The sequence below is a fragment of the Propithecus coquereli genome, unplaced genomic scaffold (assembly GCF_000956105.1).
Source record: "Propithecus coquereli isolate 6110/MARCELLA unplaced genomic scaffold, Pcoq_1.0 Scaffold281, whole genome shotgun sequence".
Classification (NCBI taxonomy): domain Eukaryota; kingdom Metazoa; phylum Chordata; class Mammalia; order Primates; family Indriidae; genus Propithecus; species Propithecus coquereli.
This window is the reverse complement of record NW_012148408.1, coordinates 1,347,788-1,417,438: the sequence shown is the minus strand read 5'-3', so window position 1 is coordinate 1,417,438 and position 69,651 is coordinate 1,347,788. Positions and strand designations below refer to the sequence as shown.

At 53.7% G+C, this 69,651-nt stretch overlaps 2 protein-coding genes across 2 annotated transcripts; one reads left to right on the top strand and one right to left on the bottom strand.

Annotated features, from left to right (window-relative positions):
- Positions 1-5,415: 5,415 nt before the first annotated feature.
- Positions 5,416-22,576, top strand: LGALS9 (lectin, galactoside-binding, soluble, 9). Its single transcript, XM_012648351.1, has 10 exons — positions 5,416-5,454; positions 11,234-11,325; positions 14,901-15,102; positions 15,933-16,043; positions 16,985-17,080; positions 18,666-18,701; positions 19,910-19,951; positions 20,400-20,488; positions 20,643-20,805; positions 22,294-22,576. Exons 1-10 carry the CDS (start codon positions 5,416-5,418, stop codon positions 22,438-22,440), a joined length of 1,017 nt encoding a protein of 338 aa, XP_012503805.1. The 3' UTR covers positions 22,441-22,576.
- Positions 22,577-28,382: 5,806 nt separating this feature from the next.
- NOS2 (nitric oxide synthase 2, inducible) lies at positions 28,383-64,216 on the bottom strand. The gene is made up of 26 exons (XM_012648230.1): positions 64,107-64,216; positions 56,356-56,440; positions 55,515-55,637; positions 54,375-54,523; positions 50,557-50,719; positions 49,684-49,775; positions 48,667-48,808; positions 48,404-48,543; positions 46,889-47,063; positions 46,695-46,796; positions 43,559-43,753; positions 42,546-42,628; positions 42,035-42,179; positions 40,691-40,795; positions 39,644-39,693; positions 39,092-39,266; positions 38,140-38,272; positions 37,230-37,308; positions 36,307-36,488; positions 35,035-35,198; positions 33,859-34,066; positions 32,188-32,275; positions 31,653-31,774; positions 31,069-31,217; positions 29,922-30,116; positions 28,383-28,490 (listed from the first exon to the last, which is right to left on the bottom strand). The coding sequence occupies exons 1-26, from the start codon at positions 64,214-64,216 to the stop codon at positions 28,383-28,385; spliced, it is 3,462 nt and encodes a 1,153-aa protein (XP_012503684.1).
- Between the last annotated feature and the right edge of the window lie 5,435 nt (positions 64,217-69,651).

The window sequence follows — 69,651 nt, the reverse complement described above, 5'->3', positions numbered from 1 at the left end:
TTAAAGATTGCCAAACAAGCCACAGACTCGGAGAAAATATTTGCAAACCAGATTTCTGATCAAGTACTTGCATCTAGAATATATAAATTACTCTCAAAGCTCAATGATAAGAAAATGAACAATCTAATTTTAAAAATAAGCAACATATTTGAACAAATGCTTCAAAAAAGTGGGCACACCTATGTGAATAAGTAAATGAGTAGATGTAAAACCATTACTGAGATACCACTACATACCTCTGAGAATGTTTAAATCAAAACATTTCACTCAGGCATGAGAGGCTGATAATGAAGCTCTACCTAAGTCCTGCCACCAGAGTTCTCTGATGTACTTCAGGAATGAACCCCAGGTGTATTGGAATGAAAACTCTGGATCTTTTCTCCAAATGAATGGGAGGGGCAGTGCAATGGTTGGCTGAGGGCGTGCCCTCGGACAGGTGGCCAGGAATAGAGGGAGGAAGGGAAGGAGGAAAGGAAGAAATATCAATAATTTAATTCAATGTAAACAGGAGTTTGGAGCCATGGCCCATGAGAAAATAATTTTCCACTTCACATAGGAATCTAGAGGAATCCCTTGGACATTCTCAAGGTTTGAAATTTGGTTTGAGACAATCTTACCTAGGTCATAAGGGACAGGACCTCCCCAAATGTCTTAGTTTATTTTCTGCTGCTATAACAGAATACCACAGATTGGGCAATTTATAAAGAAAGGAAATATATTTGGTTCATGGTTCCAGAATCTGAAAAGTCCAAGAGCGAGGTGCCAGCATCTTGTGACAACCTTTGTGCAGCATCATCCCATGGCAGAAGGTGAAAGGGCAAGAAAGGGTGTGAGGGAGGGAGCAGGAGAGGGTCAAACCAGCATTTAGAGCAAACCCACTCTCACAATAATGGTCTGTGCCAGCACCTTCTTCACTGCAAGGTTGTGAGGTGAGTCTCGTAATATGCATTCTCTTTGGCAGGTGATGGAAGTCAGAACAGTGCTTGTTCTTGGAGGGAGCTGACTAGCAGGGGTCCCAGGGACCCTCTGGGGAGCTGGAGGTGCTCTATATTTTGATCACAGTAGTGGTAACATGGATGTATACACATACAAATTCAATTGCGCTGCACTCATAAGATATGTGTATTTTACTGTGTATAGTTTATACCTCAACTGAAATAATTAATATCCTCTAAAGGCGTCCCATTGCTTAGAGAATAAAGTCTGGACTCTCCTGGGCCTGCCAGGTGCTATAACAGCTGGCCTGCCTTCATCCGCTTTGCCCCCTGCACTCTTCCTCTTGCTCTCTGCACTTCAGTGTTCTCCATCAGTTCCTAAAACTGGCCACAATCTCAGCTCTAGGATTTTGCCCTTGCTGGTCCCCTTGCCTAGAAAGTTCTTCTCCAGTTACCCTTCCTCTCCATAATCCCAGGCCGAGAACTAGGCCTTCCTGCTTAGCAATGGGAAGACCCAGTTCCCTGGAGAACCTCCCTGCAGGGCTTCCCACTCTCACCCTCTCCACCCTGGTATTGCCGTCCTCGCTCCTCCTGGAATCTTCCACGACTGTGTTTCTTTTCTTTTGGGTCCTCCACTCTCCCTTAGAAACCTTAATCCTCTTGTCTAAGTCCATTTTCTGCTGCTATAACACAATGGCTAAGACTGGGTAATTTACAAAGAGAAGAGGTTTATTTTGGTTCACAGTTCTAGAGGCTGGGAAGTCCAAGATGGGGCAGCCTCACCTGGTCTGCTTCCACTGAGAGCCTTGTGCTGCCTCCTAACATGATGGAGAAGCAGAAGGGCAAGTGAGTACATGCAAAAGAGAGGGGACAGAGGACTCTGACCCACTTTATAACAACCCACTTTCATCAGAACTAGTCCATTCCCTCAAGAACTAACCCAGTCTGGAGAGAAGGACATTAATCCATCTTAGGAGCTAACCACTTTTTACAGGCCCCTTCTCCCAACACAAATTGCCAATTTATATTGGCAATTAAATTTCAACATGAGCTTTGGAAGGCACAAGCCACATCTAAATCATAGCACCTCTCAAGCCAAGAGACCTGCCTGCCCTTAGCACCCTGACACAAAGTGCCCTGGGTAAGGCCCTGTGGGGAAAAACAAAGAACTGGGCAGCAGCAGATTCTCAGTGTGACTTGTAGAGATCATCAGACTCATATTCCAATGAACTTTAATTGTTGTAAAAATACATGTAACATAAAATTTACCGTTTTAATCAGTTTTTTTTTGTTTGTTTGTTTGTTTTTTGAGACAGAGTCTCACTCTGCTGCCCAGAGTAGAGTGCCATGGCGTCAGCCTAGGTCACAGCAACCTCAAACTCCTGGGCTCAAGCAATCCTCCTGCCTCAGCTTCCCGAGTAACTGGGACTACAGGCATGCGCCACCATGCCCGGCTAATTTTTTCTATATAGATTTTTAGTTGTCCAGATGATTTCTTTCTATTTTTAGTAGAGACGCGGTCTCGCTCTTGCTCAGGCTGGTCTCGAACTCCTGACCTTGAGTGATCCACCTGCCTCGGCCTCCCAGAGTGCTAGGATTACAGGCGTGAGCCACCGCGCCCGGCCAATTTTAATCCGTTTTAAGTGTACAGTTCAGTGGTATTAAGTACATTCATGTTGTCATGCAACCATCATCACCATCCTTCCACAGAACTCTTTCCATCTTGCAAAACTGAAACTCTATACCACTAAATAATAACTCCTCGTTCCCCCATCCTCCCAGCCCCCCAATCACCATTCTACTTTCTTCTCTTTGATTTTCATGACTCTAGGTATCTCATACAAGTGGAGTCATACAGCGTTTGTCCTTTTGTGATTGGCTTATTGCACTGGCATAATGTCCTCAAGGTTCATCCGTGGTGTAGCACGTGTCAGAATCTCTTTCCTTTTTAAGGCTGAATTATATAGATAGACCACATTTTGTTTATCCATTCATTCGTTGACTGACGCTTGGGTTGTTTTCACCTCTAGGCTTTCGTGAATAAAGCTGCTCTGAACATGGTTGTACAAATATCTCTGTGAGCTCCTGCTTTCAATTATTTTGGGTATATATCCAGAAGTGGACTTGCTGAAGACTCTGGTAACTTTCTGTTTAGTTTTTTGAGGAGCAGCCAATACCATTTCCCACGGCAGCTGCACCATTTTACATTCCCACCAACAGTCTACATGCACAGAGCAGAGAGCTTCGGACAAGGGTCTGGGTCTTTGAATAACAGAGCTCTGAGAAGGAACTTTCCCAAGGGCTGCCTCTTGCCTTCCTAAGACCACAGCTAACCCCTGGGAACGGATCGTGGTGCCTGAGCAGTGCTAGCCACACCGCCAAGGTCAGAATTCTGGGTGGCCTGGCACTGTGCCTTGACAATTCCTCCCTACTGCGCTGATCAGTCTAAAAACACATTGACCTTGTTTGTTTGCCTGTGTCCCCTCCCTGTAAGGCGTGCAGCTGAGTGCCCCCTCTTGGGCTGGACTCATTAGCGACACCGATTGCCTATGACTCACCTCCAAGGCACACGGTAATGCTAAGGCGCTTGTTTGCTGGAACTCTTAGCTGTGCCTGTGTCTCTCCAGATCTCAGAAACTTTTTCTTTTGACAGTATTTATGGAGATACTGTTGGTGTAAACTGCACAGGTCCTGGTTTGCTGCATGCATTCGTACGTATGTAAACACCCGTGCAACCACCACCCAGATCAAGATCGGAAACATTTCCAGCCCCCAGAAGGCTCCGTCGTGCCTCTCCCAGTCAGTGACCCCCAAAAGTAACCTCTATTCCAACCTGTGGTTGGACTTGATGTGAAAGGAACGATCACAGCCTGTGCTCTTTTATACCTGGCTTCTTCCACTCAGTGGTGAGGTTCGTCCATGTTTCCCATGTTCTGGCTCCTTTTCATTGCTGAGGGCTGTTCTGTTCAATTAACTTCTCCTTTCTCCTATCGGTGAACTGTTTCCAGTTTGGGGCTATGACAAGTAAAGCTGTTATAAACACATGAATATGTTTTTCTTTTTCTTGGATAAATATTAGGAGCGGAATAGCCAGGACATAGGAGAAGTAGATATTTGACCATATTACAATTCAACAGGCAGTTGTACTGAGTTGTATTTTACACTCCAACATGCAGTGAGTGAGAGTTCCAGTTGTTCCATATCCCAGTGAACCGGCAATTTCCTGGGAATGACGTGCCATGACAAAATTGTCCACGGTGTCAGAGAGGATTGTGAAGAATTTCCCTTCTTTTCCCTCTTTGCTGCTCCAACTGTTGCTGGTTGATCCAGGAACATGAGGGGGGTGGAGGGCGCAAAGGGGACGCAGGGCCTCAGTCTACGGGAGCATCTCAAAGACGCCAGTCTGCAAATCCTGGAGCATCTAGGCAGAGGGCGAACAGGAGGAAACGTGCAAACACATGTATGGCTCTGGGTGCCCGCTCATGCCAATATGACCCTCACCTGCTCTTCCCAAGGGCGATCACTGGGCCTTCTCCTTAGCACATTGCAGGGACCTGGTTGACTTCGCGCAAGTCTATTGTCGTGGCTCCCCTCCCCTCTCTCCTGCCCGTCCTGCTGTTCTCTGATTCAGCCAATTATTTCCCCTAAATAGGTTGCGAAGCCGATTAAAGACAGTTTATGTCCTATGTTCCCTTCCACTCCCTTGTCACTTGGATTGTTCCATTAGCTCCAAGACGTCTCCTCTCCTCACACTAAAGCCCAGGAAAAAGGGACAGAGAAGACAGGCAGAAGAGAGGACAGAGATCAATTCACCGAAAGGGGGATCAGAAGCTTCTGGGCACCACTATACTCTGGAATAAAAATCTTCATTATGGCCTGTCTCTTGCAAAATATTCCTTTCTACAGAATTATGTTTTGACGTGAGGAATAGAAATTTGAAGGGCAGAAATACTTCGGGAGAGCCTAAGTATCTTCATATAGCTCAGGCTGCCACTAATTAGCTGTGTGACCTTGGGTATGTCTCTTGGACTGTGAGCCTCAGTTTCTCCGTGTGTAAAATGGGTTGAAGCAGGCCCTGCCCACCACCCACCTGTGTAACAGGCAATGCCCAGCCCCAATGTTCTCGGGACACTGTGGGGGAGCATGGCCACGTGCTTCTGGGTGCTGTCGTCTAGAAACTTGCTATCATGTATCTTGAACCCACATGAGCCACATATGATTCCATCTCAAGGGTGGAGCACAAGAGAAGAGTGGTGGGAAAGGTCACTGGGACTGGGAGTGTCCACCTTCCTCCTGCCCAGTTCCACCCTCAGCCCTGCCCCCCCAGCACCTTGCCTTTCTGTCTCTCCAGAACCACTTCCTCATGCACCTGGCACCTGCCCATTTGAATAATTGCCAGCTTGTTTGGTTTGTATATCCTTGTAAAGCCATGCCCTGTGCAGAGGACTGCCAGGCTGGTGAGAAAGGCGGCGGAGGACAGATGGCTTTCAGCGGTGCCCAAGCTCCTTACCTGAGCCCGGTGAGTTCCAGGACTGGGCATGTGGGGCTGAGCTGGCTGCCACAGCCAGGGGGAAGCAGCTCTGGGTCTCTAAAAGGAAACATGTGGTGGGTGGCAGGGACGTGGTGGGGGACATCCCAAAGAGATCACAAGAAGGGAAGAAATGCCACATGGGGTAATCCTGACGCATCCTCTGTGCCATGCAGAGCTCGCCCGACTGCAGGGATTCGTGGGTTTGGCAAATGTTTATTGAGCTGTCCTGTCCTGCTCCAGGAGGGGGTTGGGGGATAGGCATAAGCACTGTCTAGAGGGTGAGTGTTCACGCTTCTGAGATGGTAACGACCCACCATGGTAGCTGAGGACATGCACTTAGAGAGGGCTCTTGGAGTTCCACCATTTACTAGCTGGGTGGCATCAGGCAAGGTACTTTCACCTCTCTGGGCCTCAGTGTCCACATCTGTAAAAGGGGAATATTACCTGAGCCCACCTCCCAAAGTCGAGGTAAGAATTAAGCAAGGAGCATGTTTGAGCAGTGCCTAGTGCATTTAGGTGCTTTCGGTGTGTTTAGTACTAATAATCTGGGGGCAGGAGGGAAGGAGTCCTGAGGAGGTGTCTGTGCCCTGAGGGGTCAGTCAGAGTTAAGGCAAGGGCACGTCCAGGGCGTCTGCAGAGGGACAGTCACAGAAGGGAGAGGGGAGCGGAGACTCCACTCTGCAGTGTGGGACGCACAGGGCTGCCTTCTGTACCTTTCACCCGCGTGCATAGGCCCTGTGCGCAGTCCTTGTTAAACGCTGCGAGGTTTGTGATTCCCACTTCATGCATGGGAAACTGAGGCTCAGAGAGGTAGAAGTCAGAGGGTCACTGCAGCCGCCACAGGTGTCGAGAGCACCCGTCCTTCCCACGGGGGCTCCCCCAGGCTGAGCAACTTAAGCCTCATGCGGGTGATCCAGTGACCTCTGGCAGTCGGAGCCACACTTCTTCCAAATGCTCTCTGCAGGGGAAGGTCACACAGTCCCCTGTTCTGCTGAGGAGTGACACATGCCACGAGGGCCTGTCCAGCCTCCTCTAGCCCAGCCTCCCCTGAGGCCCAGGAGGGAAGCCAGAACCACCAACACGGTGGGACCTGCTGTGTGGCCCAGGGAAACACTGGGGAGCCAGGAGCAAGGATGTTCTGTGTCCGTCTGTGAAAGCAGCCTGTGTGGGGGTTAAAACGTGGGTTCTGGGTTTCAAACCCCAGCTCTGCTGCTGACCAGCTGTGTGGTTTTGGGCAAGTTACTGAAGTTTTCTGTGCCTTGGTTTCCTCATCTGTAAAAGTGGCACTAAAGATGGCCAGGATGGTTTCAAGGCTAAATGAGGTAACACAGGCATGGAAGGGGGGCTGCCAGCAGGGCCTTGGAGCCACCTCCTGCTGGTGGGCAGCCCCGGCCAGCCAGGCTGAGCTCCCCACTGCCGAGCCGGGATGGGTGCCCTCTGGTGACACTGAGTCCAGAAGGAGGCTGCCCACACTCTGGCCTGCAGGGATCGGCTCTGCTTTCTAGACTTCCAAATAGGAAGATGAGGGGAAAGTGCCCAGCTCTGGGCACGACCAGGAGCAGAGAGCAGGTTCTCACCCAGTGGAGGGATAGCTGCGTCCCATGCAAACAGCTGCATTGCAAGGCCACCGTGAGCCAGGCCCTTTCCACGTGACATCTCAGGGAGTCCTCTCCAGAACACTGCCAGGCTGGCAGCATTGTCCCGCTGTTCTGAGGAGGGAACCGGGGCACAGATGGGTCAAGTGACTTGGCCAACGCCAGGACTACTAGCACATGGAGCTGGGAGGCGAGCCCAGGCCTGCGGGACCACAAATCCAGGGCAAAAATCCATCCTCTGGTGCCGCATGGAGCAAAGGCAAGTCCAGTTTTTTTCCTGTGTCTTCTGCTAAGATCCCTCAGTAACACACAGGGACCCACATTCCACAGCAGCCTTGGCTGGCCAACCTTTGTCAACGGAAAAGAACCCGAACTCTGCAAGATAATCTCAAGAGGTTTACCTGAGTGAATGATGACCTGCAGGCGTGGTTTCACCTTTGTCTTACAGGCCTTAGGCTTCCTAATGATTTCATATCTCACTTTCGCAAAGATTAACTCCAAAAGGGACAGGGCATAACTAGGGGTGCCTGACCTCCCTTCGCTTCACGGCCGGTGGCTCAGCTCTAAGGATATTTTCCATGGAGGGGAGTCCCCTCGGCCAAGAAGGGGTCCATTCAGTCGGCTGGGGGGCTTGAGATTTTATTTTAGGTCACATCTTTACAACAAATTTGTTCTCCTCCAGTTCTGGGCTCAGAAGTCTAGAATCAAAGTGTCAGTAAGGCCGTTTCCTTCTGGAGGCTTCGAGGAAGAATCTGTTCCCCTGCCTTTTGCAGCTTCTAGGGGCTGCCTGCATGACTGGGCTCTGGGCCCCTCCTGCCATCGTAAAGCTGGCAGCTTCCTGCTTCAGTTGTCCCATCTCCTGCTACTGACCCTTGCCCTCCTGTTTCGCTCGTGATTACGTGGGGCCACCCGACTAATCCAGGACAATCTCCCCATCTCAAGTCCTTCACTCAGTCACCTCTGTTCCCTTTGCCATGAAAGGCAACACAGTCACAGAGATTAGAACGTGGACCTTTTTGGGGGTTGGGGAGTGGGGGTGGGTATTATTCAGCCTAACACACCCTCCTGGGAGTCAACCAGTGTTAGAAGTTTCTCACAAGTAAGTCCAGAGATATTGTATCTGTACATAAGTAAATGCAAGTGTACAGCCTTCTGCCACCCATTTCTTATACAAATGACATCATTCCATATCAGTGCTTGAATAATTCCTTGCTTCCTTTCTTTTCTCTTTAGAAGACTACATAGAATCTGTGGTATGGAAATCATATAATTTCTTTCACCTTTCTCCTATTGGTGGACTTTTAGGCTCTTTGGAATCCTTTGCTATTATAATGCTGCAATAAATAAAAGTATTTGTAGCATTATACTTAATTTAGTTACCATTTCAGGTATACTGAAATCTCACGGAACTTTCTGGGGTAATTGTTGCTTTAGAGAGAACCTGTATTGTCCCGCCCCCGGGACGCCTACCTGTTCTTCCTCCATCCCAGGTTCCTTAACGCTTTCTGTGCACTTATGATCCCATGGTCCTCCGCTCTGCTTCCAGGTCTTATTCCTTAGCATGAATGTGCTTAAGCGGAGGCTGCGTGTGCGTCCTAGGACTGCGCGTGTTTTCAGCACTGTCGCAGAAGAGAATTTCAGGCTTTCACAAGCAGGCGAGGGGGACACGTTGGACAAACATTTTCAGGGAAGACAGGGCTTCCCAGTACTGTGCTGTGCTGGTCCGTAACCGTGTCAGGCCAACTCACTTCTCCCCAGCCACTGGCATGGACAGGGACAACAGAGAGAACTCGGAGACACAGAGAGGCTGTGATGGGCTCAAAGTCTCTAAAGTATTTAATGGCAGAGTTCAGGCCTGCCCCGAGGTGTAACAAAAGACACCCCTCTCAAGTCCATGGGTAGCACAGACTGAATGAGACAGGCATTTCTGCGGCTTTCACGGTGTCAGTCGTGTACACTGAGCTCGGATGGGTTCTGTAGGCTCTGCGTGGTCACACAACTCAAGGATACAGGCCAGAAAGCACTGGCTGTGCACTGAATTAGGCTGGTGGGTGCTTCTTGTTTGGTCTGCGCAGTGTTTGTTTCAACTTGTTATTGTAGGAAATTCAGACATGCAGAGAGAATAATATCAGACAACACGCAGCCACCACCCGGCTTCAACAGTCATCAACACTTGGCCTATCGTGCTTCATCCATACCCTCGCCTATTTTCCTTTCCACCCTCAGATACTTTGAAGCAGATCCAGATATATCATTCCGTTGCAAATATTCCATTATGTAGCTCTATAATGTAGAAATTTTACACCGTCCATTTTGAAGGAATTTCCCCCAGAAATTAGAAAATTTTACATAAAAAAATAAATCCAGATTTGTATTTTTTCCTAAAAGTTTGGAAGCTCTGCCAGCGCTGGGCCTGGAAGGCAATCATTGGTTGGGGCTGAGAGGGTGCTGCCCCTTTAGGTGTGTGTAGGGGGGGTGATGTCTACTTTGCCACAGTCCCCACCACTCCCTCTTGTCCTACCTGGCCATCTCACTCATGCACATCACTGCCTCACTCCTGTAAGCATTTAATTTTGTACAAATTGACCTGAAGGAGATGTTAGAGAACACAATAACAACTTGAGAAATGTAAAATCAGCTAGGAGATAGAACTGTGCTTTAAGGCATTTTGCAGAACCACATTGGACAAAAGATATTTCGGAAGTAGGCTTTGAAAGTGCAGAAGTACCGATTTGGACCTTTGGCTCAGAGAGACCAAGGTCGGGGGTTCTGGAGAGGCAACTACTACGTGCCAGTGTCTTCCACCATAGACATTTTCTCGCTAAATCATCAAACAATCCTACACAGTAGGGGGGCGTTATTCTTATTTTGCAGATGAGGAAACCGAGGCAAAGAGAGGTCAGACAAGGTTCACAAGGACTCAGGTAATGAGCGCAGAGCTAGGGAGCAAACCTGGAGGCGGCCCAGGCTCTGAAACCAAGCAGATGCTCGCCGTGACCCATTGGACTTCTAACGAGACAGGGAACAGAAGACGTGGCAACGCGGTTGCCAGTGGGGCCTAGGAAGGGTGGGGACTCTCAGCCAGGGCCTCGGAGGCTGCTGAGGGCCCAAGGGAAGGAACGGGGAGCACAGGGGCAGGAGCAGATGAGGGGCTGCCGAGGGCATTGGGAAGAGGCTCTCCTGGAAGTGGCCAGGAAGGCAGAGGTCACGGGGGCCATTGTTATATGGTGATGGTGGCAGGGGGACGCCTTCTTCCTGGCCCTCTCGGGTGAGTCAAAGGTTGAGCTTCCAGACCCTTAGTGGGTCCATTTTGTCCCTTGGGCTTCCGAATGCCCAGCCTGGGTTCTGGGCCTTTGCTGGGAGCATGGCTTGGGGTGCAGCGCCCCACCCCCAGTTCCTTACCCTCTCAGGCCACGTCCATGCTCCTTCCCGGCCTGAGGCCTTCCTCCTGGTGCATTCTCTAGCGAAGCTTTCACTTCCTCTCCGCTCTCAAGTGAGCTCAGCTCCCTGTCACGTCCTCTCAGCGCCAGGCCGTCCCCTTATCACAAGCTTAGAACGTCTGAGTGTCTGATTGGATCGGTGTCTGCCTCTAAATAGGACCCTAAGGCCTGTGAGGCTGGGTCTCCTGGTCACAGCCGCACCCCAGCCCCTAGCACAGTGCTGTTGCTGTGGAAACCGCAAGGGGGTTTCAGCCTAGGTCCGGTTGCTCCTGTGCAGAGAGAAGGAACATCGCCAAGGGAGACTTTGGTCAGGAGATCGGGAAAAGCCACCTCAAACCCTGTTCCCGACCAAAGGCAAGTAGGGCCTTTTAAAGAGTAGAAATGAACAAGAAGCTACGTGCATTTTTGCAAGTGGTCTTGACACTAACAAGAGGCTACGTGCATGGGAACATGCTAGAGAGAGAAGGTCAGTTTGGGCATCAGGAAGTCTGCCCGGGGCCTTCGGAATCTCACCCCCATGTCTTACAGAAACTCAGCCATTTCTGGGAGACAACTCAGAAAGGTCAAGAGGTTACTGAGGGAGAGGATTATAAGAAAACACAGAGGGGTCATTGAAACTTGTTCATAGAGCTGGTTATAGCGTCACACCCAGCAGCCAGTGGCAAGCGCTACAGGGGAACAAACAGGAGGAGGGCGGCCACCCACTGACGGCCTCACACCTTCTCCCTGCAGGTCGTCCCCTTTTCTGGGACAATCCAAGGGGGTCTCCAGGATGGACTTCAGATCACCGTCAATGGCTCCGTGATTAACTCCAGGGAAAACAGGTGTGTACGTGGGCGGAACTGCTGTTTCCCTCCAAACTCTTCTCTTAGCAAACCCTGTGCCTATGAGCTCAGGTCAGATCAACCAACGACCTAGAAGCTGGCCCGCCTGGCTCAGGGGAGCCTGCGTGCGTCCCTGCCCCCGGCACAGGGCAGCACTCCACACCCGCATCCAGGGCCACCTTAACATAGACTCCAGGGCTAATGGGGCCCCCGGGGCTCCCTGTCTCCTGAGACCTCACTGTCTAAGGAGGGACGTGGGAGAGCCCAGAGGTAGATAATTATGTTACAGGGTTGAATTTTGTACACTATGACTCAGAAGTGCAAGAAGAGAACTTCCTTATTTCCTACAAAGTGCTTTCATATACTTGAATTCCTCATTCTCCTGCAGTGGCAATGTGAAGTTGCCATCCGAAGTAATTTGGTCTGTTGCGCTTTTGAGGCCTTTTCTGGAAAATACTGAGTCAATTCAAAATAGCAACGTGTTGTGAGGGCTGTTTCCCACGCCCTGCCTCCCTCCAGGGTGGGCTGTCTGGGAACAGGGAGGGTCTTGTCTGTCTTCTCAGGGACTGGAGGCGCCTCTGACCCTCACACAGGCCTGGCTGACTTCTGCTGAGGTAGCCAGTCCAGGTGTTACGGAGGTGTGCAGCTCTCACCTGGTTTGGTTGGGGACTCCATGGTGGCCGTGGACCCCTCCTCTGGACTCTCGGCTCTCTCTCGGAAGCCTCTCTGTCTCAAGCCCAGGGGTCCTCTCCTGGAGGTCTTCTGCGTCCCCTTCACGCACTTGCAGACCCCAGCTCACCTTCAGCTCGGCCATCTAGATCCTACGTGACTTCTGCACCATTGGCGTCCCACCAGGGTGGGCATGGCCACGTGGGCCGTGGGACTTATCTGAGAACCCTGCAGTGGGGCACCCGATCCCCCCAAACCCTCCCAGCAGGACAGTCCAGGACCTCTGACCTTCCATTGCTTTCTCTCTCCCTCTCCCTCTGCCTCCCCGGCGCCAGGAGGGCTTCTTACGCCCATCCTGTGTAGCAGAGAGGGTCCCTGTCTTACAACCATTCCCCTTCCCTTGGGAGCTTTCGCTTTCTCCCTTCCCTGGGGCAGGAATTTTCCAGGGACTACAGGAGTGAAGCTGGGGGGCCACAAAGGGAAATACATTCAGGGATATTTCAAACACAATTTCCCCATTTAAAGACAGAGTGGTGAATTTGCTAGATGCTCCTGGCAAGGGTGGAGAAAGATTTCTCACACATGGATTAGGATACACAAAAGTAAAGAGTTTATTTTACTTTCTTAGAAGGAATGAGATGGGGGGGAGAGAGAGAGAGAAGGAAAATTGCGTGGGACCCCCCAAAAAGAGAAGGGAGGTGCCCTTGCTGAGGCCACGTGGCTTGCTGTTTTTATGGGGACAAAGAGAAAGGAAAAAAAATAGTGATCGCTGTCAGTTGATAAGAGAAGCGGCTGGGGAGTAATTAGCAGGAGGCAGCTGTAAGATGTCAGGTTGTCCATCTCTCTGTCTGTCCGTCTTTTCCTGGTGACTTGGTTATCACTGGAATGTGGTTCAGTTGGTCTAGGGAGGCAGGTTTATTGCTGGCGATGTGATCTTGTCGGTGATCTCGCCTTTGAGGATCTGGTTTTGGGCAGGAACCGAGGCCTGAAGCTCACATCCGCCCTGTCTGCTTGGGAACTCTTCAAGGCTGTAAAGCAAATTCTCAAAGCGGTTTGGTCTATAGGTCTGCAAATGTAAAAGAGAAAGATTTACATTTCCTCTCTGTCTGCTGAGCTCTTTTCAGCTGTTGTGAAAACAGAACCCTGTGGGGTGCCAGTTAGCAAGAGAGCTCATGAGATTGATCTTAGCTGTTACAGAGAGACTGCGGGTTACATAATTTTTTTCTGTTATTTCGTTAGCAAGGCCATTCTCTCAATATGGACATAGTTTTGTGATTCCAGAGTTATCTCGAGCCTCCTTCCTCCCAATATTCCCAGAAACGGGGCTGCAGCACTTTTACGTGGGCCCTGCTGACTGAGGGTTCACGGACTGACTTTGCGTCGAGGACAGCAGCAGGGCTCTGATGGCCAGAGTGTTCCAGAATGTGCCGTCCTCCAACAGAGAAATCAGATAGGGCTCTACAGGAATTTTGGAGAATGTCTATCAAGGGCTGGCTCTGCTTTGCGCAGTGCTGTGCACTGTGGTGTGTGCAGAAGACAGAAAGCAGGGTCTGCCCTGAAGCGCTGTGTGTTGGTTAGGGAGGTGAGCGCCCCCATGAAGCAAGCAGAGAACCACACTCACCCTGAGTTCTGGGAAGCCTGGACCAGACAGATGCCTCGGAGGAGAACCTGAGCCTCACTCGGCTTTCGGGTGCAAGTGACGGACATCTAGGACAAAGCAGAGCAAGCACTTACTGAGCACCCATTGTGAGCCAGGCTCCTTGAAGTTTCTTTTGTTTAAATGCCCCACCTTAGAGCCCTGGCTATACCCAAATGAAGTTTAGAGGACGAGGGCCTCCTGCTGAGGAGAGAGAGGCAGGGAGAGACAGAGAGACAGAGAGAGACAGAGAGAGACAGAGAGAGAGAGACAGAGAGAGACAGAGACAGAGAGAGAGAGACAGAGACAGAGACAGAGAGAGACAGAGACAGAGACAGAGAGAGACAGAGATAGAGAGAGACAGAGAGAGAGACAGAGAGACAGAGAGAGACAGAGAGAGAGACAGAGAAAGAGACAGAGACAGAGACAGAGAGAGAGACAGAGACAGAGAGAGAGAGAAACAGAGAGAGACAAAGAGAGACAGAGACAGAGAGAGACAGAGACAGAGAGAGACAGAGACAGAGAGAGAGAGAGACAGGACACGCACTTACCTACACTGGAGGATTCCTCCACACGGCCTCATCTACTCATCCCCAAAGGATGGCGCCCCCTTTCCTGGGTGTGGCAACTCGAGGGAGGTGAGGTTCAGGAGTCATCCCAGAATGATGAGCAGTGCAGACCTTGGGTCTGAGTCCAGGCCGGCCTGGCCTCGGGGCCACCACTCGCACGCCTCCTGTGCTCCCCCAAACACACGCCAACACCTGAGGGAGAGACTGACACGGTGCAAGTCTTCATGCCTGGAGAGCTCACGTGTATTCTACGCCTCCCGTATAGACACTGTCTTTCTAGGCCAATTCCCATCAATTTCACATGTTCTTTGAATCTGTTCTCTTCTTTCCCAATTACTCAGGAGTGTGCTGGCCTCCAACGAGTGTCCATTTGGAGCTAAAGGCTCTCTCCTCCGGGCTCGCTTAACAACTTCCATCTTCGGTACCAATTTGGAACTGGTTTCTAGACCTTGCATCTCGTTGCTAGTGCCAGCGCTATGCTTTACCCATTTTCTACTTCTTGTAGAAAATCAAGCTGTAAAGGCAAAATGCAATAATTGCACAAAAACACTTTAGGTCCAAATTCGCTGAACGAGGTAGTGTCACCACGCAGGTTATACACCGGCTCCCAGAGAAACACGTCAGAGGTGCCGAGGCCCTCCTGTCCCTATCGTTGGCAAGCAGCCATGCGACAGACGACTATTTGCTTCCCCTGGGTCTAGGTTTGCTGTGAACTTGCAGACTGGCTTCAGTGACAATGACATTGCCTTGCATTTCAACCCTCGCTTTGAAAAGGAAGGATATGTGGTCTGCAACACGAGGCAGAAAGGACGCTGGGGGCCTGAGGAGAGGAAGAAGCCCATGCCCTTCCAGAAGGGGAGGCCCTTTGAGCTCAGCTTCCTGGTGCAGAGCTCGGATTTCAAGGTAAGCAGGAATCCCCTCCCCACCTCCAGCTTCCTGTCCCCACAGCTCGATGGGGCTTGGTGAAACAAGCCTTCAAATTATCACCTTCATGGAGATGCAGCCACAGTAACACGTGTGCAGATAACATGACCATTTCCTTGTCAGGTGTCACCGATGGTGGCATCGTCTTTTTACATCCCTTCGCTTGGATCTACAGGTGCATATGTTGATTCTATTCCTCTGAAAATAAGAACTAGATAAGTGACCATGTTGCTTTTTGGCATAGTGTGTCTTGAAAGTCCGAGTTAATTCCCATCCTTTGCTCTAGCCATTCTTCCGCTCTGGGTCCGTGGTTACCCGTGTTTTCAGCAACGTTGTTCCAGCCTCTATCCAGGTTCTGTTAATGCGGTAGCTCTGTAGGCCCATGCACATCGCCTTGGCAAGCAGAGTAGTGTCTGTGTTCACATGTTTGCTTGTCCAGGACGTGGATGTTCCCGTCCACTCCGTGTGCAGCCTGCGGTTGCCTCTCCTCTGGTCCCTGTGAGCGCTTTTATGCATATATAAATACTACCCCAGGTGAGCTACGATTAGAAAGACAAACCTACTGCAAGACACAAACGTAAGAACTAAAAGCCCACAACTGGAGCCCAGCAGAGATCCGGGCTGATGCACTTCGGATCCGCGCACGTTCCGGTATCTGGCACAGCGCGGATGGCTGACGCCCCTGGGTCAGGGCTGGGTGCGAGGATCAGACTCAGATCTTCGTTTCCAGAAGCAAGGGTCCAGGAGCTCAGGTGGGCCCCCTGCCCTGCCTGGGACTCCTCCCTGGAACACGCGCCCCCCTCTGGCAGGTGCTGGTGAACGGCAGCTTCTTTGTGCAGTACTCGCACCGCGTGCCCTTCCACCGCGTGGACAACATCTCTGTCGTTGGCCCCGTGCAGCTGTCCTACATCAGCTTCCAGGTCAGTCGTCCACCTGGCACCTGGCCCAGGGGCTGGGGTGCAGGGCCCAGCCCAGCTGTGTCTGGGCCCTGTTGGGTGGGCCCAAGGTTACCAGCCAATCTCCTGTGCAGGTGACTTTGGGGACACATCTCCGGTTCCCTGTCCCAGTGTCTGCCTGCCCCTTATCTCCTGGCACTCTGAACTCCTTCTGCGTCTGCCTCTTTTTCCAGAGCACCTGCCTCAGTCTCCCAGACTCCTTGGCCACTCCTTCCTCTGTCCCTCTCGATTTCCTATCTGGTTAGGAGGCCACGTAGTCCCAGAAAGGGCCCAGGCTCAGGATCCAAACCGAACACAGTTCCAATTCCCAGCTCTGCCACTCTCATCGTCTGTGGGATCTTCGATGAGTGACTTCTTCTCCCAGCCTCAGTTTCCTCATCTGTGGAATGAGCACCATCATGGCCATCCCATGGGTGGTTGCGTGGCTCAATGAGATGACAGACATCAGAGGTCACAAAGCAGCACCTCTGGGTACCCCCCCAGGGTTTGTCTGTCCCTCTCTGTGTTTTAAAAATTCTGATGTGTTGCCAACATCTAAAAGGTGAGGGGATGTCAGGTGTAAACCGGGAAGTTTAGGGTGAGCTGGGCCCACATTCCCACAGGGCACCAGGCTGCACCACGTATTGGCATTTGAGTGAGCTCCTTGAGATGAGCAAAGCACACAGTAGGTCCTCAACAAATGAGCTTCTCTACCCGGGGTCCCCATCCCTCCCGCTCCTCCCCTGCCTGACTCTCCCCTGGGGGTTGGAGAAGTGGGGAGAGGAGGGACACTGCCCACCTGCTGGTCCCATGGCTGCCCCTTTCCCCTGCCCACCAGCTCTCTCCCTCCCCCGCAGCCCTGCCTCACGGCTCTTCCCCAGCTCACGAATGCTTCTCTTCACCACCGCTGCCTTTTGTTTTAACAGAACACCCGCGCAGCCCCCGCCCAGCCTGCCTGCTCCATGCCGCAGTTCTCCCAGCCTGTCCGCTTCCCCTACAGGCCCAGGGGAGGCAAACCAAAAGTGAGTTTAACGCAGAGGCCCCAGGTGGCTGAGCACTTAGCAGGAAAGACAGAGGGTCCCGAGGCCCCATCTTGCTCACCCAAGAGTTCCCTGTCTCCATCCACCAGATGTCCAGACCCGGGGACTTGGGAGTCGTTCTGGATCCTTCCCTCCCCCTTCCTATGTCTCTCCCCTGCACCAGCATGTCTTCCCCACCCCAAAGCCTTGGCCTTGGTCCAGGCCACCGAGAGTCCTCACCATGACGACAGCTGTCTCGTTCTCCTAACACCTACCCCACCACAGCGACCTTCCTATAAGCAAATGTGATCACATCATCTCCTCGCTTAAAAATTGGGAGAGCCCAAGCCCTTCTAAACACAGCCCAAATTCCCCAGCAGGACACAGAGTCCCAGTCCGCCTCCCAGCCTCACTCCCCCATGAAGCCCAGGCAGCCTCTGCTGCTCCCTTGAAGCCCCCTTGGCCCACCCCGCTTTGCACGTGCTGACCTCGGTGCCGAAAGCTCCCTTGGCCAGCCTCGCCCCAGCAAAGCCCTAATTGCCCTTCAATGCTCTGCTTAAATGTTGCTCCCCTGGGGAGACTGCTGGATCCTCCCCTCTGTGTCCCCAAGGGCTTTGCACAGTCTGTGCTGTATCAGTCACCACATCCCACTGTAACGCGTTGGCGTGTCTGTCGCCTCATTCCACCCCCATCGTCCCCATGCCCACGAGCCCCTGGAGGGCTGGGATTGTGGCTCGTTCATGTGTACAGTGCCTGGCGCTCGGCAGGGACTCAGTGAAGGAATGTGGGACGTGCTTTGCCCAGCCAGGTAGAATGGGACACCAGCCAGGCGGGAACAGTCTACCGGGCAGGGGCAGCGTCCAGGACAAGAAGGTGCCCAGCTCTTTCCTTAGCCACTCAACAGTGGGCGCTGGGGGTGCCCTATCTACGCATCCGTCCTATGGCCCATCATGGGACTCACAGGGCGCCTGCTCCCTGCCACACTGACTTCAGGGCAGGTCACATTCCAGGGAACCTTTGCAGGGCAGCCCAACTTCAGCCCTGGGCCTGGCCCTGGGGAGGAGAGAGGGGTGGTGGGTACAACCAGACAGGACTGGGTACCCTTTTGGATTCTATCCCTCCTACCCGGGGAGCTTGGGGAAGTTGCTTAAGCTTTCTGAGCCCTGTTGCCTCCCCGGGGAAACAGGAGCTAAGGATGCTTCCCTCGCTGGGAAACACTGGCGCCCAGAGCGTGGCCCACAGTGAGCCTTCAGTGAAGGCTAGTTTTCATCTGATGGACGGAACGTGGCTCTGGGAGTAACGCACTTGGCTCTGGGAGCTGCGGGAAGCAATGTGGTCTCCATTAGACGCGACTCCCTCTCTCTCAGGAGGAGCCAGTGGAGATATCTATCCCCCAACCCCGAGCCCCTGTGCCCCTGGGGGTGAAAATCTGGGTGCCACAGGCTCAGGAAGGCATACTGGGGAGAGGGGGCGGTGAGCTTGTGTGGGAGGCATTTCTCAGCACAAGACCCACCCTGGAGTCCTGCCATCGTCTCCCTCCTGAGCTGCCAACGGTAACCACCATTCTGATTCTTCTCGCCCCTTCCAGCCGCCAGGCATGCGTCCCGCCTACCCGGCCCCCTTCGTAAGTCTCTTGCTCTCTTTTCGTACCTTCTTCATCTTGGTTCTTCCTGTGGGTTAGAAGGAGGAGGGAGGGCCAGGCCTCTCCACCACCCGCCTGGCCCGGGCGGTGATGGAGGGAGGAAGATGGCGGGCGTGGCTGGTGGCCTGATGAAAGGGAAACAACCTGAATCGCCACTTATTTGCTCAAGTCCCTGCCGCTCTGTGGGCCCCACGTTCCACGTCCCTGCTGCAAAGTGAGGCTATGCTGAGAGAAAGTTCCAGGAGAAGATGAGCCAGAAGCCACAAGTGCAGCCATCTTTCTTCACCATCCGACCCCTGGGCCCCTCGAGAGAAGAAACACCCCCACCTGCCCTTCGTGGGGGTCTGGTGGGGCCCTTTGGGTGGTTACAGCTCAAGGTTAACTCACCGCAGAGGGTGCGCGTGACGTGGCGCCCTCTGGTGGCAGGTGGTGGTCTGGGCGCTGAGCGCCGGGTAAGACAGGCTTTCCTTCTTCCAGACTCAGGGTCATCCACAGCAGGCGGCGGGCCCTGGACACATGTTCCCTAGAAGTCTAAAAATGCCGGTCAGCTAACAACCTCACGTTGTTCTTCACCCAAAACTGAATTCCCTAGAGTCCTAGAGTTGGGAAGAAAGAGGGGTGGCAAGGAGGATGGGGACATTTGGGTCTGGGCCCCCAGCTCAGGAAACTCTCTCCTTGGGACGGCGGCAATTCAGGAGCAGGCTGAATTTATCCAGTGGTCCAAGAGGCAGGTCCCCTAGAGACCGGAAGGGACACTGGTCCTTCTGTTACTAAGAGGGGACTGCAGTGGCCCCAGAGCCTGGATATGAGGTTCCTGGGCCTGCACCTGGGGAGCGGCCCCCAGGTCATCACTGCTGCTCATGGCTCAAGCTCTTCTTCTCCCTGTGATGGCACAAATCAGGCAGGGGACCTGGAGTAAGTGCAGCTGCCTGTGGAGGGGGGCAGGGGACCCGGGTGTGGTCCAGGAACACAGCAGGAAGGTCCGGGAAGGCTTAGGTGAGAAGGAAGGTGACCAGGAGAATCCAAGGGCCGAAGCCTCACCACCTGCCTCACATGGGAGCATCCCCTCCAGACTGCGTGGGTGCGTGTGTGTGTGTGTGTGTGTGTGTGCGCGTGTGCGCCGTGTGCGTGTGTGTGCCTGTGCACACGCACGTGCTGCCACAGTGAATATCCTCCTCTCTTTTCGACAGAATCCTAGCATCCCGCCTATGGTGTACCCCAACAAGACCTATGTGAGTGGCTCCTCAGGGAGGGGCGGAGGTTTGCTTGTGCCGGGAAGGTGGGGGGTGACGGGCAGCTTGGGGTGGCCCTCTGGCCTCGCCACAGTAGGAGCAGAGCTCTGGGGAGCTGAAGTCCTGAAAACATTCAAGTAAATTGGAAGAGTGTTGAAAGGAGCTTTCACCCTTGAAACTGTCCCTTGAACCTGAACTCAATTCTGTGGCCTGCCCCTTCACCCCACAATCCTTCTGTGCTTGGCCAAAGTTCCCTTCAGGACGGCTTAAGCCCAGTATCCTGAGGACCACTGGAAGGTTTTCTTCTGGCATTTACTGAACCAAGTAAAGACAGGGTGGGGTTTTTCATGGCTGACCCTCCAGAGGCATGGACACTGGTGCGAAGTCCCCTTCTGCGGTGGCAGCTGCTCCTGCTGCCACAGGCTGACCTGGCCCCTCCCCCCAACAGCCGATGCCTTTCTTCACCTCCATCCCAGGCGGGCTGTACCCGTCCAAGTGCATTGTCCTGTCGGGCACTGTCCTGCCCTGTGCGCAGAGGTAAGTCACGCATTCGGGGGCTCTCTGGGAGGGGAGAAAGCTTCAAGGTCATTCTGGCCATCCCCCTGGCTCTGGGCAGCTTGGGGATGAGGGGGAGGGGCTGGGGTTCAGAGTCCAGTGGGCAGAGAAGGTCCATGGGAGCTGCCCACCCCAGGTTCCACATCAACCTGTGCGCGGGGAGTGACATCGCCTTCCACCTGAACCCCCGTTTCGATGAGAACACCGTGGTCCGGAACACCCAGGTCGATAGCTCTTGGGGGCCCGAGGAGCGAGGCCTGCCCCGACAAATGCCCTTCGCCCGCGGCCAGAGCTTCTTGGTGAGGTGCCACGGCCCAGAGCGCAGAGGGGCTCACAGGCTGCACAAGGAGGGGGTAGAGGAGGTCTGGGGGTACCTGGGCAGGATGGGAGATGATCCCTCTGGGCAAGGGCCTGGAAGAAGAGAACGTGGTCACCAGGTTATTATTATTGTCACTGTCCTGCATGAAGGAGGTGTGCGATCTGCTCTGACATAGGAGGAAACAAACTCACAAGTGCAGGTGACTTGCCTGTGGTCACGCAGCCAGTTAAGTGACAGATCAGACCCCAGAATGAAATGTCGTCCATTGCTTCACTTATTCATTCAACAACCATTTAGGAACCATTTCACTGAGGGCCACGTTGTGCAACACCCCACGTGCTAGGGGTGCGGTCATGGAGCAGACACACAAGGTCCTGCCCCCAGGGCGTTCACGGTTCAGCTGGGGAGGGAGCAAGGAAGCAGAAACATGAGCAGAGCGTTGCAGGTAAGGACAGGTGCCAGGCAGAAAGCCAACAGAAACATGGCGTCATTGTGCACAGGTGTGGCCTGTGCAGGGACAGTGAGGTCAGGGCCTACAGGGTAAAGACTGAGGCCCAGAGGGGAGTGGGGAGCAGCTGCAGACCCAGACCACACAGAGCTGGCTTTCTCCACCCACAGAGCTGGCAAAAGAGAAATCGGGGCCCCGTTCCTGGCCAATGAGGCCGTGAGGCTGGGTGTCCGTGTTTTTAAGTTGTGCATTAAGTGATTGTACTCTGCAAGCCGGGTTGAAAATGACTGGAGTAGGGCTTCGTAGGCCATGAAAAGGAGTTCAATTTTAATACAATGCAAAGCCACTGGAGTGTTTCAAGCCGGGGAACAGTATAGTCTGATTTATAGATAGCTGTGTGACCTCGGGCAAGTGACTTAACCACTCTGTGCTTCGGTGTCCTCATCTACAAAATGGAGCTAATAATAATAGGGATCTCACAGAGTTGTAAGAATGGAATGAGGCAGTATCCGTACCGTGCTCAGGACAGTGCCCAGCGCACAGTGTGCTGCAAGTGGCAGCTATTGCCATGGGGATTGCGTCTTCCCCCGTGTCCCGGGCTGCCTCATGGGAATGCGCTGGGGTGGGAAAGACGGGCGGGGAGCCCTCCCGCGAGCTGGGTACTGGGATGCACGTGCACCCGCTAGCGTGCCTGGCGGCTCAGGGGCCAGTTGCAGAGTGCGGCTGTGGGTGGGAAAATGGCCTGAAGGGGCAGCTGACGTGACTAGGAGGGGTCAGGAGGTAGGGAAGGTGTGCGGGTGGGATGCACGGGGGAACAGCATTCTAGGCAGGGGAACGGCACGTGTGAAAGCTCAGGGGAGGAGTGCACAGGGCATGTTTGCTGAAGAGCTCATCAGTCCCCGGGACTGGAAGGCAGACCCGGGGCTTCTTAATGCTCGAGGAAGGAGCGGGGGACACGAGGCTGCATTTTGGGTTGAGGATTTTCTAGTGTAGTGCAAATGACATGGCCTCTTTGCCCAGGTGTGTATCATGTGTGAAAGCTACTGCTTCAAGGTGGCCGTGGATGGCCAGCACCTGTTTGACTACTGCCACAACCTGAAGAACCTGCCGGCCATCGACAGACTGGAAGTGGGGGGTGATGTGCAGCTGGCACACGTGCAGGTGTAGGGACGAGGGCCGGGGCGAGTCGCTGCCTGAGTCTCCCCAGCACGTCCACTTCCCCGCCCCGGCCTCGCCCTCTCCGCCGTGCCCAGGCCTGGGCCGTCCAGCAGAGGCGTGTCCTTGTCTGCCTGCTCCTGGCTGCAGCCAGCCTGGCGGGGAGAAGGCAGCTGGCTGGGACGGTCCCGCTTGGCCGGGGCAGAACCTGGGGCTCCGGCTGTCCTGATCCTGCCATCTGAGGACAGGGGTGTAGGGGGAAGTGGGGTGCAGCCCCATGTTCAGTCCCCTGGGCAGAGTCAGGGTCCTGAGCCTTCCCAAGCCCCAAGCCTGGGCCTACACCCCGTCTGGCTCTCAACCACCTGCCTGTCCCCCATGCAACTCTACCCAGTCCTACGCCACCAGCTGTCCACTCCTGACCTCTTCTGCCCCTTCCCTTCCGGTGACCTTTAACCTCACTCTCCTGCTTTGTACCAGCCCTTCACCCCCTGCAGGAAAGCTACCCTGATGACATCCCACTGGCCCCCACCAACTGACCAGTACTTCTCATCAGGGGGCTCTCTTTTGCCTCGTCATCCTTCCGATAAAGAAATAAAAATGCTGTTGTTACACACAAGTGGGATGGCTCTGGCTTATTAAATTCATTTGGAGACATTTTGGATTCTCTGGGATTGGAGGGCAGCCAAGCGGCGTGGGAGGAGTGGGCTCCCTTTGCGCAGGGGGGTCCTGACATGCACACCTAGTCCCAGTGGGTCCCGCACAAATCCCACAAGGGTGTGGGAGAAAGCAGGTTGGGGCTCAGGCCCAGTGGGCAGGAGTGTCTGACTGCAACAGAGGCAATGGCCTGGGGGAAAAGGGGAACAATGTTTTCTGTCTTTTTAAAACCTCCTCCACTCTTTTTGGGAATTGAAACCTCCATCCCTGCCTCAGGCCAGTGGTCAGGAGGGGTACAGGAGTGTCCTTTGTTCTTTGTACCATAGGTGACCGTTCAAGGGAATTGTCCAGGCAGAGGTCCGGGAGGTCAAGGTGGGTGGTCGTCATGATATTGTCTTCACTGGAGATGGGATGGATCAGAATCATCGACTATAGTTCAGCAATAACCCGAAGCTGAAATCACTCCCTTTAAAAGCTCTGCATTTCTGCTTAAGATTAGGACAATGGCAGTTTAAGACAGGAGTCTCGATCCTCCTGCTTTGCCAGCAAGTTAATAAACTCCTCTTTCCTTTTCCTCAATCACTTGTCCTCGTTCTTCTGACGTGGCCTCGGGGACAAGTGCCAAGCTTTCAGTAGCATATTTGGCATCCCTGTGTGGGCCCGTTGGCTCCCCGGTAGAGGACACCCTGCCACTGCTGGAAGAGGCAGGGAGCAGCCCCGGGTCAAGCCACAGGCAGGAGCATCACCTTTTTGGGTAAGAAAGTAAGGAATTACCCAGCAGCTGCCGGGGCCTGTTTAGCTCTGGAGAAGTCTTGTATCTTTCTCCCAGAATGGACGCAGCTCCAACCAACCTGAGCTTAGTTGAGGAGAAGGGGATGGATTTGGAAAGTGTCTGGACAGCCCCAGCCGTTTCAGTAAGTTCCCGAGCATGCATGCCGAGACCCTGATTCCACCCATTTGGGAGGATTTCAGACCTTCCTGTTGGATTTGTTTGGAGGTGCCACTGGGGTACAAGTCACAAGGCTGAGTGGAACTAGGGAAGATGGCTTGGACGCGGACCACCCGTGTGGTTCCCAGGGAACCTGGGGTGGGTGGGAGATGTTGGTTCTCGCTCGAGAGGATTCGGTTCTCATTTGTCCCCTTTTAGGAGATGTTGGTTCTCAATTGAGGACTCAGTTTTTGTTGCTGGTTCCCATCTAACAGGCCTCGGCATTTTTGTGTTGAGAATTCCTGGCAGTTTCTATGTTTGTCATTTGTGAATTTGTTCTAACATGGGTGGCTCCGTTTCTGTTCCACCTGAAAGTCCTTTCAGAGAAATCTTGGGTGAATGGCCAAATTTATAGCTCCAAGCCTATGTTTAAAGGAGAACGGTGTTATTGTAATCCAGTGTGCGTGCTGGAGTGTGAGGAGAAGTAGCCGTTGAATGAAACCTTGAATTACTATCGTGTCTTACAACTGGAATTACTTTGTCAAAGGTGAGGTAAATGGGACAAGATCCCATATGTAGAATCTTAGAGGCCTGGGATACAGTTAATGGTACAAGACACATCTCTGCTGGTGATGGATAGTCGCAATACTTTGTTTCACTTAAACAATAGGACCCCCTGGTCTGCACCAGTTCTGGGCCAGCCGCAGGGCATGAGAACTGCAGCCCGGAGGCTGGGCTTGGTGGAAAGGGAGCACCCACCACCCGACTGACCCCACCGTGGGTGCACACACGACACGGCGGGGAGATGCTGGCGCCCACCACAGTTGCGGTGACCCACTGGAACTCACAGGCCTGACCGCACTCAAGCTGGCACTGGTGAGGCCCTTGCCGGAGCCCCACTTAGGAAAGCGATGCCTTCCCTCAGCCACGCAGTTCCCAGCCTGGGGCAATCGCTGCCACCGCCATGTTGGTGCCCTGAGAGGGGTGGGGCAGAGGGCACGACTGGAACTAATTCTCCAGTCCCACGCCCACTGGGTCATGACTCGGGGGTGGAACAGTCCCTCTTTCTCAACAATTTGGCCAGAGGGCACCCATAGCCGGAATAGGGCAATTTGTGTGCAGTGTGATTTTTGTAAAAAAGAAGGACATTGGAAAGAGCATTGCCCCCAAATTGCAAAGGATCCCAGGTAGCAAGAAAGCCCCAGGATGGAGAGCAAAAATTTTGTTTCCGTATAGGACTGAGATGAGGAGGAAGGGGCCCGATTCCCCTGCCTCACTGGTGGTTCCAATCCACATATCCCCCAGCCGCACAGCCGAGCTGCCGAAGGCCGGGGCGAAGAGGGAGGAGACCTGGAAGCTAACGGAGGCGGACAGGCTCAGACAGGTTGCCGCCTTGGCTTCTAATTATTGGCTCAGTCTCTGGACTGACATTGTCAACAGGACCCAGGAGCACACTAAAGCCTGTCTGAGTGTCCTCGGAGCCCTGGACATTCCACCAGAGTGACAATGGACCCTCCTTTGTAGTGGAGGTAACACAGCCGGTAAGCAAAGCCCTACACCTGGAACGGAACGTGCACGCATCCTGGAATCTATGCGGGAAATCCAACTGGAGTGGGGTAGGGTGTTGCCACTCATCCTGCTCTGGATAGAGGTGCCTCTAGAAGCAGGCTTGAGTTAAGCCCCTAAGAAATAGTTTATGAGAGACCCTTTCTAGCACCCCAAGGGAAGTATGGTCATATAAGCATGACTAAGTATAACACAGTAAAGCAATATGTCACACGAGTGGGTCGGATACTAACCATTATGCATGCGTCGGCCTCTTTCAGGTCCCCACCCCAGGTGGAAGCGGAGAAGTGGAAGGGACCCTTTGAAGTGTCTCTAACAACTCACACCTTGTAGAAATCGTCAGGAGTAAAAACCTTGGGTCCATCATACGAGAGTAAAGAGGTGCCCCATGGAAGAAGAGGACCCAAGCCGTAAGTGGAGGGGCCAGCCTCTACACAATCTAAAGTACCTGCTTAAGGAAAAGGGAAAAATGAAAATGTTGGTATTTTCGCTAATCTTTCTTTGGTTATTTGCTCTGTCTGTAGGACAGAGGGACAACTCCTTAGTGAGGACTTCCCTGGGCTATCGCCTCTTCTGTTGATCTGTCTCGCTGCTGGGTTTGTCCTTCTAACCCTCGTCTGGTGCAAGTATTTACATGATTTGTGAATTTGCAGAAGCCGGTCTCTTGGATCACCTACCGTGTCCAACTAATAGCTCCACATTCAGAGGTCCCACGTTTGTTTCTTACGCAGCCCCGTGGTGGACATTATGTGCAAGGCGACAGGAAGGACCCACAGTCCCACTGGTGTCTTAGGTCCCAAGTGGGGTAAAAGCTCTCTTACCAGGTATGCTCCATGTCATCTTGTCACTCCTCACGGTTGTGGTTGTTGCTTACGCCCTTGTTCGTCTGGTAATCTGTTGCTGTGACTCTACTGCCAAAGCTTTGTAACGACATAAGTAAGTAGGAGCCTTCCCTCTAAACCATCACCCCAGTTCAGCAGGAAGTAGCTCGATGACTACGTCGCCCCTCCTCCCAAAGATATGGAAGGGTCAAATTGACAGTGGGGAATATGTAATACAGGAAATGGCCTAAAACAAAAAAGGTAAAATTGTTTTATGTCTTTTTAAAAAGTCCCCCACTCTTTATGGGAACCGAAACCTGCATCCCTGCCTCTGGCCAGTGGTCGGGAGGGGCAGGGGAGTGTCCTTTGTTCTTTGTACCATAGGAAATGGAGCAACAGAATTTTCTGGGTGAGGTGTGGGACGGTGGAGGTCATGAGATTGTGTTCGTCCGGAGATGGAACAGATCAGAATCTTCCACTGTAGTTCAGCAACAGCCTAAAGCTGAAAACCTTCCCTTTAAAAGCTCTGTATTTCTGCTTATATTGTGACAATGGCACTTTAAGAAAGGAGTCTCCATCCTCATCATTGGCCAGCAAATTAAAAAAACTCCTGTTTCCTTTTCCTATCCACTTGTCCTCGTTCTTCTGATGTGGCCTTGGAGACAGGTGCCAAGCTTTTGGTAATGTGAGGCAGGAAATTTTGTATCTGGGTGAACCCAGGAAAGAGCCTGTTGCTTCTGAGATGGGAGAAGGGTGGGACAGAGCTGTGAGGCTGTGGCAGGGCCAGGAAGCCAGACGCAGTTTCATCAGAACCCTGCGTCCCAGGAGGGAGAGGTGGCAGGTGGGGCCGGGAGCAGCTGATCGGAAGCCAGGTCTGATTGTGCTGTTCTGCCCTGGGTCTGCCCGGCATTAGGGGTTAGGGGTTGCACAGGAAAATTGGATTAGCGGGTGGGGTCTGCCAGCCCCTGGGCCAGTGCAGGGGAGCCCAGCTCCGTGTCCACCTGACGCCCACACATCCTGCGGACTCCATCAAGAATCTGGTCCCTCGGGAACCAGGGTGGGTGGGGCTCAAAGTGCGGTCTTTAGCCCAGCAACGTCAGTGTCACCTGGGACCTCGTTAGACATGCAGGCTCTCCTGCCCCAGACCTGTTACATCAGAGTCTGCATTTTAATAAGATCCGGGGTGACTCGTGGGCGCATTGGAGTGTGAGAAGCCCTGGCTAAGGTGAGCGGATTCTTGGCCGCATTGTTCAGATGCATCAGTGTCTGGCGCTCAGGGCTCGGAGCCTGAGCCCCTGGTCCCGGGGGCAGGTCTTAGGACAAGCACAAAACTCCATCTGCTGCCAGAGTACCTGGCAGGCACTTCACAGAAGCAGCCATGGCCTGGATGGGATGTTCTTCCGTGGGGACCTTTGTCCAGCCTGTGGCACCACCTGCCCCTCCCCCAGTATAAGTAACTGAGGGCCACTTTCCCTACGAAAAACACTCACACACACACATACAGTGTGATTAAAATAAAATGTATTTCTTATAAATATTGCCATCAAGGAATCATACAGGGAAGGCCCAAGTGGCCCTTGGGAGCAGATTCGGGGGTATTTATTTAAATACAGAGGCATAAATAACTGTACACCGACGGTTAAATACAGAGTGGCTGCCAGAGCCTCCTGGTGGTCATTCAGAGTGGTGCAATCGGCAGAAGGTCCCATCTTTTTCTCAGCCGCTTGCCAGGCCTGGCACTGCGGATTTCGTCTCCAAGGGACCAGGGAGGGCCCAGCTCGGGAGAGGAGGCTCCAATCCATCCAGGGTGCTACTTGGTAGCAGGTCAAGTAAAGGGCTTGGTGGGGAAGGAGGTGAAGAAATAAGATGCGAGCCTTGGGGGTATCACGGCCTTCCGTCTCCCCAGGCCCCGTGACGTCAGATAATCCAGAGTCGACTCCATCATCACATTCTGTGTCAGCAGCTGTAACCTGTCCCGCGGGCCGTCAGAGCATCGAGATCTCCAGGTGGCCTGGCTGCTCCGCTGCCCTGTCCTTTTTCATCTCATAAGGAAATACAGCACCGAAGATATCTTCATGGTAGCGCTTCTGGTTCTTTAAGGGGAAACAGAGAACAATGTGTCAGCTCTGCCGGTCCAGCGCCTCCGACACCAAGCCCAGGCTGGGACACAGACATTCACGAGCCAACTGTCCTGCTTAGATGATGCTGGAATTTGGTTTAGACTTTAGCCTCCTCAGGACCTGCTCTCCTGTGGGCCATCTAACACCTCCCCAAGCTGTACGGAAGGCTGGTGTTCCCGTTTCCTGCCCAGCGCTCACCCACAACATGCTCCAGGAATGTGAGCTCTGACATCCACACTTTTGGGAAATGCTACGTACTTTCTTTTCTCCCAGTCTTGAAGTGTCACCATGCACGGTAGCATGTTAAAAGCTCTGAGAAGTCTTGTAGAAAAGCAATGCTTTTGCCTTGGTCTAACTGAGCATGTCCCAAGCTATTTGACCTTGGAACCATTTCAATGCCAAATATCTATGGACCTGATGAACATATTTTGGGAAACGCCTGTGATCTCCTTATTCTTCAAACTCACCGAACTAACTCCCACCCCAGGACCATTGAACATGCTGCTCCTTCCAGAACAGCCCAGAAGTCTGTTTTCTTCAACCACAGGGTTTCCTCCTCACCTCCCAGAGGTCTTTTCTCAAATGTCACCTTCCCGTGACACCTTCCCTGGCCATCCTATTTAAAATTGCACTCCCAACTCTCCCTGGGCTGCTTCCCTGCCTCATTTTCCTCCAAAGCACTACACGTTTTCCTCATGTGCTTTTGCCGGCCTCGGTGCAAAGGAAGCTCCATCCAGGCAGGACTTTTCACCTCTTTTGTTTACTGCTCTATCCTCAGCACATAGTAGCTGCTCAATAAAGGCTTTGCAGACAGAGAGAGGCAGACTGAACTCTGTGCTCTCACACTGTCCCGGACCCCTCAGGTCTCCCTTCCCTCTGTACAATAGGGGTGATAATAGTGCTTCTCTCCGAAAGTGCTTGCAAGGCCTGCAGGAAATGCCACATGAACATTCTGGGCAAGCACCTCGCCCAGGGTTAGCCCCTGGTAAATGTCACTACTAGTATCATCACTAAAATGTGAGTCCTTCCTGCAGGTGGGGACGAGGGTGAGCAGACGCCAACCTAGGTGTAGGTAACAAGTGTGAAGTTCGCACAAGGCTGACGGGGGCACAGCCTTCCTGTCCCCAGTGTTCACAGCCCTGCCTCAGCTGAAGAGAGGCCAGGGAGACGCTCCTGCTACATGCCACAGATGGAAAACCAGACATGTCCGCTGACTTGTGAGAGCTAGCTCCACCCAGTCTGGGATGTGCGGCAAGGCCTTCTAGCAGCCCATCCTGCTCAGACCTCAGCCACTTCTGGGGTTCTGCTGGGGTCCAGGACTGTCCTGGGCCTGACTCCCCGGGTCCTGCCCGCCGTCCTGGCTCCCGTGGCCTGTGCCCTTGGCCCACACCTCGGCCCACACACCTTGAGCTGGAAGAAATAGTCCTCCACCTGCTCTTCGCTCAGGCTCAGCTTGGAGGCCACCAGCTGCCTCAGGGTGCAGGCCACATCCCGGGCCATGCGCACGTCCCCACAGACATAGAGGTGGCCTCGCTTCTCATGCAGCACGCGGAGCACCTCGCCGGCCAGCTGCTGCCGTAGGATGTCTTGAACATACACCTAAAAGCAGAAGAAAGGGCGGCTCCAGTCCCAGCTGCTGGGAGAGGCTGGCATGCAGGCCCGCAGGCCCCAGGGGGCAGGGAGGGGCCATTGAGGCTGCAGAGTGGGCCCCTCCCAGCCAGGACTTTGCTTGGGGCACAGGATTTTTGCATCCAGCTCAGGGTCAGGACATGCACAGATGCCTGGGGGCTGAGCTGGGATGAGAGAGACGAATGTGGGACACAGTCCTGCCCTCAAGGGGCTGACTGCCCGGCGGGGCTCCCAGGTTGTCGCCCAATTCACCATGCTTCCACGGCACATCCAGCAAGCCAGTTCCCCACAATCAGGGCTCTGCCTACACCCCAGAAAAGGGAGCCTCCCAGTGCAGACTGTCCCTCAGGTCTCTGCTGTAACTCAGGGCAGGAGCACAGATCCCAGCCTCCCCAGTTAGACAGAAGGTCCCGGAGTGCATCAAGGACTCTGTGCTCTTGCTCAGGGGCCCCAGCACCGGCACAGAGCACTGGGTCCGAGAGGAGCCCCGATGGCACACGTTTGTGAGGGCCGAGAGTCTATATTGACACCCCAGGCTCATGGGGCAGGCAGTCCTGGGGCAGCAGAGCCCGTCTGAAGGCCGTGGTGGGAGCAGCGGCCTCGCTGGGCTGGGGTGCAGAGCCAGCCTGCAGCACCTCTCCTAGGGCAGTCGTGTGTCGCAGGGCCCGCTGGGCACCTCCAGCAGCCGGGCGCAGGGGATTAACCCGCGGTGGGAACCTGGGTCAGTCCCGAACCTCTCCTCTGCTGGCAGAGAGGACGTATGCGCTTCACAGCGTCACTCTGATGGTTGTAGAATGGTCCCCATTTTAGAGCTGAGAAGCTGGAGCTCAGAGAGGTGAGGGCTCCTGGGGATCCGGGGCACAAACCCCGGTGGCGGTGGCGTGTGTGTTTAACGCGCCACCTGCTGTGAGGCCGCGTTTACCTTTGGCTTGCCAGGCAGGCGAGAATAGGCGGTGTGCACCCCATGCAGCACCCCCTTCCGGGCCATCTCCATCATCTCCTCCTGATACAGGTGGTCCTCGTCTGGGCGGCGGCACCCAAATACCAGGGTCATGCGGCCGCCTCGGAGCCCTGCAAGACGCAACAGGCTGCAGTTACCGTGGTGGCCACTAGAGGGCGGCCACGCCTCAAGGCCCAACTCCAATTCTCATTTTGTTCCCACAAATATCCTATCTAGCGTTATCCCCATTTTACAGATGAGGAAACTGAGGCCCGGGGCATTCAGATCACTCGTCCATAGCCACACACCTGGCAGTGCAGATACAGGATCCCCGTCCTAGAGGTGACTTTTCCATAACCCACTGCCCAGACCAGAAGCCCTGGCTCCAATGTGGGAGACACGGGCAGACAGCAATTCTACCCCTATGGAGGCCTGCACAGGCCGGGACCAGCTTGGGAGGCCTTCCCTGGAGAGGTCCAGGCAACGTTTGTGGGCCTGCAGTTCTACTCCTAGGCAGGCGCTGGCCACCTGGTGTCCCCTCCCCCCCCGGACCCCGCGAGCCGTACCTTTGTGCTCAGAGTCATGGAGCCGCTGGTGCCAGAAACTGCGGAAGGGGGCGATGCCTGTGCCAGGCCCAATGAGGATGCAAGGTAGGGAGGGGTCCTCGGGGAGATGGAAGCCGCTGGCACTGAACGGGACAGAGGAGAGAGGCCCAGTCCTCAAACACCCTGGGCCAGACACAGGCGTAGGACAGGGGCTGGGGAGCTGGCGTGTGGTGGGGCTGGGGTGGGGGGCAGCTCATATTTCATCTCCCAAGTCCCGAGACCGCTTCATTTCCTCCGTCCAGGCACACCATCCCCTCCCCCTGGGGTCCTTCTGGAAAAGGGCTGAGCTCATTGTACTCTGGACCCCACAGGCACTGCTGTCACCGCTACCCCTGCTAGCGGCTCAGCCACGCTCTGCAGCCAGTGCATGGAATGGGCCCATGGCCCAAGGCCTTCTTTATAGACCAAGGGTCACCTAAACCCCAGATCCCTCCCTTCCATCCAGAACACCTGGGGTCGGAGGTCCCACAGCGGACAGAGTGGAGGGGGTGTTTACCTTCGCACAAAGCAGGGCACTGGGTCTCGGGGCTTCAGGTTGCTGAGCCATGTGCTGCAGACGCCGTGGTGCAGGGGGCCCTGGCCATCTGCAACGACAGCACGGACCTGACCAACGGTCCCCCCACTGCCCACGCGCCACCTGTACCAGCTGCTCCACCCACACCGAGGCGCCTCCTTGGACTGCCCGGCTCAGGTACTGTCAGGGCTTAATGAGGGCCTGTTGCCCTCCCGGTTCTGAGATGCAGGCTCTGTGAGCCCAGAGAGGGGGGAGACTGACAGGGGCTGGGAGGCTGCAAGCCGCTCCTTTTGCCAATGCAGAAACCGAGTGCGGAGAGGGAAAGTGACTTGCATGAGGCCACTAGGGGGGTGGCGGAATCAGCGAATCGCTCATGTTCCCTGACTCCGTCTCCAGTGCTCCTTCCAATAGCGCCCTTCCAGGGCCCTTCCAGGCCACACTTAGCTCTACAGACAGCAGCACAAAGTCACCCTCGGGGGTGGCTACTGCTGTGTGTCCTCCTGAGCGTAGCTCTGGCTGGTAGGAACCCTGGGTGCAGGATGACCTCCAAACACTCCGGCCTGCTCTGACACCTCACTTCCTTCCCCAGTGGCCCCTCCTGGGCCTGGAGAAACCCAGCTTTCTAGGGGTTGCATTCCCTTCACGATGGCCCAGCATTTGAAGGAGGCCTCCAACCAGCTGGAGAAGTCCCCTTGGTTTTCCTCTGGATTGAATCTCAGTCTCACAGGGCACCCTGTGTCCTCTCCCGGGCTGTGAGGGTGTTCTCTAGCAGGGCGAACGGGCTCTGCGTTAGAACCTGCGTGATTGTGCTTCGCAGAGGACGGAGGGCTCTGAGGCGTGGGCAGCTCCCAGCTTTGCCTACCCAGGCAATGCTCAGTTACGCAGGGCAGTGCAGGGGGCAGAGTTGGTCCAGCGGAGGGGACAAGACCACCTGGATGAGTTCTTGGCCCCCCCAGTCTATGGCAGCCTCACCCCCCATTCTCTGCCCTCAGTGACCCTGCGCTTTCCCTCTTGGCACCTACGCAGTGAGAATCACCTCATTATTTCTATGTCTCTCTCTTCGTTGCCCTTCTAGATGGTCCGTGAGGGCAGGGGCCATGTCTGCTGTATTTCCACAGCCATCACGGGGCCAAGCGTGGAGAGGTGTGAAGTGACCCATCAGGGAATGAACGGCCAGTGCAGGACCGTCCCGGAATCCAGGCTGCCCTTGAGCAAGGTTAGGAATCACCGGGCTCCCGCTACAGGGTGGCTGCTCTCCATGTGTGATGGCATTAAACTGTCCCAACAGTGGAAGGACAGCAGAGTGGTGGACGTGGACTCAGCACTTAGACTACCCGGGTTTGAATCCCAGCTCCCCATTCACTAACAGTGTGACCTTGAACAAGTGGCTTAACCTCTGCATGCCTCGGTTTCCTCATCTGTACAATGCACACAGAACCTATCCCACATGGTGACCAGTAACACACATACAAAGGGGTTTGCTGAGTGCCTGGTTCATAGGAGTCTCTGCCACACACCTCCTGTTATTGTCGACAACTCTGGGAGGCGGGTGTTCCTATCTTGGTTAACTGGTGAGGGGACGGAAGCCCAGAGACGCTGAGCAGCTGCCCGGTAAATAGTAAATAATCGGGCCACTCCAGAGCCCCTGCTCACCTCGGGTGCGGTACGTGACCACGGCCACGGTGAGGTGGACCTCCATGGGGGTGTGGTCCCGGGAGGAGCTGATGGAGTAGTACCGGGGCTTCAGAGTGGGGAGCTGGGACAGCAGGAAGGCAGCTGACACCCGCAGGGACGGGAACTCCTCCAGCACCTCCAGGAACGTGGGGCTGTTGGTGAACTTCCACTTGCTGTACTCTGAGGGCTGGAAGCCAAGGGCGGTGTGAGAGACGGAGGGTGCCTGCCCCACTTCGGGTGAAGGGCTGTCGCAACCCAGTATCCATTCATTCGTTCATCACGGAACGTGGTGCTGTCCCCGGCGCTGTCCAGGGTGCTGAGATACTAAGCCCTGAGGAAATAGTTCCTGTCCTGGAGGAACTCAGTCCACTGGGTGGCATTTATCTAACTCGTATGCTTAGACCTCCACCCTCACTAGCTCATGAATGGGGGTCGCATCTTTACTATAATCTTATTTGGGCCAAGACTTTGGAACCAATCCGACCTGTACTCAAATCTTGTGGCCAGAGATGCTCTTACTAGCTGTGGCATCTTGTCCTAATTATTGATGGTAATACCTATCACCTACCTCCTGGGGATGTTGTCAGAATTAAACGAGAAAATGTGTGCCAAATTAGTATAGTGCGGAGACAGAATAACGGTAGTGGAGGCGGTTGGAATCGAGATGATTAGTGGTAATGATCATAATAACGACATTCACTGCCTTTTGCTAAGACGTGAGCCCAGAAAGTTGCAGTTGAGTTAATGCATTCTCTCATTAACTTACTAATTCTACTACCCATCTGTCACTAGAGCCATTTGTCAACTCACCCACACCATCCACCCTCTAATACTTCTTAAGTGCCAAGCTTGTTCCAGGTTTGAGGGATACAAAGGCAGACTAGACACTGTGGCTCCCCTTTCCAGCTAATTTCCAAGGTAGTGAGCTTTGGCTGCATCCTGCAGACGCTCAGAAAATTTCAGCTCACTCAACACAACTGTGTCCTGGACACCTGGACACGGGACAGTAGAGGACGCCTGACTTCCCAGCATTCTTTCACAAGTCTCGCTCCGGGAACCTGCGTTGGATGCCCTTTCGCTAAGGACTAGCTCTGGGCTCCGGCTGCCCCCACGCTGGAACCTCCCGCTGCCTCACCCACCGTCCCTGACCCTCACCTGGCACAGGGTCTCCAGCCTCTGTCTCTCGGCCTCTTCCGTGGCCAGCTGGGCCAGCTTTTGGAGCAGCAGCTGGGTTGGGGGAGTGGTGATGTCCAGAAAGTAGGTGAGGGCCTGGCGGAGTGAGCAGGACGGCAGCCTCTTGTCACTGACCCAGTAGCTGCCTGGATAAGGGAAGGAAGGTGTCAGGATGGAAAAGAGGCCCCCTTTGGGCTTCTCAGAGGGCGATGAGGCCTCTGGGGTGACACGCTCTATCCTCCAGCTGCAGGGAGAGAAGACACTGCAGTTCTGGCTCCAGGAAGAGCAAAAAGCAGGAAGAAGGTCATGCGCAGGGACAGGGCTGCCAGGGAAGGCTGATCAGCTGCCCTCCAGTGGGCACCCCATGACATGATCCTGAAAAACTAACCATGTCTCTCTCTGGCCCAGACATGAACTGCAGCAAGACATCCACCAGTGAACTACAGACTCACAATGACTAAATCCACCAAAGACTGATGTACCCCTCAGAGGCCAGTTGTTCAAATAGAGACAAGCCCAGGACTGCAGTGCCCTGAGGTGCTAGACCAAGAGCTGCTGGGTGAGCAGAAGATCAGCCCAGAGTGAAGTGGAAAGTCTCAAGGAGTCCCAAGTGGCAGCAGCACACAGGGCCGTCACAGCACGGGCCCTGGAGCCAGCACGCAGGGGTCCAAACTACTAGCTGGGTGACAACGCTCTGGGCCTTGGGTTCCCTCCCTGTGAAATGGATATAAGAAACCCTCTTTGCTGGGTTCCTATGAGCACTGATGAAACAAAGCACCTAAAATGGTTGGTATTGTGCCTGGTGCTCAGGTGCTCCACAACTGTTAGGCCAAAGTATTATTAATATGTTATTTCTTCTGGATCAGAGACCTGGTGATGAAGTGCATCTCTCTTCCTATAGTCACAAGGACATCGTCCCTTGTCCCCATGGTTTAGGCTCTGTCACTTTCTCCTGCACAGTGGGGGACATTGCCAGACATTGCTTCTCTGACTCTCACTTTCTGACCTGGCCGCTGTATTTAGGGGGACACACTGTTTGGTGGTGTCACTATCACTGGGGAAACGCAGCCCAGGGAGCGAACCTGTGGGCTGAGGCTGTCCTCAAGGCTGCTTTAACATGGGCTTTGGCGCCCATCCACCCACCCACTCGGCAGGGAGGACCGGGCTAGCTGTCGGGGGCAGGCCCGGCCCAGCCCCTCAGCAGGGGTGGGGGGGGCATGCTGGGCCCCCTCGGTCCCCAGGCAGAGGGCTCACCGCTCTCGTTCAGGGTCTCCAGGCGCACGGTCTGGTGGGGCGCGGGGCCGTCCACCACTCGCTGCAAGATGCCCTGGACCAGGGCCGGCTGGTTGCCTGGGAAAACCCCCAGGTGCTCCCCGGGCAGGTAGTTCAGGCCTCCGCTGTCCTCACAGGAGAGCTCCACCAGGAGGGTCGTGCGGCTGGGGAAGGGCAAGAGAAGGCTCGGGTGATGCCACGGCATTTCCTCAGAGCCGCCTGCCGGGCGCGCCAGTTTCCCCAGTGCCACGAGCCTGGGTCACCCGCCTAAGCTTGGGACAAGGCATCCCCTCAGGCAGGGGTGCTCAAGAGGGCCCCTGTAGCTTCCTTCCGGGGGAGAAGCTGGGACCCTCCCGAGAAGCCCGCTGAGCCCCCGAGGGCTTGGCCACAGACTCTGCCCAGGGAGACGTGTGGGCATCGGAAGACACCTTTCCTCCTCCCCAGCACGAACCCTGTTCTTGCTGGAACAAAGACCAGTTTCCGTGATGAATGGGGGAGGACGGCTCCGACACACAACACCCACAGATCACACACAACGCTTGGTCACCCCGGCTGGCAAATTTCCTTCCCTGCCGAAACTTTTCCTGAAAGTTCTTAAGAAAGATTCAAACGGCTCGAGTCTCTCTTGCCCTCCCCTTTTAGCGAAGGAGTTGAGTGAGGAAGGAGAGGAAGTGACACAGGTCCCCAGTTCCCAGCTGGAAAAGTGGCCCATGGTTAACCAAGCCCAGACGTAAAGGCACAGGTGGCCGTGCATTAGCAGACGCGAGCTGGTCCTACCAAGGCCGTGGCTGCTAACGCCAGCAGACGCTCCTCACGTCCCCCTCCAAAGACTGACGTTTTCTGGTCTTTCACTCACTGAGACAGAGGCTACAGGGAACCCCGAGAAGCCCTGCCCTCTCCCTCACCTGGATTTCGGACTCTGTAGATTCTGCTGAGATTTGAGCCTCAAGGTGAACACGTTCTTGGCGTGCATGCTGCCGAGGGCTGTGGGGGACACAGACAGTGAAGTGGCCACGCAGCTCTTGAGCTTTGGTGAAGAAGCCCCCAGATCTCTGCGTCAATGACACCTGGACATCACCCTTGGTGGGCCCGACTGGGTGGCTATTGGGGTGTTCTTTCCCTCCTTTCCCCTACTGTTTCTAAATCACAGAGGGTGGTTGTCTTGCTTCTGGGTGCTGGGAAATTCAATTTAGCTACCAAATATGGAAAGTCCCAGAACATCCCATGGCCTGGGGTCCACAGGAGGGCATAGTGAAGCCGGGATGTCTCAAACCTGCAGGGACCTGCGGGACTGCTGTAGTCATGGTACAAGGCACAGCACCCAGTGGGCAGAGTCCGGAGCTGCCAACTACAGCCTGGAAATGCCTGTGACACCTTCTTCACAGCACTCGGCTGCCTTCACTGCTGCAAGGCTGGGGCCCAGATCCCAACCTGGCCACATGCTAGCAACTTCCTTCACCCCCCTAGCTTCAATTTCTCCGTCTGTGCCTTTCTCCCCATCAGTGTCAGGGCTTACTTAGAACATGTGGGCAAAGAGCCCAGTACAGTGCCTGGCACACAGTAGGCCCTCAGCCGATGCTGGCTCCCTCCTCTCTGCACCACCCTCCCAGGACTTTCTCCTGAAACAGCCTCCCTCAGAGCCTCAGTCTCCCCTGTAGGCTCATGGATGCAGCGAGAGAGGGGCTTGGCAGCCCCAGCCAGCTGTTTCTGTGCAGGGTGACCTGGTGGTCTCCTTGACCCCAGGCTCAGGGCTCGGAGACCCCAACCCAGGCAGGAAGGGCAAACAAGCCCCAGCTGGTGCGGAGAAGCAGGTACCTTTGTTGAGGTCCAAAGGCTGTGAGTCCTGCACCAGCCTGTAGTGGTGCGGGTCCCAGGTCACATTGGAGGTGTAGAGCTTGGGGATCTGAATGTGGTGCTTGCCTCGGACATCAAACGTCTCACAGGCTGCCTGGAAGCAGATGGAGCAGACTGGGGTTAGGGGTCAGCGTCAGCACTGTCATCGTCACTGGGGCTACCTTACCACGGCCCAGCCCTGAGCCGAGTGCTTCGTGTACCTACTAGGCACACTCATCTGACAGGGCTGGGGCGAGGATGCAAAGAGGTGCCGGGCTCAGTGCATCGGAGCTGCTGCTGTTATTATTAATGTTGGCCTGAACTTATTTATCCTCATGCCCGTGCTGTGAGAGGGCTGATCGCTCCCGTTCCTGATGTGGAATCAAGGCCTGGGCTTTGGGAACACGTCTACCCTGAGCCAGGCCCGCGCTCCTAAGCGCCCCTGCTGGGTGAAACTCTGCGTAAGTGCTGAGCTCTCTCATCAGTGTGGACAAGCCACAGGCAGTAAAGACCCACGGAGACACCAGGACGGAGACACAGGGACGGATCCAAAGTGCTCCGCCCTGTGGTGCCTGTCCCCAGGCTCACCGCGGCTTGGAGACCGAAATAAGACAAGGTCGTAAGAGGCACTTAGACAGTCAGTGGGGGAAAGACTTTAAAGCAGAAGCTCCCCGAGGGAAGGGGGGAATCTGAGCCACCTTCTCTGCCCCACCCCCCGGAGGTGTGCCACAGGGGGTGGAGCTCTTCTGGGGCATGGAGGGGGCACAGCAGTGACCTGCACCCTCAGGCCCGTAGTCCCAGCCCACGCCTGGGACCATACCCGCCGGACCGGGCGGAGGTCATGCCACCCGGGACGCCTGGCACAGACGTCCTGGTCATGAACATACCACGTCGTGTCTGTGCTGGGAGGGGGCAGATCTGGCTGGGAACTGACCTTGAAAGTTTGCATGGCCCAGCTGCGGAAGGCGTCCTCCTGCCCGCTGAGCTCGTCCCCTTCCCCGGTGGGGGCGAGCTGAGAGGCCCCCAGTTGGGACAGCTTCTGGTCGATGTCATGAGCAAAGGCGCAGAACTGAGGGTACATGCTGGAGCCGAGGCCAAACACGGCATACCTGTCCGAGGAGGACACACACTTGGAGACGCATGTCCCACACGGCGCAGTAGGCAGCACCCAGCATCAACAGCATGCAAGGCCGGCCGCAGACTGTCCCACCCCAGCTGGGGCATAACCCCTTCTGGTCCTCCCTGGCCCCGGCCCTTATCACCAACTCCTGTGACCAACCCCACGCTTGGCCAGCAGCCTGTGAGAGGGACCTCGTTTGTCTGGCTTCACCCTCAACACACTCGGAGGACACACCTCAGAGCCAGGCTCTCTGTGCCTGGTTGGCTCTGAGAAGATCCCCTTACGCACCCCGGTTCCACCCCCTGAACCCAGACCCTGGGCCTGCAAGGCAGGGCTTGGACACATGGGAGTGGGGAGAAGCCTTACCTGAATTTGTTGGTGAGCTCTTTCAGCAGGAAGAGGGACTTCTTCAGTTTCTAGAAAGAAAGGGAGCCACAGAGTTCTCAGGCCAGGGCTAAGAGAAGCACTGCTTTCTCCTTGCTTCTGGTGGCCCCCTGTAAAACAGGCCACACTGGCAGGAGAAGGCTCTGGATCCACAGTGGAAGTTGGATTATGCATGGGGCCACCTGGGCAGGGCTCTGGCTGTCAGGTGACGCATTCAACTTGTCTCTCACCCCAGCTGACCGTTGGCAACTCATGTGGACCCTGCTCCTGAGTGGAGGACCAGAACAGCCTGGCCCCAATCCCTGCGGCCCCGGCAGAGGGGGCTGCCTCACAAGAGGGCAGCTCCAGGGGGTCTCCTGACAGGGCACGAGCCTCTCCTCTTGTTCAGAGCCTGGTAGAAGCAACAACAATTGGTCCCGCATTTTCTAAAATCACCCTGATTTTCCAGGAACCCAAGATAATCTGTAGGTGACCCAGCAGAAACAGCATCAAACCACATTGTGAATAGTTACTCCCTTTTTTATAATGTATTTTTTTGTTATTCCCTTTTTAATTCCCTTCTCATCCTTTTGAGCACCAGAGAGACAGTCTCAAATTGGTGCTAATCCAGCCTTAACACCTCTCCAACACTTGCCCATTACTCTTCTTCAAAAACAAAGGTAAACAGGCTTTGTTAGGCTACAGTAGCTAGCTAAAATTGAACAACTTCACTTTGTTTTCATTGAATTTCCTTTCTACTGGCTTTCCATTTGTGACAGTGATACAAGTTTCCTTTAAATATGTATTTTTAAATAAAGAAGAGTAGGTCATTCATGGGACTATATTAAGTATGTCATAGGAAAGGTGGCACACACATGTGGCAGTAATCATGAAGGAGGCAGGCAAATGACAGACACCAGGACCACCCGGAGTGACCCAAGCACTACTCCCAAACGTCCTCTTCGGGACATGCTGAATCCCCCGAGACCCTTTCCTGGGTCCTCCTGGGCCCTACCAATCCCCACGTCCTTGGGACCTCGGACCACCCACCTCTCCATTGCCAGGGCAGTCTCCATTCCCAAACGTGCTGGTCACCACCAGTAGCAGCTGCTCCTCCTCCAGGCTGCTCAGCCTATAGTCGTCCATGCAGAGAACCTGGATGGAACCCAGGTGACATCAGCCCTCAGCTCCCAGGTGGGCCCTCCAAGCCCTGCCCAGACACCCTGGCTTCCCCCTGCCTCACCCCCACTCTCAGGCTGGAGCCCCCGTCCTCATCTGTCTCCCCTCGTGCCCAGCACAGGTGTGGCACAGAGGAGGTGAAGGAACTCATTCAAACACATCGTCCTCGATTCTCCTTCTGCCATCGAGCCCCGCAGCCAACCCTGGTGAGTGCTGGAGGCTCTATCTCCAAAATACTGCATATCCCAAATCAAAACTTCTCACCACTTCCACTGCTATTTGAAATTCTGCGTGTGTGGACATATTTTCCACCAAAGTGGAATGAGCAGGTAACAGCTGTGCCTGGAGGGAACGTCAGACGAAATGTCTCCTTGCCTCGATGTTCTACCCAGGCCTACCTGACTGGGGATGTGGGACTGGCCACCAGTCTCCTGGCAGTTCCAGACCCCTGGGGGCCAGGAAGCCTTCTCAGTAACCTGTCTAACCTGGTCATTAGTCATCCCTCACCTGGCCTATGCTTCTCTGCAGCAGAGATCAAAATTTATTCCCACCACTGGCGTTACACTGGGCTGTGCCTTGTCCCCATGTGTCTCCCAGAAGCCATGTGACCCTGGAAAAACCACTTAACCTGTCCAACACTCGAGTTCTTCTTCTGTGCATTAACAATGGCTTTGGCCAACACGTGCTTTGCAGGGCTGTGGGAGGATGGAGTGAGGCATACACTGGCTCTGCGTCACTCACTGTTGCATCAGCAGAGCCCAGTGCTGGCCCAGCACGTGGCGATCACTTCCTAAGTGTTAGATTTTATCCTTCATGCCTAAAGGTAAGGGATGTGGGTTAGCTACCCTTTGAGGTTTTGTTTATCTACATCTTATTCATCCTTTGCCCCTTTCACATTTAGCACGGCATCCTGAAAAGGAGGCGTTCAGTCAATGTGAAAAAAATTCATCTAGAACAGCTCATGTGTATCGAAGCTTGGATTCATTAGGACAGTGTTTCTCAAAGTGTGTTCCCTAGAACACCAGGAAAACCTTATTTACTGTGTAAGTTTGGGAATCCCGGCACACAAAGCTATCCTCCTACTGTAGATTGACGATGCCCATCGGCACATCCAAGGCTCTGAGACATTCGGGAGAAGGGAAACTATTTCAACTTTTCCCAGACTTCTCTGCACACAGGCAGAGAGAATGACACCCATGCAGCTGAGCCGGGTACCTTAGGGTTGAAGGCACAGCTGAACAAGGCCCCCAGGTCCAAGGCCAGCGCTTCTGATTTTCCTGTCTCTGTCGCAAAGAGGATTGTGGCTCTGACTCGGGACGCCATCATCTTGCGCATCAGCATACAGGCAAAGAGCACAGCTCTGCGGGGACAGAGACAGACAGACACCGTGCTGAGTCAGCCTTCCAGAGGAAAACGGGGCACTGGGAGGGTGGGAGGTGGGCAGCGTTTACAGTGGGGCAGGTCGAGGGAAAAGGAAGCTGCGTCCCTCCCTGGCTGTCCACCTCGACTACACGCCCTTTCCTGCCCTCGTCCACTGCTCAGCCCTTTGGGAAAGTGAGGACAGGGAAGGTTGGGACAGCAGCAGCCAGCGACCCTCAGAATTCGTGGGAGCCAAACTCCACAAAGAATATCTTTTCTCTGTGTCCCCCGCCCTTCAAGGCCTGGGGGCGGAGGCTGACCAGAAGGAAGGGACAGTTCAGACACCAACACCGCCGCTCCTACTTACTTAACCAAGACTTTGAACTGGATCTCTCTTCTCCTGGGTCTCCGCTTCTCGTCCTGCCAGACGTGGGTTCTCCAGGCCTCCACCTTCAGTGAAGAAAGGAGAGGTGAGGGCAGGGCTTGGGGTGCTGGAGTGGTCGAGGATGCCTCACGACCTGCCCGAACTGGGGAAGGTGGCCAGGCCCGCGCCCCACCCCCACCGCACTGAAACCGCACAGGGAGGGTGGCCTGTCTCCCTCAGAGCTGCGTCTCCAGCGCCTGGCACGGGGCCCGCGCACTTATTCCCATTAGTCCTCCTGGAAGGAAGAGCCCCCGCTTCTCTTTTGCACTTAGTGTCCGAACACAAGGCAAACTACATCATGTACAGTCCGAGCCAAGACTCCCTTGCGAGGAAGAGGACGGACGTGCTGCCACAACAGGCAGACAGACGTTTTCCTGGGCAAACCAGGATACGGGGTCACCCTACTCTCCACCTCCAGAGTGAGGAAGCTCTTCCCCAATTCCAAACCAAATCCTTTTTGACAAAAATGAACCCGCTTCAATAGCCAGTGGTTACGGAGTGCATTCTGCATTGGGCACTGTGCTGAGCTGTCCCACACACCGCCGTGGAGCTATGCCCTTTGCTTTGAGATGGGAAAATCAGGGCTCAGAAGGGTGAACGGACTCGCCCAGGATCAGGACAGCTAGGAAGTGGCAGGATCAAGCCCCCGGGGTCTGACTCTGACCCGTGGAAGGGGGTGTGACAACAGTCAGAGCAACAGGCCACTAAAGGTACAATAAAAGGCATTTCCTTCAGTCCCACCCTCCGTGGAAATGGACAACAGCTGCTCAGAATCCTTGAATGGGGCCTGGGAGGCTTTAAAATATACCACTGTGTCCCCGACCCTCCCATGTGCCCGCATGAGTTCGCGCACAGGTGCGAGCACACTCACACGCACACTCACACGCATGCACGCACACGCAGTGCCCACACCTGAGCCCACCACCCCCGGGGGTGAGAAGAGGAAGGCCCCTCACCTGGTAGTAGTAGAAAGGGGACAGGATGTAGTTGAGCATCTCCTGGTGGAACACGGGGGTGATGCTCCCAGACATGGGAGGGACCAGCCAGATCCAGTCGGCCGGGCAGCCCCCACGGGACCGGTACTCGTTCTGCATGTACTTCATGAAGGACTCTGCAGCCGAGTGGTGGTCCATGATGGTCACATTTTGCTTCTAAATCAGAGGAAGGCAAGGAGGGGAGTTGAGATGGGGATGGGGGAATAGAGAGAGTGGCCGGTTGGCTGCAGGGCTCCCGGATGGAGCGTGGGGAGGCCTGGCGATCTGCAAGGTGGAAGAGCAACTCCGCCTGGCCCTCTCCTCGCCTGTGAAAATAATTACCCAACGGAAGGCACTTTCACGGCCTCTGAAGGAGCTCAAGAAAGCATCATGGCCATGGTCACACGGAGGTCCCATGGGGCCTCCCCTTGGCCCTCTGGGGGCAGCGTTCAGCTTCTCCTACCCACAAGTCCCCCCAAACTCCCAGCAAAGGCTCTCTCTGGATGTGGGTAACTCAAACCACAGCACCTTTTTGCAGGTAAAGAAAACACCATCCCAGCCATTTGTTGGTGGAGAGTTCTAAGAGTCACCTCCCTGGGGTTGTAGTTTTCTCAGCCGAGAATTTAGAACTAGAGACCTCTGTGGAGAGGTCTGAAGCACTGGGAGAACTGTAGTGTATGAAAGACAAATCGCCTATGGCCTGAAATCAGAAGCTGCAGAGTCTGAGACCACCTGGAATCACCCAGCAGGGGCAGCCACAACTCTCACTGTCTGGGGCAACCTGCTCGGTCAGGAGACATCTGTTTAACATAGTGTTTCAAACCCTGGCTTCTTATTAGCCATGTGACCTTGAGCTCTTAGTTCCTTAATCTCCCTAAGCCTCAGTTTCCTCATCTGTAAAATGGGGATGATAATAGTTCCCACACCATGAGGTTGTTGAAAGGATGCAATGAGTTGGTACAAGCAAAACACTGTAAGTGCTTAAGAAAGGCCAGCTGCTATTATGATGTCCGTGTGCCAGGCACTGAGTAAGGCACTGGCATTACCGAGGGGAAGACGCGGCCCCTCTGTGTTAGACTAGAGTCTAACCAGCGGAAGTAGAGGAAAGTTGGTCATTTTCACAAGAGGAGCTGGCGGACGTCAGACCCAGAAGGTCCGGCCACACCCTGTAAACTTGTATATATACATACAGAGCAACTCCCGGGGGCCAGGCCAATTGTCAGCTCAGGAGCTATGACAATGATGGTCACCAAAATAGATGATAACAGCACAACTAATGCTTACTTTTGCTAACGGGCCAGGCAGTGCAGCTAAACATTTTGTGTGAATTTTTACTTAACTCCTACAATAACCTGGTTAGGGAGGTACTACCATTATCCCCATTTTAGGAAACAAGGCCGAGTCTTTTGAAGTTTATCCTGGAGGAAGGTGACAAGGAAGTCCTGGAGACTCTCGGCAGTGCAGGGACACGGGCAGGCAACGGTCAGCAGCCAGCTGAGGCGCACAGATTTTCTGGGACGTAGCCACATCCTGCCAGTGTCAGGGCTGGTGCTGGGAGTCCCCAGGAGTCAGGATGTGTGGTCCACGACCAGCCCTTCCGAGCCTCCGGCTGTGCGGTGGGGGTTGGGGAGCCTTCCTGTTCCTTCTTAGCTCAGCCTCAGAACCCCTCCCCCACGGAGCACAGGCTCACTCTGCCTAGGGGGCTGACCCAGCAACAGCATGTGATCATATATGTTTTATCCGCCACTCACACCCTTCACCCAGCCTTGTGCCTGGCACACAGCGAATGCTCAGTAAAGCTTTGCTGAATGAATGAATGACTCTCTGCCCAGTGGTATGGTCTCCAGGGTTATCTGTGAGCTTTGTGGAGATAGTCCCAGCTTCTAAAGTAGTATCTTCACCCACCTCGGGCCTCCTTCCCAAAGGGAAGGGAAGTGTTTATAGAAGTAAGAGCAGGGGATGAACCTGAGGGCTCCGTCCCACACAGGAGCCCACCCGCGGTGTGTGGGCCCAAGAGTTGGATGCACAGGGAAGCAAGACCAAGCACTGCTCTTTTGGACGTGGGCTCTCGTCCATTCATTCTTCTAAGATGCATTTTTTTATTTGCATTTACCATGTGCCAGACACTCTTCTAGGCTAGCATTGCAGCAGTGAACAAGAGAGTCAAGGTCTCTGCCTCGTGGAGCTTACATGCTAGTCGGGGAAACAAACCAACAAAGAAAGAAGTAGATGTACTATGTAATTGCAAGAACTATGCGATGGAATATTATGAAGAAAAAAGAAGCAGAGTTAAAGAAACGGCAGAGTGAGACAGGGTGGCATGGAGCGCAGGTGTTGTTTTGCATGGAGTGCGGGTGTTGTTTTACATGGCGTGGTCAGAGAGGGCTTCTTCACAGAGACAGCAGTGGAGACCTCCATGAAAGGAGGGAGCTGGCCACAGGATGAAGTGTAGGAAGAAGGTTGTGGGCAGAGGGAAAAGTAGGTGCAAAGGCCCTGTGGTAGGAATCCTCTTGGTGAGTTTGAAATACAACAAAAATTCTAACACTACCAACCCGAGATTGTGGTGGGGGTAAAAGCCGGACTGGAGCAGACTCCGGGGGATGAGGATGTGCAATGAGATCTTTCAACAGTTCTGCTGTAGAAAGGAGCAGAAGAATGAAGCAGTAGCTGCAGGGAGCCTGGGGTTTGGGAGGAGTCACTTGGTTGGCTATTTGCTTATTTCTTTGAGATGGGAGCTGGGACAGCCTGTTTGCATACACCGTTGGGAAGGATCCAGCAGAGCGGGAGACATGGATGATACAGACAGAGGGGACAAACATTTTCAGGCATAAGTCCTTGTGCAATTAAGAGAGGACAGGATTCAGTGCTCAAGCGCAGAGATTGACCAGTCTTGGGAGGTGAGGAGTTGCCTGTTGTGTATTGCTAGCGTGTGCAAGAGGGGGTATTTATCTCTGTATCCTAGCACCTAGCACAGTGCCTGGCACAAACCGGGTGTTCAATGCCTGTTTGATGCCCACCTGCATGCATACATGAATGATGATGTAAGGGGAAAACCAAGCACCACACGAACAGCTGACCTAATCCCAAAGTCCTCAGACCCACAAAACACCAGACATACCTGGAAACTATAGAGCACGGCAATGTTGATCTCCACAACAGCCTGGTCCTTCCAGAGCGAGGCCAGCTTGTGCGTTTCCAGGCCCATTCTTCTGCCCACTTCCTACGGAGGCAGAGTCACGGGGGTGAGTCAGTCCTTGGGACCCACCCACAGGCCCACACCTCCAGCCGGCCCGGCTGGGCAGCCCTGGTTACCTCCAGGATGTTGTAGCGCTGGACGTCACAGAAGTCCCGGACCCCGATCTCCGTGCCCATGTACCAGCCATTGAAGGGGCACCCCGGGAACTCAAGGCCACCCACTTCGAGCAGCATATTGGACACTGCAGGCAGGGCGTACCACTTCAGCCCCAGCTCCTGGAACCACTTGTACCTGGCAGGGAGGCAGAGCCAGTTGCCATGGTTGGGGGGGCGGGGCTTCATTCTTGCACCCCTCCCCCATAGAGAAACAGAAAAAGAATCAACCAAGAAAACTTTTTTCCAAGAGTTGATCTGTAAGTTCATTCCACCAAAAGAGGTGCATCAGGCACACCAGGTGTCGTTCACTAAATTATGCATTCGTTCACTCATTCACTCATTCATTCATGCAAACATGTATTAAGCATCAAGCATGTGCCAGGCCCTGTGCCAAATGCTGAGAATGCAACATAACAGAGTGGTTAAGAACTCTAGCGTCAGAAAGCTGGGGTTTAAGTTCTGCCTCACCAGGGACCAGCGGTGTGACCTCGGGATGCATTTTAGCCTCTCTGAGCCTCAGCATCCCCATCATCAAAACAGAGATCGCAGCACCAAACTCGTGGGAGTATTATGAGGCTAATAATATTCATTTGCATATTCATTTATTCCACTACTATTTATAACTGTGCACCTGCTATGTGCCGGGCACCCTGCTAGGTGTTGGGGATCTACTGGTGAACAATAAAGGAAAGATCTCCACTCTCAGGGAACTTAGTCTGAGCGTCTAGACTCTAGACTATGAACAGGTAAACAAATAAATAAGAAACAAAGACAAGATGATGCGTTAGACCGAGGGTGACAGCGCTTACTCTCGACTGGGGGGTCGGGAGAGCGTTCTCAGAGGAGATGACACTATAGGAAATACTTTTGGACAAAAAGAAATGAGCACTGAAAAATTCAGAGGAAAGGGCATGTCAAGCAGAGGGAATAGCAAGTGCAAAGGCACTGAGGTTGGCCTGAGTTCAGTGTGTTCACGGGACAAGAAGAAGAGCCCAGTCCACACCTGACAGACAGTGAGTCTCAGTATGCGGAGGTGTTTTTGCAGTTATGAGAACTGCCTAGCACAGGGCCTAAACCAGTTGGGCTCTTGAAGTCCCTACAGCCCTGTATTCCCACCCCAATCAGAACAGGGACAGCTGAGACAGTCGGCAGGAGGGTGAAAGAAGCCCGGGCTATGCAGCTGGAGAATCTCGAAGTGTTCCTCTCCTGAAGTCACCGCTTCTCAAACGCCCATGGCCCCGTCCATCTAAGCCTCCGCTTGCCCCTCGCCATCAACATATTCTCCTAAGTCTGAGGCCTGAGAAGCAAGTGCAGAATTGCTACGGAGCAAGGGTGACAAAGGGGTCCTTGAAAGCCAGCCCTCTGGTGTCACTTGCTGCTGGCTGAGCTTGTGGGGAGGTCTGGGGGCTGGAGCCTCAGGGAAGGCGGGAGGCATGCATGCTCACTCGCACCCCCCAGCGCCCTCAGCCCACTTACTTGGGATGTTCCATGGGCACCTCAAGCACGAGGTCAGGCGGGATTTCGAAGAGCTCAGGGTCACGGCCGTCAGCCTGCAGGACCAGGGGCACCACGTCGAAGCGGCCGTACTTGGGCTTCCAGCCCAGGTCGATGCACAGCTGGGGAACAAGACAGGTCCAGTGAGTCTGCAGGCCAGGCACCTTGTCTCCTCTGGGCTCCACCCTCTCACCCACCACTGGGTTCCCTGCCCGAAGGGCCAGGGCTGAGGCTGGGCCGGGTACCTGGGTGAACTCCACGTTGGCAGGGTCCCCTCTGATGGAGCCATCGGGCATCTGGTAGCCGGCATATCGGATGAACTGAGCGTTCCAGATCCGGAAGTCATGCTTCCCATCGCTCCGCTGGGGGAACACGGTGATGGCCGACCTTCCCGGGACAGGGACAGTGCTGTTTACCACCTGGCTGGCCCTGGTGGGGGTCCAGCCACGCCCCGCTGGCCCCACCTCCCCCTCCACTCTGCCCGCTCTGCAGCCCCCTGTACCCGCGTTGACTGAACCAGCCCCCAACATGCCCTCTCCTCCTACCCTTCCTTCCCAGCCAGCCCAGGGCCTGCCCCCTCGAGGGAGCCCTGCCAGCCTTCCCCTGTTGCCCCATAGATAATCGTCTAGTGCAGGTCGTAGGTTCGGAGTGGCCAGAGCAGCATCTCAGGGGCTTAGTCCCCTCTGCCTCCCACCCCCTCCCCCAGCCTCCCCCTGCTCCTCCGGCCTAGTCCTGTGTTGGGTCCCATTAGGTGGCACTGAGTATTTGCTGAACAAAAAAACACGAATGAATGACCAAATGAGCTGTTCGGTCCCATCAGCTGTGACCTCTTTGGTTGGGGGAGGATGGTAGGCTGGGGGTAGGTGGGGGGGTGGGCAGACACAGCAATGAGCAGTGACTGTCCCACCTCTAAGGAAAACACCATGCCAGAGCCATCTGCTGGAAAACCAACATCCCATCTCCCCTAAAGTGGGGAGCCCTAACCCTAAACAGTGAAGAAGTTACTTCTTAATGATCCTCCATCCCCTCCGAATGGTTCCAAGTCAGAAGGAAACCACGGAACTAGGCTCCCGCCAGGAGCTGGGCTCACAGAGGCTGGGCTGGCTGCCAGAGGTGCCTGAGGAAGCCTGAGTCTTGCTCCTTTTTCTTTCCCTCTGGTTTCTCGTGGAGCTGGAGACGCCTCCCCTAGATCCACCTGCATCTTTTGGCTAAGACTCTGGGGCAGGATGGCCCTGCTGCAGCCCCGGGAAAGGCCCACCCACCTGATGTTGCCGTTGTTGGTGGAATAACGCAGGTGTCTGCAGATGTGCTCAAACATCTCCCGGGCGGTGGAACAGTTCCGGGCATCGAAGACCTGCACACAGCCCACCCAGACCATGCCCGTTAAAGACTGAGTGGACAGAGGCTTTGGGGTTAATCAGAAGTCACTGGGGTCTGAGGGAGCCGCCAAAACACCCAACACCGAAACACCCAATGCCACGTGGAGAAGAAGCGTAGCTTCCTCTCTGCACCCGCTGTGCCCCGCCCTTCCTTCTCCTGCCCCCAGGGGAGCACAGGCAATCCCACTCGGAAGACCCCAGCAAGATCAAACTTCCAAGAAAGCCTGGCTTGAAAGCGCCATGAACCAGGATTCCCACAGCCCCAGCCTGGTTCCTTTGCCAGGGGAACACAGTTTACACAGCCAGGGTTGGTCTCACTGGCATTTCTCATTGATTTCTCCGTCCAAGTGCTTTCAGTATTACCCAAGAACAAATGATGCCCCAACAAAAAGATGGCCTAGGAGGCTAAGATAAATAAAATGTTCTCTCTGCACCAAGAATTCAAACATTCAAGGTAAACAAACCTCTCTCGCAGCACCAGGGCCTCAAAAATACTAAAAACAAGGTCATCCTTCGGTTTCATGATGGCCTTTAGTCTCCCAAATTTAATACAAGACAGAACAGTCATCTAGAAACCCTGGTGCTGAAATAGGATGCCAGACTTACAGAAGGGGACCCTAGGAGCCCCCATCTCACGTCCAGCGATGTGAGAGAACCCTGGGGAGGCCTGGCACAGCTCTGCTCGGCTGTTCCAGAGCCATCCGCCTGGAGCCTGCCCCCCTCCTCCGTCTCCCGCGCGGGTCTAAGGAAGGTCACCTGCAGGTTGGACCACTGGATCCTCCCGATGCAGCGGGGGGCGTTGCGCCAGGCCTGCTTGGTGGCAAAGATGAGCTCATCTCCCGTCAGTTGGTAGGTTCCTGTTGTTTCTATCTCCTTCGTCACCGCTTCCACCCTGGCCAGATGTTCCTCTATTTTTGCCCTGGGAGACAGGAAGACATCAGGAAGGTCAACAATGAGATGGCCTTAAATGGGGATTGATTCAATCCACAGGAGCAGGAACTGCAGTAGGACACCCAAAGGGCAAGATGTCTCTCACCGGAAACTGTCTGTCCCCTCCAGGGCCGGCTTCAGGGACCCCATACTTGGCTAAGAAGGGACCTGAGCTTAATGCTCTGCTGTCCCCATCTTGAAATTCTTAATCATGTTTGACCAAGGAGCTCGTATTTTCATTCTTACGATGGGTCTTGCAAATTATGTAGCTGGGCCTGAGCCTGTGGGAACCTGGTTATCTCTAGGTGCTTTTTCTTTAACCATACTCGTCTCAGCAAGGGGTGCAATCCTTCTCAGACACTGGCGAGGCTCAAAAGGGTGTCCCATCAAGCCGCAGCACCATCCTTCCTCTCTACCGGTCGGGAGAGGGCCTGTGCACCTCGTCATGGCCAAGGGAAGAAGAGCCAGGCCCTCCTGCAGCCGCGCCTGTGGACCGAGTATTCGCTACGAGCCAGGCGCTGGGTGAAGCCGCTCGCGGAGGGTCTCCCTGAGCCTGTGTGGGAGGTGGTTTTGTGCCTGTTTTACAGTCAAGGGTCTCAAGGCTCTAGGAGTTAAGTGCCAGGCCCAGGGGCATAAAGTATGGGAAAGAGCAAAATCAGGACTCACACCCGTGCCTCCCTGATGCCAGGATCGTAGCTACCTGCAGTGTGGCCTTCTGCATCCACCCTAGGGGAACTGTAAGCCCAGAGATGGGGACCCTAAGGGGACTGCAAGCCCAGAGATGGGGAGTGCCTGTCCACCCTTCCTCAGGAGCGTGCTCAGGCTGGGACCTGCCGGGTCCCAGGGCCTGCCCCAGGGGAGCTGCACACAGTGTGGTCCGGCATCCTCGCCTCTCTAAATCGTGCTGTTTCTCAGCCTCAGAACCGCTCATCCAGCAACTCCATGTGCAGTTTCTCAACCTGCTTCTCTTCTGCCCCACCAGACTTCAAAAATACCCAAAGGAAGGGGCCCAGTCGGAAAGGCTTTGAAACACACACACACACACACACACACACACACACACACACACACACAGAGCAACCTTGAGATTTCCAATCAGCACCAAAGGTTTTTGAAATGGCAACAAACAAAACTATTTAAGGAATGAACTCCTGATTAAGGAGAGTGGACAACTCAGAACAAAATGGCCTTTCTGTGGATGAAGAGTGTCTTGACAACTCTTCCTTGATTATAGAAAAAAAGCACAAAGACAAAACACTTGGCGATATTCATCCTCAAGGACACCTCTGCCATGGGAGCTGCTGGGTGAGGCTGGAGCTGCCCCGCCGCCAGCAGACCTCCCTCCCCAAACAAAACTTCCAGCAAAACTCTCCACTCTGTCCCCAAGCACGAAAACAGTAGCCATCACCCTAACACCGATGCCTTGAACACACGTGGTAGTGCTGACACGTGAATGCGTAAGAAAGGGTTGTTCTCTGTTTGCACCCAATTCCTTTAGAGTTTTAGGTTTTACCACTGTTTTCACACAGTCACATTTCCGAGGCACTAAAAATGCTATGAAGCCTATTAGCTCCGAAAGGAAGGAGTGGTTTTCATCATCCGTGAGCAGATTTGACTGTAACATTCAGCAAGTCACAATCTCTGAATACACTATGATGCTTCAGATACAAAAAAGTGACTGAACCCACTCAGCTGGCCGGGCCTCAAGCTGCTAGGGGAATGCCAGGGCTGCCATTCCTCACCCACACCTGCAGGACCTCTTGCGGGTTCCGGGGTACGTAGTCGTGACCGTGAGAAATGGAACGTGCCCTCCCTGGGCTTTCAAACACCCACCCGATTGCCTTCCAAACACCAGCAAGTTGGGAACCTACAGGGCCAAAGAGCTAGGTGCTAGAGCACTGGGGGTAAAAGCGAGGGCTCGGACGCCAGCTGCCTTGGTTCAAGTCCCAGCTCTGGGGCTTCAGAAGGTGCAACTTGGAGCAAGTTACATCTCCACGGACTTCAGTTGCCTTGTCCGTATAATGGGGATAATAATAGCGCCAATCATATAAAGATGCGGTGAGCATTAAATATTAGTGACTTACACGGGGCCCTGCACATGCTGAGTGCTGTGGCCCAGTGAAGCCCACCCAGGAAAATCCCTGGACCCCGAAAGGCTCATCGGTTAACAACTGAGCTGAAAGACAAAGGATGGTGAATTCTGCAGTCAGAAGCTCTAGTTACACAGCACGCACAGCAGGCAGCCTCCTAACAGGGCTGCTCCCAATCCGGGCTGTACATTAGGAAAGTTTCTGAAGAATGCAGATGTCTGCTCCTTCCCCACTTCCCGAGATTCTGCTACCCTTGGCCCAGGGAACCCTGGCATCAGTATTTTGCAAGCTCCCAGGCGATTCCATTGCATAGCCAGAACCACTGCCCTGGAAGATGAGGGCCTCTCTCGAACCTTCCAGGTCCCTCCCAGCTCAGACATTCTAGGGTTGTATTAAACAGGAGATGGGACCCCTCACAAGCCACCTTTCTGCAACTGAGATTTTTTTTTTTTTTTTTTTTTTTTGAGACAGAGTCTCACTGTGTTGCCCAGGCTAGAGTGCCGTGGCGTCAGCCTAGCTCACAGCAACCTCAGACTCCTGGGCTCAAGCGATCCTCCTACCTCAGCCTCCCGAGTAGCTGGGACTACAGGCATGCACCACCATGCCCGGCTAGTTTTTTCTATATATTTTTAGTTGTCCAATTAATTTCTTTCTATTTTTAGTAGAGATGGGTCTCGCTCTTGCTCAGACTGGTTTCAAACTCCTGAGCTCAAACAATCCGCCCGCCTCGGCCTCCCAGAGAGCTAGGATTACAGGCGTGAGCCACCGCGCCCGGCCTGCAACTGAGAATTAAAAATCCTTGTATTCCAGTGCCTGACACCAGGATGGAACATACTAGGTGTCCGATGTGTGTTTGTTGAATGAATGACTGATTGGCTATAGGAATAGAAATGAAGGATGCCCAACACCGTATTCATGGAAGCCTCATTGGGGTAGAAAAAAAAAGAGACCCCCAGAAACGTGGAGCCCCGCCAGGTTCAGTGCAAAAAGCACTGGCCTGCCCTCTCTAAGTCATGTGGCCTGGCTTCTAGCTGGGATTTGGTGACCTCAGGTATGTCACTGGTCTTCCATGTTCACACCTGTAGGAGCAGGGGCTTGACTAGGTGGTCTCTGAGGTCCCTTCTACCTCAAATATTTCATAATAAAAGAGTCCATATTAATTCATAATCAAGGTTTTTATGTGCTAGGGAACTGTTCTAAACTTACTTAATCCTCACAGCAATCTCACGAGCCAGGTTCCATTATTATTCCCATTTGACAGATGAGGACATCGAGGCACAGAGAGGATAAACAGATTCCCCAAGGATTCGGCAGTAGTTGATGGGGGAGCCAGGATTCAAACTCAGTGACACCCCAACCCACACTTTTAACCACTATTGCTATACCTAACTTCATCCCATGATTATGAGAACCTACTCCAGCGTCTTTTCCCTTGGAAAACTACGATTGAGCCACTGCAAATCTGGGAAGGAAAGGGGTCAGAGGGCGATGGGTGGAGGCGGGAGAGCCAGGGGAAGAGGAGCAGGCAGCGACCCTGCAGGAAGCAAGCCTTACTCTTTGAAGGAGCCGTAATACTGGTTGACAAATTCGATAGCTTGAGGTAGAAGCTCGTCCGGAGGAGTAGGCTTGTCCCTGGGTCCTCTGGTCAAACTTTTGGGGGTCATGATGGATCCCAGGCAAGATTTGGACTTGCAAGTGAAAGCCTAGAAAGAGAGAGGCAGGTGGTGAGGATGGGCCATTCGGCCTCTCGGTCACCCTCCTCCAGGGCCAGCTCTCCTGACCACCTCTCTCCTCTGTCCTCTGGCTACTCCAGCTCCCTGTACCTCCTCGCCACCCTATGGCACCTCCTCCTTGGAGTCCACCAGGCTTTCTCCCACCCAGATGTCCTCTCCTCTACTGGTTGAACTCCAGTGGGGGTGTGTTGGTTTTGTCCCCCAACCCTGGGCTCAGCCTCTGGCCCTGCTCCCCAGCCAGCCCCAGATCCAGAGCAAAGTCACTGTGATGTGGCTCCTATGGGAACACAATATTGCTGTCCAAAATAAACTGAAATGGGAAGGTGCAAAACCCAAAGTCACAGGATGGCACATAGAAAAACTACTGGAAGGAAGTACACTCCAATGTTACCTGTGGTGACTTTGGGGTGGGGGCTAGGAAATCATCCTGTTTTCAGTCTTGAAATTGTCAATTCTGTCCCACTTTACAACCATAGAATGTATTCTAAAGCTAAAATAAGAAACTTAGATGATAGGAAGGAGCCTTAAAAGACATTCAGTCCAGCCACTCACTGAACGCTTGAACACCTCTGCAATCACCCTATCAAATTACCCTTGAATCCTTCTTGTGACAGGGAACTCACTACCTCTTGATGTAATTCCATTGAGCTTTGAGCAGTTCTGCTAAAAAATTCTCCCTGATACAATGTTGAAATCTGTCTCTCTAAGAAAGATATTAATTTTTTCCTATAATTATCTGACATTCTAGATTATCCATTAGGTGCTTAACAGGGAGCTGGCATCATTTACTTCCTACTGTAATTTGTGAGGCATGTGAGTCTCTGTTCCTAGAACCCTTTGCCCAAGCAGACAATTGTCTAGTTTGCCCAGGGGAACGACCGTTTGATCCACTGAGCCCTAATCCACAAAGTTTCACCCGTCTGGACAAGGGTGCTTCTCCCCGAAGGCCCAGACTCCTCACCCCTTTGGCCTTGTGGTGGAGTGTGTCTTGGAAAGTGGTCCCACTGCCCCAGTTTTTGATTCTCACGTGTTGTGGGCAGGCCAATGGGGGCACAACCGGCTTGACCAGGGATTCTGGAGACTTCTGAAAGGGGGAGAAAAAAAAGGGTTTTCCAAATGCCTCCAACCCCAGGCACCCCATGGGTCTCGGCTTTGGCTTCGGTGGGAGGAGGAGCTGCGGGTGGGTGCACAGGGCAGGGTGTCAGTCGTGTCCATCCCCCGTCCCAGCAGCTGGGCCGCCTGGGCCAGTGCCTGCTCAGAGCTCCAGGTGCCTGGGCCACTGGCCAGGCTTCTCTCCTCACCCAAGGCCCTGCCAAATGCTTCCTCTGAGAAACTGAAAGAGGAGGACCTAAGGTTAGATGTGAGGGAGACGAAGGTCACAGCCAATACAGCCGAGAACAGAAATCGGGACAAGGAAGGGTGTACCACTGCCTTTCCTCCCCAGGGGATTTAAGGATATAAAATCCACCTTCTCTCCCCCTCCTACCCATTTCTCTGGCCACCTCCCTGGAATGCCGAGGTGGACAGCACTTCAGGAAGATGGAACCCACAGGACAGAAGCCAGTGTCAGTGCACCGGGGCAGCCTCCACTCCGACCACCATGGCTTGTTGCCCTCTCCCAAAGCCCTCCCTGCCTCCCACCTGCCCTCCCCGACTCTGCTGGCTCCAAGTCTGGGACTCTCCACTCACTGCCCAGACCCCGGCTTCCCACACCCTCCAGCCCAGCCTCCAACGGGCTGCTCTGTCTGCGTCTGCCTGGGCGAGGGAGGAAGGGGCTTCCCACACCCGTGTGACTCACTGACCTTGACCGTCCCCGTGAGGGGCTGGAGGGACTCATTCTGGTGCTTGCTGAAGCTGTGATACTTGGGGTCATCCTGTGTCACCGGACTGTGAAAGGAAACAGCCCCTGTGAGGTGGGGTATCTGAGGGTGGAGGGGGATCTTGGTGTCCCCTCTGCCAGCCCCCGCATTTGACAAATAGGGGAACCGAAGCCCGGAGGGTGGGACTGAATTGCTCATGGCTTCCAGGCAAGGAGGTTGGGAGTGCTATGGGTACAACCGAATCTCCCCGCCTCCATTCCCACCTCCCCTATTCCTCTTCTCCTCTTCCCCCAACAAAGCCAAAAAGCCAGGAGCCTCCAGAGCCGAAGCCACTAGCCCACAGTGGCCCACAGGAGCTCTGGGAAAATGCACCCCCACCTGAAAGCCAAGTACAAACGTGGCACAGGCAGGTGGGCAGAGAGTGGCTCCGTCAACCCTGCCCTCCCAGGCCGGCAGCACTGCCCTGCAGCCACTCGCTTTTAGCCACTTGAGCTTTTTTATTTAAAACACTTGATTTATTTACTTATTCTACATTTTTATTATGGAAAATGTTCAGCACAAAAGTAGAGAGAATAATGTCATAACCCTCCCTGGGCCCTTCACCCAGATTCAACCCAACTCAACAATGATCGGCCCATGGCCAATCTTGCGTCAACTGTACCTTCCCGGCCTCCACCGTTATTGTAAAGCAAATCTAAGACAGCAAGTCATCTTTACTGAGGTAAGTAGCTTCTCAAAATACTTTTGGAAGGACTCTTTTCAAAAACATATTGGTTTTATTTATTTTAAAACAGCAAGTTGCATTTAAAGAATTTAGCCTGTCCTTTGCAGAGGAAAAAGCCCTAACAGTCTGAAATCGTTCAGAAACTGTTGATTCTGGTTTGAGATTTCAGAGTCACTCTCCTGACAAATGTCACAGGGAGAAGACATGTGAGCCCTCCCTGTGCCACGCCTGTGAGCGCCCCTCCAATAGTCACCGCTCACACCTGCCTCCCCCGAGAAGAATCACCCTACCGGGGCATCTTGGCTTGAAAACTTACTGTGCTTCATGTTTTTGGCAGTATGTTCTGGGCTGCTCGTGCATGCGCATCAGAGGGAGAGGGGGTCATAGACCATTACAAAGGTCTCTCATTTTCTACTCGTACGTATCTATGATGTTGAAATGTGATGAATGAACCATGTATTGCATTTGTTATTGGAAAAAAAGGACCAGATATTTCTATTACCATTATATAATTAACTACATACATTATATAGTGGCATTAGGTGATTTATAACTATAAAGAGATAGTGTCTCTTTAAGAGGATGCAAGTATGTATCAGACAGCAACTTATACCTGAATCAAGTGATTCAGCAGCCCTGTAAAGGGCCCTCCATGTGACCAACTATTGTCACCTGACAAAGATTCTTGGCCAAAGTTTAGTCAGACCCCTGAATCTTTTGCTAGGCCCATCTGTGCACTTCCTTGTAAAATCTAGTTTTAGCAAAAGAATCCTGCTAAGTCAGTTTAGCGAGAACCCCCATCCTCGATATCTGATCATCCCCCACGTCCCCCAGGTGATGTCTGATCACCTGGCCTGTCCTCAGCAAGAATCCTGTTAGGTTGGTTTAGCCAGAATCCCCCCTACCTCTGATATTTCCTTAGGAATTTTCCATCCACTGACCCCCACCCTGCTCCTTGGCTATAAATTCCCACTTGTCTGTGCGGTGTTCATAGTTGCGCCCGATCCTTCTCCCCCACTGCAAGACTCCATTGCAGTGGTTCCCGTACCTATCGAGATGCTCCTACGGAATAAAGTCTTCCTTACCGTGCTTTAACAAGTATCATTGAATAATTTTTTTTGTTAACACACCCCTCTGGTCTGGACTGATGTGTGCTCCACCAGAAAAAAAGCCAATGTAGGGTAATCTGGACATGCGAAATAGGTAGGCCATGGCTGAGCCGTCGTCATGCCTAACGAGGAAGGTGCTTTGGGGTTCCCAAGGAGACAACGCCTTACTGCACCTCTTGCTTGCTCTTTTGCCATTACCCTTCACGCCAACCCCCGCCCTGCACCCGTTCTTTCTCCCTCTCACATACATCTGGAAATGGACTTGGACAATTTCAGAAGCTTCAGATCAGAAACATTAACTGGTCTACAGCAATGTTTAGATTGAGAAACGATGTCTTTGTACACTTAACACAAGTATTTACCCCAAATATTATAAAGCATCATCTTAAAAAGCTGCCTGAGAATCCACTATGCAGATGGGTCATAATTAGCCTGACCCCATCGCCTATGGCTGGATGTTCAGTTGTGTCTAGTTTTCCACTAATGGAAATAATGCCTCGACCTTTACATGAGGTCTGATGCTGGCGCTGTGTTTGTGTACGTGTGTGTGTGTGTGTGTGTGTGTGTGTGTGTGTGTGTGTATACGAGCACAGAAAAACACCTGGGGGGGATGTCAATTAATGGTAACAGTGCTATTAAGCGATGAAATCGTGGGCAATTTTAAGTTCCTTTCATAATTGGGATTTTTTTTTAATTTGGAAAATTAATAAACAAAGCGTTGCCCAGACCCCGTCTCCCCAGTTAGCAGATTTCTTTTGGCTAGGAGCTGGGAGATGACGGTGACCAGATGCCAAGTGAGCACTTCAACGATCTGGACACTTGTTTCCAAATTATTGCCTGGTTTATCCCGACCCTGCAGACACTCGTGCAGTTTGACTAAACCCACAGCTGTGCCCGGCCATAAGGACCCGTAAGTACCTGCCGTCAAAGGGAGAGCTGGGAGTGTGGTGGCTTGCTTAGACCCAGAGCTTTCCACAAGTCCCCGCGGGGCTGAGTCAGCGCTGCACACCGTGGCTAGTCTGGGGCTGACCTGGGGGCGCGATTCCCCTGCGGTTCCCGTTCCCGCCCCAAGGGGTGACCGACGGCACCCTGGGAAATGGACCTCATTTGTAAAACAAGAACCTCTGCCGACTTAACCGTATCTGATCTGAAGAGCGCAGCAGCCCCAGTGTTGAAAAATCAGAGCAACTCCAAGTGTCCCAACCACCAACAGCTCAGCCCGCACCGTCGCCTAGCGCGCGAAGGCGAGCTGCGGCTCCGGATTGCGACCTCTTATGCGTTCTTAACGACAGTCGCCGAAAGCGCGAAGCTTTGAGCGCACCCTCAGGAAGCCAACAGGGCGCGTACTCCAACCCTCCTGCTTTCTCCGAGAGGGTCAGTGCCGCGCCGGCTCGGAGCGGGTCCCGCCTCCCTCCCAGGGCGCGCCCGGCCCGCCGGGGTACCTGGCTCGGCGCGGGCGACAGGCGGGCTTCGGCCGGAGGATCCTGCGGAGGAGCCGGCAGAGCCGCGGCCCGGCGGCCTCGCACGCCGCGCCCAGCCCCTCGCGCATGGCCCCGCCGGCGCAGCTCCGAGGGCTCGCGCGCCCCGCCGCGCCCGCGCCTTTATCGCCCGCCCGGGACCCCGCAGCCCCCGCCCCGGGGCGGGGCGAGCTGGAGGAGCGGCCGGGCTCGCTGCACCCCGCGCGCACGCGGGTCCCCACCCGGCGTCCGCCGCGCCTCGCCTTCCTCAGGGCGGTCCTGAGTCCCCCACGCCCTGGGGCCGCAGCGAAGTTCGGATGCCACTGGACTGTCTCTGGGCTAAGGGCCTCGGGTTTGTTTACTCCCCATAAAAAAACGGCAAAGATCATCGTAATTACTCCTATTGTACAGCCTTTGTAGTTTACAGAGCAAAATTCCTGTTTGCTGTTTCATCTCCTCACTAAATCCGGTCAAGTAGGCAGTTCTACGTTGTTATCGCGACTTTATTGAGGCAGAAGGGGCCCAGAGAGGTTTAGGATCTTGCCCAAGGCCACACAGCAGCCCCAGGACCACAGCACAGGCCAAGCTGTCTCCACCTCAGGGTGTTATTTCTTTTCTGCAGGTTCTGTGTGATTCTAGGAAGGAAGCTAAAGAAAATGCAAGACCTGGGGTTACTTGTAGTGGGAAACATGGGGGGAGGAGTGGACCAGAAGTCCCCTCAGGTCCCTTGCAGGCCCCTTGTCCTTAACCCCTGGAAGGCGCAGGGCCTCCTGACTGCTCCATCTGCAAGCCGCTGCTTCCATTCCCGGCAGGATAACTGGTAGGGTCCAGACCCAGACAGGGTAGCAGCCCTCGGCCTCAGAGTGCAGGTTTTTCTCCTGGACATATTCCAGCACATTAATTCCCAAACTCAAATGAAAGAGGAATGAAAAAGGGTGCATGTTTATTTTGAGCCAACTGCAACCCGCTAGCAACACTCAGCTTGACTTTGTTCTGAATTCTATAAAACTTCACCTTGCTGTTCCCAAGTTTGCCTTCGTCTCTGAAATGCACACACACCCCGTGCTCACTTCCTAACTGTTTATACAAAATCATCCCATAGAATAGATTCTTGGTCTTATTACACCTGAAGAGATTTAAAAATTACTTTTTAAAATCAAAATATGTTAGTCGGCTACCATTGCTTTCAGGATAAAATCCCCTGTGCCCTGCTGCTTCCTCTTACGGTAACATCCTCCCTGCCCTGGACAGATGATTGCAGTCCAGCTGGGCCACCTCCTCCCAAAGGCCGCCCCCCACAATCCTCCCCACAACTCGAGGTGCACACACACACCCTGCCACCTCCTGCCTACCTCACTGCCCCACGCCACGCCTTACATGTCTACAAAACTCTTTAACATCGAGTCCCTCATGCACTCCTCCCCAAACCAGTGAGGAAAGCATCGTTTCCCCCGTTTCCTTCCTGACAGCAGGAACTGGGTTTCTTTTCTCTGTCCCTTTTACAGCCCAGCACACAGTTGGCCCTCGGGGAGAGCCCAGAGAGTGCAGAGGTTATGAGTTTGGACTTGAATCAAACCGCAGCTCCGCCACTTTCTAAATATTGACCTTGAGTAAGTCACTCAACCTTGCAAGACAAGAATAATAATAGCTCCTGCCTCATTACTGACACAGTAGTAAGGACTTTATAAATGTTATCTGTTATTTTTAGCAGTGGTGTGTGCAATTAATAAAGGGCTCACACAATTCATTGATAAACAGAGGGCTTCACTGATATCGTAACTCCCAGCATAGTGCCAGAGGCGTAGGCACCAGCATATAATCATTAATGGAATGGGACAGGCCCAGGACCAAAAAGGCGGCAGCCCAGTGCAGTGGTTACAGGCCAGACTGCCCAGATTCGAATCCTGGCTCTGTCATTTGCTAACTATGAGATCTTAAAAATTACTTAAAACTTTTGGGCTTCAGTGTCCTCATTTCTAAAACAGGAGGATAACTAAAGTCCCTTCCTCATGGATTGCTGGGAGAGTTAAATGAATTAATGCATGATATTTTCTCTCCGTCACCTCCACTATCTGATCGGTGCCTTTCCACCAGCGCACCCCAGCGTGAAGAGGAGACGTGGGGGCGGAAAGTCCAAGTTAGGGGGTTCGCCTCAGGTCACGCTGAGTTTTCCTGAATGGTCCAAAGTGACAAGTCAGCCCTCAGGAATAACTGGCAGTGCTGTTAGAGGGTGTGGGACTAAGGGTTAAAGGTTACAGACAACACTGTAAGGGTTCGGGAAGGAGAGGGATTCGGGGTGGTCTCTAAAGACAGGGCACGGATTGTGTCTGGAAGAGTCGAGGGAGGGAAGTGCTGTGCCCAGCACCAGGAAGCCGAGGCAGACTGGGCTGGGCAGGAGGCACGGACCTTCTGTTTGGGTAGGGTGACCGTGCAGTGACAGGCAATGGGAAGCCACTGCAGACTCTAGAGCAGGAGCATGACTTGCTAGAAGTCTAGCTGGAGGGAGAGAGGTCAGAGCCAGTGCGAGGGGCTGGAGTTGGGAGGCCAGCTGGCAGGGCTGCCGTGGTCAGATGGAGTGAAGGAAGGGAGGAAGCCGCTGTCAGTCTGCAGCCTTTTGAGTCTGAAGTGCCAGCAGGACATCTAGAGGCCATTCAACCCTGCATTCTCCCCTCTTGGTCCCTTGGCCACCTTGGCCACCATAGCCAGACTGCCTGGTGTTGAACGTTCTCTCTTCTAGTTCACCCCCACATCACACCTGGACTGTCTTGCTCAAGAAACTACAATGGCTCCCTACTGCCAAGCATAGTCTAAATCCCCTCCCCTGCATTCCAGCCCTCAGTGCCGTGGCCTGGCCTGTCCCAGCCCCCAGCCCACCCCTGGTCCCAGCACAGTCAGGCTCGCTTCTGCCCTTGGGCCTTTGCTCGCCTTGCCCTGCTCCTGAATGTCCTCACTACTTCTGTTCACCCCTCCACATCCTACCCACTCCCCAAAGTCCCCAGAGTTCACCTCCCTGCTGTCAAGCTCCCAGAGGGGACTCTGTTTAACATCGCTCCGTTGCATCCCAGCTGCCAACAACAACGACAACTACAGCAGATGCTATTTGTTGAGCACCTACTCTTTAATCCTTGTCACAACCCTGCCTCTTACAGATGAGGGGAAATGAGGCTCAGAGCGTAGGGGACTTGCCACAGGTCACAGGGCTATTCAGTGGCAAAGACACTTGCTCATCCCCAAGCCCATGTTCTTAACCACAGGCTATTGGGCCACCTCTGACAGGTACGCTAAGGGCCACCACGCTGCACACCTCCAGGGGGCACCCTGCGCATTGTGGTCCATGGGAAAGGCTCCTCCGGGGCTGTGTGGTGGCCCTGCGTGGAGGGGAGTTGGGTTTGATTGGCACTCTTGTGTAACTGCAGGTTGACCTGTCCTTCCGTACGAGCACGCCTCACCCTCCAGCGCAAGGCTGTGAACTCTTCTCGCAATCCCGGAAGCCTGCGCACTGACCAGCTCGCCGATGTCTAATTCTCTCTGTTCTGCCATGCATCCGGCTTGCTTCTATAGGCCAGGGGATGAGGGACATGAGGAGTCTACGCTTTGGATTTGGGTTCAAATTCCGACTCTGTAATTACCAGTTACATAACCTGGGGGAAGTCATTCCCCTCTCAGAGCTCCTATTTCCTCATCTGTAAAATGAGACAACGGTGTGAACTTCACACAGAGCCGCCGCGGAATCAGTTGGGATGCAAAGTCTGTAAGTGCCCTGTGTGGCTGTCGCACAGAGCAGGTGCTCAGTAAGTGGTAATAAACCTGACGTTTCCCGAGTGCCCGCTACGTGCGGGCACACCGCTGGGCCTGCGCACCTACGCTCCCACCTCCTCCTCCACCGGCCGTGCGGTGGGTCCCTTTGGGAGCCTCATACTCTAGGTGAGCACATCTGAGGCTCAGAGAGGTTAACTCGCCCTGGGTCACACAGCGGCGAGCGGCAGCACTGGACCAGCTGGTGCGGCACAGCACAGGGCTTGGATGTAGTTTGTCTGACGTCCCGGTACCCTGTCCAGGGTGTTATTCAAAAACTCGAACCCCTGGTGAGGCACACGCACAGGTGAGTCAGAGCAGATACGGGCCAGCACGCCGGCCGGTCCCACCACTGGGCTGTCCTGCCTCCCCTTCCCACGTCAGCTCCCTTGCCATGCTCTTCCCTGGAGACTCCTTCGGGGCCAGCATGGTGCCCTGTCCCTTCCTTCTCCACATGGCATGAGGCACAGCGAGGTGCCCGGTAATCAGTGGCTGCATCGAATTCCAACAGGGACATCCAAGAAGCAACTTCAAGATCTAACCTCACGTGAGACACCAGGAGCAGAGAGAAATTCTGAGTCATCGGCGCAGGGTGGGTGGATGGATGGAGAAGGGGACAGGTGGGACGCGGCCCCAAGGGAAGCTTACCTGAGTTTAACACAGGGGGCTTTCCCCAGGTTGTTGTTGATGTCCTTTTCCTTGTTCAAGCCATACTGGTTGAATTTGGTCTTGAACAGAAACTTCCAGGGACAGTCCATCTCTGTGGCTTTGCAAAGCAGGTCACGTCTCTGGATTTAGACTCAGGTGTGTTTCACTGTGGGGCTGAGGAAGGGGAAGCAGACAGTGACGGAAGGTTGAGAAGAGGTTGCAGAACTGTGCCTTCTCATTACGGTTAGCTTACTAAAGAATCAACGTGAGTGCCGGCGTGAGTCCCGAACAGCCACGTTGGCAATGCTTTGCGACCTCTGTTCCTATTTTGGGGTTGGATTTGGCAACCCTACGGACATAGACTGCTATTCTACAAAGCCACGTAACAATCTAAAGGAAAAACCTTGGACCATCAGCATGGCCACTTCACAAGGACAAGCCACGTGCCCCCATGAGCCTCCTTAGTGGGACCTGCTGGCTCACCTGCCCCAGGTGAGCTTCATCACTGGCCCAAGGCAAAGAGGCAGGTGATCTCTGAAACATGGGTGCCTTTGCCTGACCCTGCAAGACAGATTCCAGCGGCTCTAATTAGCAACTATCACCTTAAGTCTGTTATTGGCGAAAACATTCTAGCTGTAGCTGCCTTTCTTTTCAGATTTTGCAACTGTTCATCCTAAGTCAATAATATCACCTGCTTCTTTTTTTATTATTCAGGGGGAAAATAATTATTTGTGAAAAAAACTGCACCCAACTCTCAATATTTGAGATCATCTCCTTTTAAAAAGACAAGAACTGAAGACCTAGGAGGAAGCTTCGCTCTGATCTGGGCTTGCCCACAGCAAACCTCCTCCCTGGGAAACTGTCACCGGAAGGCAGTGCAGTGATTTGGCCCCCGTAAGAGTTTTAGAGCCCCGCAGACCCCGTTTCAAATCCTCGCTCTATTAGTTATGTGACCTGGATGAAGGTATCTAACTGAAACTCATTTCTTCATCCATAAAATGGGTTTAATAATATCCATCTTTTACCAGGATTTGTTGCATGTTACAGGACTGGACAAGATAGATAATCTACGTAAAAAAAATTCTCAACACATACTTCCCCCTCCCATTCTGAACTTTCCAGAAAGTTTTTCCTAGAAATGTAGCATCCACGGCAAACATTTGCAGAAAAGAAATCTGAACAAGATGCCCTGTTCTAAATGACCGAAGCTCATAATGGCATTTCTTTACCTAGATTTTCAATCCGCTTATCTCTGTAGGCAGAAAATTCCCACAGTTTTCGGAGCCTTCCCAAACAGGAAGAAGCAAAACCCTCTCCAAACAGCAGCTTCCCCCGAAATAAAGGCCACTCACCTCACAGCTGGCTGCTCTGCCTCTGCAGAGTGAGGACAAGCAACTTAGAAGGACAGCCGTGCCTTGAGAACTTCAGGACAATCTATAACTGCCCGGTCCCCTCACCAAGGGTAGCCGAGTGATTTCAAACCAGTGATGCTGAGTGCCCTGGGGGCAGAACCTCAGTCTTCAACTCACTGCAAAGTTATGATCACACTGGCTGCGAAGAAGGATTTATAGCCACCCAGTGCCATCCAGGGAGCCGTTTTTGCATAAAGGTCTCTTTTTTTGTTTCCAAAGGGAGTGTCCCCGGCTGGGTATACAGTTAACTAATTTATGACTGGCACTCCTGGCCTGTGGGTGGCTTGATCCCACTGTTACATCACTCTGCGTGGTGTGTCTTCAGTAAAGCCACATTTTCCTGGTCCCAGGTCCAAAGTGGAAGGTCATCAGCAGGGTGGCCACGAAGGTGAAGGAGTCACCATGGAGCCAGGCTTTATTTGGCCCGGCCGCATTGCCTCACTTTTGGCATCTGGGGGATTTTTTTCCCTGAGCAGATTAATTCCTGTCCCACCCTCTCGCTTCTTTTCCAGTTTGCGGCAGGAGTCCAGGAAGCTGGGGAATACTGGCAGCATGGAAGTCACTGGAAAATGCCCAGATTACAGAAGGCCAGTGATGCTAGATGATGCCGTTATGCCAAACAGTCCCCAGAAACAGTCAGCTTGAGGTTTTGGGAACGGAAGGGAAGGAAGGCCGTTGGCACAGAGAGGCTTCTTAGATGTTAGTCTCACTGACGTCTCACCCTTCGGCAGAATGGCAGGTAGAATTATTTTCTACAGGGGAAAAAAATTTCTGTTTTTATAACAGAAATGATAACTTCTTATATGAAAAAATTATAATTTCTTACAATTTCATGTCTTATAATGCCCCAGATAGAGCATTGCTATATGGTATGAATTTTTCCGTTATAAAAGTAAAATAGCAACTACATTAGGGAGGATTTGGGAAATAGAAGGAAAAAAATCACCCTTGATTCCACCATCCCAGCACGTGGCTGCCACCATCCGTTCATTTCCTTCCTGTCTTTCCCAAGTTAAATTCAGCATTACCGTGTATTAAAGTTGTAAAGACACGTAATAGTGGCTCAAAGGTCTTTGTTGAGTGAATGAATGAATGAATCAATCAAAAATAGGAGTAAACTGGGATGAGTTTCTTTCAGGCTTCAACCAGTTCAGTTCAGAGAAACGACACTGATTGCAGAAAGACTCAGGAGTCCCTGGCCTTGGGGAGTGCAAAGCCCAGCAAAAGGAACAGACAGTATAGTACAGAGTGACACCTGTCGTGAGGAAGGGATGGCGTGGCACAGATGTTGCTGGATCTGCATTGCTCAGTGAAGGTTGACAGAGTGCAGGACACCAGGATAGGGTTTTGAGGGATGGTTAGGAGTTTGCCACATTCTAACCCTGTTCCCTATAACTGTTTCCACGTTTTCTGGCTATACCTGCAACAAATACGTGTATTAACCCAACGAAAACCCTATAAGATAGATACTATTACTTGCCATTCACGGAATCCTCTAGAATCCCATCTACTTGACGTTAGAACACTTGGTTGATTTTGCTTCAGAAAATGCGGTTATTCAGTTATGTGATCTGTCAAGCATGTGACCCTGCATGGGCCTCGGAAGCAGGGGCGGTGAAACCCCGGGCTGTGTGTGTGGCTCTTCCACGAGGCTGGTGCCCTGGCTCACCCTCTCAGATGCTCCCATCCTAGATGAAGAGGATCAGTCCCAAATGCAGTCCCTGGGGAGCATCCTCCACATCCCCTTTATGTTGTCCACTTACCACGGCAGGGAGGTGTCCTCACCCCACCAGAGTGTGTGAGGCTCGTGACTGCCTGGCTGCTTGTGTGGCCATTGCCTTGTGTGATGCTTCACCCTCTGGGCAGGTGTGGTGACCAAGGCACCTGGAGTTGCAGGTGAGTCTGTGGCACTAACTGAATAAATGGAGGGTGAAAGTGGTGTCTACCAGACGACCTCTGAAGTGCCTGGCACGGGCCGAGAGCTCGGTAGATACATGTTCCTTTCCCCGTCCCTCCTCCTCTGCCTTCTGCTCCTGTCACCAGCCTGGGCTGCAAGGCCACCCCATCACCTCGGGCACTGCTCTAACCCAGCGTCTGCTGACTGTGGTGTTCTTGGCCTGTGGCAGGGCTTGCACCGGGGGTGGGGACCCTGCGGCCTTAAAGTGACATGTGGCCTTCTAGATCCTTAAGTGCGACCTTTTGACTGAATTCAAATTTTACAGAACAAATCTTTTGATTACAAGGGGGGCAGCAGAGAAAGATGAAGCTTTTCTTGCCTCCTTTGGTGCTTAAAAAAGAACAATCTTGAAATCAGAAGGCCGCAGGCTGGTTCCCCACTGCCGGCAGGCTTTGATGACATGATTGGAATTAGCCTGTCAGGGAGGAAATATAATTTCTCCTCAACCCTCATAAATTCATAGTTGCAACAGATCCCTGTAACGAAAGGCAGATTAACAAGAAAAAAAGCAAGTTTATTAGCACATGCGGTACACATCACGTGGAAGAAACGTCCCTAAAAGGTGACTCGAAGCAGTGGCTTAGGACTCTGGTTTATAGATCTTCTTCAATAAAGAACAATAAATGTTAGAAAGGAAAAGCAGTTTTAGGCTTCCAGAGGTGGGAAACTGTGGGGAAGCCGGTACATGAGGGAAGCTAATGGAGTGAGGTTTGTTTGTAGATCCCTCTGGAACCGTCTTTGAGCTGATGAAAGATACCTTCTTGTTTTGATGCAGGAAAGACATCCTTCTTGAAGGAATTTTTACAGCTCGCCACAGGTCGGAGAGAACAGTTCAGACAGCCCTTTCTCCAGCTGCTGTTTCTCACGTGCCTCCCGCTTGGTAATCAGGATGCCACATCAGCGTAACGTGGGGTAGTGTGTTCTGGCTTCTTCCAGCATGAAAGGTCCGGGGTTCTAGTGACAGCTCTACTGCTGACCTGCTATGTGACCTCAGAAAAGCCACCTTTGCTCTCTGGGCCCGGCTTTTCATGTGACAAACAGCAACGAAGATAAAAGCGAGTAAATGAGATACAAGAAAAACGCTCTGAGCTGTTGAGCAAAAAGGCAACCGAGCAAGTGTTGATCCCTGTCGTGGGTCAGAGAGTAAGGAATTTCCTTTAGACAAAGAGAGCGGCGGGGGGGTTACGACGTGGCTTCGGGAGAATCCTCCCTCGGACGGGTCAGCAGGCCACCACTAACACTTGCTTCTAGATTCCCGATTCTCTCTCTCTCTCACTCTTTGCAACATTAAATTCATTTATTTCTTTTTTATTTTTAATTGGAATAAAATTCACCTAACATAAAATCACCAGGGAGGAGGAGCCAAGATGGCGCATGAGACAAGCCGCCAGTCAGAAGGTCTCTGCAAAAAAGACGAATTTTAGAAAAAAGAGAAAAAAAATAAGCAAGCAGAGAAACATAGATCAGGTGAGGGTCGGAAGGAAGGGTGCCCGAAACTACAGGAGACTCCACGGGAAGACGTTGCAGAGGAGAACTGGCAGGAGAAAGGTCCCGAGAGGCTTGGAGATCAGCGACAAGGGTAGGTGGAGAGGTTCACTTCCCCCTCCCTTGCATCTCGGACTGCTGGTGGCTCCTGAGTGGCTGGAGAGACCTGCCGACACCAGCCCAGAGACGGCTGCTGCCAGTGAGCAGTGGCCTCTTGCGGACTCAGCGCCGGGCTGCCAGCCCCTTCGGGGCACCTCCCCGGGCGCAGACCCGAGCCTAGCGGCAGACACCATAGTGCTCCATTTTCTCCTTCCCCCTCCCTACCCTGGGTGCCCAGAGAGACAATTTAGCCACCACACGGAGGCATCTCCAAAGAATGGGACCTTTCCTTTTGGGGCCGTACAGCAGACTGAGGGGTACTACTGCGAGTTCCCTACCCGCCAGCCCTCCCCGGTGCTGCTTCCCTGGGGACTCCAGGAGAGTGGGGCAAATCCCGAGATGGAGTGAAATCGATCCAGCTTGGGCACCCTGCAGGTGATTCAAGACCAGCACCTCCCCCTGGCAGGGTCAGGGATTGATCTCCAGGGTCCAGGGGTCAGGCTTGCAGACCAGACCCCGTACACCCAGGTCACGATAGCACTGCCCTGGGGCACGGAGGAGAGATCCGTGAAAGAGCCTACTGGGGAGTGTG

Excerpts from the sequence above, each read along its gene's own strand:
- NOS2 (XM_012648230.1), bottom strand. The coding sequence starts at position 64,216 with ATGGACTGTCCCTGGAAGTTTCTGTTCAAGACCAAATTCAACCAGTAT. Across the intron at positions 50,720-54,374 it reads TATTACGGCTCCTTCAAAGA|GGCAAAAATAGAGGAACATC; the intron begins GTAAGGCTTGCT and ends CCTGTCTCCCAG. Across the intron at positions 32,276-33,858 it reads GGTCACGTACCGCACCCGAG|ATGGCCAGGGCCCCCTGCAC; the intron begins GTGAGCAGGGGC and ends CTGTCGTTGCAG.
- LGALS9 (XM_012648351.1), top strand. The coding sequence starts at position 5,416 with ATGGCTTTCAGCGGTGCCCAAGCTCCTTACCTGAGCCCG. Across the intron at positions 15,103-15,932 it reads TGCAGAGCTCGGATTTCAAG|GTGCTGGTGAACGGCAGCTT; the intron begins GTAAGCAGGAAT and ends CCCCTCTGGCAG. Across the intron at positions 20,806-22,293 it reads CCCGCGGCCAGAGCTTCTTG|GTGTGTATCATGTGTGAAAG; the intron begins GTGAGGTGCCAC and ends CTCTTTGCCCAG.